The sequence below is a fragment of the Pinus tabuliformis genome, chromosome J (assembly GCF_031772625.1).
Source record: "Pinus tabuliformis cultivar Carrire ecotype Pingquan chromosome J, CPIR1, whole genome shotgun sequence".
NCBI lineage: Eukaryota > Viridiplantae > Streptophyta > Pinopsida > Pinales > Pinaceae > Pinus > Pinus tabuliformis.
Window position 1 is genome coordinate 1,066,030,243 of NC_142295.1, and position 72,089 is coordinate 1,066,102,331.

A 72,089-nucleotide genomic window follows, 5' to 3' on the forward strand; every position below is an offset into this window, starting at 1 on the left:
GTCTTCAGTTGTCCATTCTTGGCTCTGGTCAGTTGGCCTTTTATATTAGCCAACACAGCTGTGCACCAGTTGAAGATGGTGCCTCAGAAGCAATCCACTGCCATCCGCATCTGGGATCCAGTGGCCACATGTAGTGCTGCGCTCCCGCAGAGCCTGGTAACTGTAAAAGCAATAACCATAAGTTCAGGATAGGATATGGTCTTGATGTCTATCCCTTTGTCTCTGGTCTGGACATTGCACCACTCTAACCGGAGGCTATCGACAGACTGGCCACCTGGCCTAGTCCCGAATAGAGTCAAATTTTCACCTCTCTTAGGCAAACCAGTCAGAAAGTAAATGTCTTCCGGCTTCATTTTGAGCTGGTGACCACCTATGAAGAAGCACTAATCCTGGACGTTCCATCTATCTACCAGCCACTGCAAGAAGTCCACTTGGGCCCTCATGCCAGGTATGGCCCAGAATTTGTACAAGCCGCATGCCTTCAATGCATCGATCGAAGGTTGATGATTAATGGCGGCCAAATCCACATCCTCGTGCTCTCGTTCTCACCAATCAAGCATGATGAGTGATCTACATGCAATAAAAAGGCAAATTAGAATGCATAGAATTAAAATTTTTGGGTGATTTTTGAGTTTTCTAGGTTTTAAAAACCTTTGTGCGGGGTCCGCACCCTGTCTTTAGAGACAGTGTGTGGGTCCGCACTCTGCCTTAAGGGCAGGTGCGGACCTCCGACTTTTTTCCAACTAAGAAAAAGTCGGGGTCCGCGAGTCCCTAGTGTTACACCTGCAGACCCCCGCGCGTGGGTTTTTAAACCTAGAAACCCCCAAAAAATAAATTTAAAGACCTAAAAATCAATTTGAAACGGATAGAAATGAAGAGTAGGATGATGTGGATTACCTGGAGGAGACGGCATTCGATTTCAACAGTCGGATTTTCCGCAGTCTTCACGGGAAGTTTCTGACCAAAAGCCCTCTTTTCTCACCTCAACAGTCAAACGGTAAAAATGAATTGGTAAAAGTCCTTTTTATAAGTTTTTTGGATAAATGAATTGTCAATTTGTTTATTTTTCACTATGAAAAGGTATTTTTGAAGCATTTTTATCTATTTTAAACAGGTATGAGTAATGTTTCGGCTTTTGTGCAGGATAACGGATTTTTCAGGTAAAGTTGATCATTTTTTACAGAAAAACATTAGAGTCATCTTTAAGCTCTTTTCTGACTCCTAAAACATGAAAAGATCACCGATTTTTTCTTTTTAAACTCGTTAAAATGGAATTAAGAAGACGGTCCTCTTACAGCCCTTTTCTGACCGTAAAAACACGAAAAGATTGACAGATTTTTGTCGTTTCAAATTTGATATTGGTAATAAAACGACGTGTCCTTGATCACTTTTCTACTTTTTCAGATTAGAGACACTAATTATGAAAAGTATTCCTTGGTCATAACGATCAAGCGGTTCTCTCAAGTATTATTTTAGAATTTTTCGGGCTTGGGGGACACAAATTTACGAAAAAGGACAACTGTGGAGTTTTCTTAAGTTTTTTCAGACTCCCTAAAATTGAAAAACGTCGAGTTTTTCCTATACTGGACTCGTTAAAATTTAACAGTAAAGGACCTGTTCAATTACAAACAGGAATGGACCACTCCTTCTTAGGGTTCGAATTTAAACTAAGTTGGACTCATCCAAAGGATGAGCTTATAATCAAGAAAATGTTATCCTCCTCAAGCTCGTCAAAAATAAAGAGGTACTTGCCAGAAATGGTGGGGGAAAAGAGAGAAAAATGAGTCTGTTTGTCATACTTTATGTCTCAGAAAAATGTTTAACCGCTCTTGAACACGACACTTTTCATTCACCTGGGTTGGGAGATCCTTTGCCTAACGATTGATCAAACCATTTGAAAGTCTTCAGCCGGTTTCTGGGTATTAACTTTGGGTCAATTGTCACCAAACCATCTGTTGTGTCGTTATGTGTTCAAGAGGTTCGTGCAAATAAGCCATTCATATGCAAAATATCTGTCATCCATCTTGACCATCCCTGAGTCAGTCCTTGCAACAACATTTCTTCAAACTTGATCTATGATTTCGTGTTGTGGGCTTGCCTATGACGGATCGCTTTCTATCGACTTCAGCTCATTATCTAGAAAGATGATCTAGAAATCGTCAGTACCTTGGGATCTGCATGCCTCAATGGCAGGTTTGTCGCCTTCGACGACAGGTTGCATCATTGACCTTCGATCAAAGGACTCTGTAACATGTTCGACATCAACACATCTATTCACATCTCATGGATTGTACTGAGTACTTTGAGAGCCATTGACATTAATGGTGGTTTCTCTCACACTTGTTAACAGTTTACATCATTGACTGGTAATCAAGTGGTTTCTACCATGTTCGACTTCAACACATTCATTCACATGGATAGAATCGTACTATTTTGGGAAGTAGAAATCAAGACCATGGATCTAGTTTCCGCCATCCAGGTTGTGAGGAATTTTGTATTCATTATACTATAGACTATTCATAAACAGATGGTTGCGCCCATACTGTGTCTACATGTGTCTATGCTTATGATGTATTGCAAGATCATTCCTGTATCAGAGTAGTAGTTAGTTTGCTAGTTAGTTTTGATCTGAGTATGGGAATGCCTACCTCAGCGATGATATGATCTCATATATATATTTTGTATTGAATGTTTACAGGTTCCAACCGGGCTCTCCACAAGATAATCCTCGAAATGATAAAGTACTTCACTCTTCTTAGATGATACATGAAACCCTTATCTACTACAGACTTCACACTTTAGGGGGCAATCTGTTACACAAAATATTGTCACCATGACTATTTGCAGTCAGTATGGGTCCATCATCATCCATACTGTCCTCCTTGGCAAGTCTCACACCTCAGCTCCTCATGTCAAGCTTTGAAAAAGAGAGAAAGTCCTTTAAAAATCAATAAATCTCTAGTTCCACACTTTCTCCTACTGTTGCCTGCGGTCCTGCACCCCATGTTCGTATTACCTGCGTACTTGCCCGCTCTGTATCTAAAGGGGTGGGTGCGGACCCCTGTAAAAGTAAAAAAGGCGCAAGTTTATCTTCAAAAAACTTACTTGTGGTTGATTTTGGATGATTCTAGAAGGTTTCTTGACGTGGATGGTTCGCTCCTAGGTGGTTCATGCATCCCAATATTAAAGGAGCTAATACCTCGATGAGAGGAGTTATCCCTTTGAAGGAGGAACTTATCCCTTTGAAGGTGGACCTGGTAACTTCCCTCCATTGCACTATAAATTAAGGCAGTGGGCTGGTTGCTGGAGAGGTTAGAAGCTGGACATTTCTAAGGATAAATGCTGGTGGAATTGAGACTCCCTAGTTAAGCTTGAGAGGAGAGATTACACACCTTTTGGCTTCATTGGCAAGTGAGTGAAGTTGTCAAAGTAGAGGAAACTTCTTACTGGACCCTGGGAGGAACTTGTATAGCATCAAGGCACAGGTTGTAAAGTTCTTCTTTGATTTAATACAATCAAATTCATTTTTCTCAACAAATTGTCTTATGTGATTTGTTTCATAAATTCCTTGATCATTATGATGGATATGCTTTATTGTATTGGCTTTTCAGGTGCTATTTAATGTGTGTGCTTGTTTGTGTCTGCAGATTCTATATAAAGGAGCTCATCTAGATCAAAGGAGCGAGGCTTCTACAAACTTGCACTGGACCCAAGGTAGGCCTAAACATTTGTTTTCCTGTATTTATAAATTGCATATTTAGTGAAAGATAGAATTTGATTGGTTTGTTTGTCACTAGATATCATTAGATACTAGGGAGGTCACTCTTGTCCGCAAGAATGACTCATTCCGTGTGACACTAAGGGTTCTTCTCCTGCGCTGGTTTTTATCCTTGGCATGATTTTACTGGCTTTCGAAGACTTAAAGAGCATATTTGGACCCATTTTGGGCCACATGCCAACAAGGCTAACAAGTATAGTCTTTGGTAATGAGCATGGAGATTTATCTCAACCTTCTTCCTACAATGTCAATGTCTCCTCCTCCTATCTCTTTGGAAATTTATGTAGATTGTTCCACTTTTAGGTTACCTAGAAAATCTATGAACCACAAATATGAATGGTGGTGTGCAACATGTGGGACCATCTTTGAATGTTTCTCCTCACCTTTATTGGAACCCTCTTTAGGATTAATGCTAGAAACACTAACATTATGGCCCTAGAATTGAAAGCTTTAATGATGTAGGTGGGCCCTTGGTATTTTTTATTTTTATCTTTAAAACATGTTCGATCATTTTGTGTTGTTATTAGGTATGTATGCAACACAATATACCTATTCGGTCACTTTATTACTAAGAAAATATTTGTGTCTTCCTTTTAATTGGGATATGTAAGGGAATATTCTTGCGCAAGGTTTACCTAACACTACCCATCATTTTAAAAATCCTAACTATAATTTAATTATTATTATTTTAATATAAAATCTTAACTATACGGTCAAATATTTTACCAAGAAAATAAATTGACTAAATAATATCCCTCACCATAGTTCTATGTCTTTCCTTTTAATGACATTTCCTAATACTCCTTTATTATGAGTTAGTCCAACTTTCCTTATAAACATCATAAGATATTTCACATGTGACATATATATATATATATATATATATATATATATATATATATATATATATATATATATATATATATATATATATATATATATATATATATATATATATATATATATATATATATATATAACTTAAATGAGTATATTGTATAAATCCACACCTGGTCATGATAAATACATTAGGAAGTACAATTGTTCTTATTCAAAAATTTCAATATTGTGTCCCGTGACCAAGAGAAAACCAAAATTTATATCCAATACATACTACTATTCTAAAAAATTAGGATTTCTGTAGGGAAAACCCTCACAGAAAAATCCCATCAAAATACAACATTCGAAGAACATAGTTATTGTTTAGAAAGGTGATCCTAAGCTTCATGAAACTTTCCATCATCCTTACAGAGTAAGTCCAAATGTGACAATTTTTTAATTAATATGGTCTAATTAGTAGTACAAATTATCCACGAGGATTGTGTTTCTTGGTCTTGTTACTGCTCAAACTAGCAGGGGTCCTATAGGACAACTACTAGGTTAAGGGAAACAATGGAGTGATAGAACACTATCACCTTAGCTAAGGCTCCCTGCTCTTTATGGACTTTCACCAATGGGAGGAGACCTAGTATAATAAGGATCACAAAGATGAATGTATCAATGATAGGATGAAAGGTGATCCTAGAAGCCTATTCACAAGACAGGCTCAAATATATTGCTTGCTTGCTTGGAAAGAAAGATGAAAGGCTCTATAGGAAGGGGTTAGGATAATTTCAAAGGCTAGGGTTTGAGTATATGACTTTTCAAGGGGATTCATAAACCCTAAAATCCTTGTGGAAACTTGTATTCCTAGTGGTATTTGTGGAATTATCTTCAAAAGGTTGTGGGACCACACATGACCAAGTGGACCCAGAATTAGGTCAAGGGGATAGAATTGATCAACCAAGGGTGTGCTTGACCTAATTCAAAGGTGGTAAGTGATTGAAGGAGAAATTTTATGCACTAATCCCAATGAGGTTACTAGCCAAAAGAAAGAAAGGGCAAGAACCAATATCAGAGTTAGGGCTTGAAATATCTCAAGATCCCACCATCGAAATCGCTTCAAATTTGGAGGGCTCCTAGGAGACACAACATCATAGTAGAGGCTAGGAGATCAAAATTTTATAATGGATAACTTGTGAGAAATGTGATGCCCTATGTCCAGTATGGATGCTAGGACGAGAAGAAGAAGAGAGGGGTGATAAGGAATATGTTTTTGGTGATCACCTATGGAGGACCAATGCCTAATCCTTTGGGAGAAATGGAGTCAAGGAGACTCCACTACTTGGGATAATTTCACTTGGTCAAGGGTGCCTCTAAAATAATTTCGCATAGTAATTAGAGCATGGGACAATTGCTTCAAGGTATTTATACTTCATTATGAAATATGTGATCACTTATCAAGATAAATATCAATGAAATATCTTTAGGAATATTCACTTGTTCAAACATGGCCCATGACATGATGCAACGCTATAAAAAGATAGATTTCCTCCATTTCATACAAGAAGAGTAACAAATTTCGGCCTAATATATCGAAAATCCCCAGCAACATGCATGTGACATAACAAAATGGTAAAATAGCATTTAAAGAGAACTTACATGTAAGAACAAGTATATCTAGTCATCATCATATGCCAATATAGAAGATCCACGGAAAAAATGAAGAGATCCAAGCATCAAAATTCATCCATCCATCCAATTTCATCCTCCAAAAAGAATAGCGAAAATATCACAAGAGAGAATCATCCAATCCATGTGATGATGATAAAATGATTCCATCACACTTCTATTTATACACTTCCTAATTAATTTGATTTAGCTAATTATTCTTAATTTAGCCCCTAGAATAAAATAATGTGCATAATAACAAAAAATTTGGTGACAATCCCACCAAATAGCTCAATAATACATGAATAAGCCTCTCAAGAGGGTCGAATGATAAAAAAAAGTGAGTCGTTGGGCCTTTGTGGAGGAATAATGAAGTCGAAAGGGTGCCATGATGTAGAAATGGACTCCCATCATAGTGGACAAGGGTTTGGCCCCTTTTTCTCCAAGAAAAAACATGTGGTGCTCCCAAATGGGTTTGGGGGCACAAGGTCATGCTCATGGGTCTCCAAATGGAACGCAATTGCCTCTAGACCATTTGTAAGGGCTAGAATGATGACATAAGCCTTGCCTCTGTAGCAGGGAAAAATCCTCTGGATCTTGGTACATCTGTTGATTGTATGGTGTATTTGTGGAGTCGGTTGGGCATGATGAAGAAGGTGCATCATCCTCATCCAAATGGTGGAATAGGAGCAATCAATAGAGTTTGTTGGGGATCCATGAAGTAATCTCAGCTATAGTGTAGGCCCATGGCTCTCAGCACTCACCCTACAAGTGCCAATGTGGTCCTCTAGAGGGCTAGGACCCTGTATAAGGTGACCAAGCCCCAAATGGTAATCCATCTGCAATCTTGCATAAGATCCAATGCATCCCCTTTCCCTCCAGTACAACAAATCATTAGAATAATAATGTAAATGAGTTCACAAGTGATGTAATGAATGGGGAGCTTCATGCTGGCATGCCCTTCTATAGTGGCCTTTGGTATGTACAAGTGTCTCCAAGCTCAATAGTAGGTTAGCCAAGGACCCTATTAGGTGAATTAAACCTCTAAAGGGGATGACATATCCATGGTACATCCCTCAAATGGTATGTGGAAAGTGATATAATGATGGAACATAGTGGTGATTAAGGAAAACACCCAGATCACATGCTAAGGTGCCAAGGTAGCTAAAATAAGGGAAGCCCACAGCTGGGTATATGAGTGTAGAAGGGAGAAAATCATGGTACATGAGTTACCTCAGCCTTTTTTTTCCACCCTTCTTCATATGCCTTTTTCCTTTTATTGTTTTTTCTTCATAACTACTCAGGGCTCCAGGGGATGAGAGAATGATGTGTAACATGTAGCAATGAATACCCCCTGAAGGTGCGACGTTTCATTACCCATCAGTGGTTGGGACAATCATGGGTTCCTTAATGATAGAGGGGGCTCATCTAGGGCCCACAGGAACTAGGGTTATAAACATGGATAATGGGTAGAGATGATGTTTGGCTTTATCCCCAGTGCTAAATTTGTATGTCCCGGCCATATTTTTCATTTTTTTGTACATTTCCTATTGAGAGTGGCCAAATTATGCTTTTTTTTTCTCTTTATCTACATCAAACTCTAGGGCATCATTCTAGGGCCGACCCAAGGTGTGGACAATAGGAGGGGGAGTCTAACCCTATGTGACTTTTGCACTCCCTAATTGTAGGCAATTTGAGTCTCAATGACACTGTAATCATGCCACATTGTCATTGTTACAATTATTATAACATTATTTGTGATCATAAAAACCTATAGAAAGGAATAAAGAAATATGGAAAATATATAGCAAAAACAAATGGTAACGTTACCTATTTGGATCTATAATGTAATTATTAGAAAGAAAGGTTTTTGTGGCAACATCAAGAGAAAAATAAGGTTTAGGATTAATGTGATATTTGAATAGGTGACCATGTCAATTGTTTGAGAGTGGGAGGTGAAATTCATGCCCTCATAATAGTTTACAGAGGAAAGTAAATGAAGATAACTTGCACCATTGGGTTAGTGTAGTCTTTGGTAAGGAGCGTGAATATTTATCTCAACCTTCCTCCTATAATTTCGATGTCTCCTCCTCCTATCTCTTTGGATATTTATGTAGATTATTCCACTTTTGGATTACCTAGAAAATCCATGAATCACAATACGAATGGTGGTTAAAAACATGTAGGACCATCTTTGAATGTTACTCCTCACCTTTGTTGGAACCCTCTTTAGGATTAATGCTAGAAACACTAACATTATGGCATTAGAAATGAAAGATTCAATGCTGTAAGTTGGCCCTTGGAATTTTTTACTTTTATCTTTAAAACATGTTCGATCATTTTATGTTGTTATTAGGTATATATGCAACACAATATACGTGTGCGGTCACTTTATTACTAATAAAATAGTTGTATCTTCCTTTTAATTGGGATATGTAAGGGAATATGCTTGGGTAAGGTTTACCTAACCCTACCTATCATTTTAAAAATACTAACTATAATTTAATTGTGATTATTTTAATATAAAATCTTAACTATACTGTCAAATATTTTACCATGAAGACAAATTGACTAAATAAGATCCCTCACCATAGTTTTATGCCTTTACTTTTAATGACATTTCCTAATACTCCTTTCTTCCGAGTCAGTCCAACTTTCCTTATAAACATCATAAGAGCTTTCACATGTGATATATATATATATATATATATATATATATATATATATATATATATATATATATATATATATATATATTGTATAAATCCACACCTGGTCACGATAAATACATTAGGAAGTATAATTGTTCTTATTCAAAAAATTTCAATCTTGAGTCTCATGACCAAGAGAAAACCAAAATTGATATCCAATACATACCACTATTCTACAAAATTGGGATTTTTGTAGGCAAAAACCTCACAGAAAAATCCCATCAAAATATACAACATTTGAAGAGCATAGTTATTGTTTTGAAAGGTAATCCTAAGCTTCATGAAACTTGTCATCATCCTTACAGAGTAAGTCCAAATGTGAGAATTTTAGAATTAATATGGGGTACTTAGTAGTAAAAATCATCCACAAGGATTGTTTTTCTTGGTCCTATTACCACTCAAACTAGCAGGGGTCCTAGGAGGGGGTCCTATTGGACAGCTACTAGGTCAAGGGAAACAATGGAGCAATAGCTCACTATCAACTCAACTAAAGTTCCCTACTCTTTTCGAACTTTCACCGATGGGAGGAGACTTGGTATAATAAGGACCATCATGATGAATGGCTCAATGATAGGATGAAATGGGATCCTAGAAGCCTATTCACAAGATAGACTCAAATATATGTCTTGCTTTATTGGAAAGAAATATGAAAGGCTCTCTAGGAAGGGCTTGGGAGAATTTCAAAGGCTAGGTTTTTAGTATATGACTTGTCAAGGAGATTCCTAGACCCTAAAATCCTTGTGAAAACTTGTATTCCAAGTGGTCTTCACAGAATTACCTTCAAAAGGTTGTGGGACCACATGGGACCCAGTGATCCTAGAATTAGGTCAAGGGGATAGAATTGATCAACCAAGGGTGTGCTTGACCTAATTGAGGGGGAGAAAGAGATTAAAGGAGAAATTATTTGAATTTTATGTGATAATCCCAATGAAGTCACTAGCCAAAGGAAACAAAGGGAAAGAATTAGTATCAGAGCTAGGTCTTGAAATATCTCAAGATCCCACCATCGGAATGGCTTCAAATTTGGAAGGATCCTAGGAAACCCAACAACGTAGTAGAGGTAAGGAGATCGAAATTTTATGATGGGTAACCTGTGAGAAATGTGATGCCCTAGGTACGTTGTTGAGGCTAGGCCTAGAAGAAGGAGAGAGAGATGATCAAGAATATGTTTTTGGTGACCATCGATGGAGGACTAGTGCCTAATCCTTTGGGAGAAATGGATTCAAGGTGATTCCAATGCTTTGGATAATTTAACTTGGTCAAGGAGGCCTTTAAAACAATTTCGCAAAGCAATTAGGGCATGGGAGAATTGCTTCAAGATATTTATACTTCAATATGTAATATGTGAGGACTTATCAAGATAAAATTTCATTGAAATATCTCTAGGAATATTCACTTATTCAAACATGGCCCAAGACATGATGCAACACTATAAAAAGGGAAATTTAAACCATCTCATACAAGAAGAGCAACACATTTCAACCTAGTATAGCGAAAATCCCAGCAACATGCATGTGACATAAGAAAATTACAAATTAACATTTAAAGAGCACTTACATGTGAGAACAAGTATATCCAATCATCATCATATGCCAATATAGAAGCTCCAAGACAAAAATGAAGATATCCAAAGATCAAAATTCATCCATCCAACCAATTTCATCCTCCAAAAAGAATAGTGAAATATCACAAGCGAGAATGATCCAATCCACTTGATGATGATCAAATGATTCCATCAAACTTCTATTTATACACTTCCTTATGAATTCGATTTAGCTAATTATGCGTAATCTATCCCCTAGAAGAAAATAATGTGCATAATAAAAAAAAATTTGGTGAAAAGCCCACCAAATAGCTCAATAATACATGAATAAACCTCTCAAGTGGGTTGAATGATAAAAAAGTGAGTCATTGGGCCTTTGAGGGTTCCTAATAAAGTCCAAAGGGTGACATGGTGTAGAAATGGACACCCATCATAGTGGACAAGGGGTTGGCCCCTTGCTTTCCAAGAAAAATCCTGTAGTGCTCCCAATTGGGTGTGGGGGCATAAGGTCACCCTCATGGATCTCCAAACGGATCGAAAGTTCTCGTAGACCATATGTAAGGGCTAAAATGATGACATAAGCCATGCCTCTACAGTGGGGAACAATCCTATGGATCCTGGAACATCTTCCGAGTGTATGGTGCATCTGTGGAGCCAGTTGGGCATCGTGAACTAGGAGCATCATCCTCATCCAAAAGGTGGAATAGGAGTAATCAATGAATATTTCTAGGGATCCATGAAGTGATCTCAGGTATGGTGGAGGCCCATTGGCTCTCAATGCTCAATAGGGGGTTAACCAAGGACCCTATTAGGTGGTTTCTGTTATCACTTAGTATTTTCCTTAGAAGTTATCAGAAGAAGGAAGCAACTGAGGTAACCACAAACCAATCTTTTAGGCTTAGGCTCTAGCCAAACTAAGTCCAGAGAGGGCTCTCTCTTTATAATTTAGCTTTGTTTTATGGGATTTTAGGCTAGTTCTTAGTGTTCATGGGGTTTTGGTTTTGATTTTAAGGTTGGGTGGTGGAATTCTTGGAGTAGATGGATAGAGCTAGGTCTTCAAGCCATTGGGCTATGGAGTCAACGAATGGATAGCATAACTGGACCAGGTCATTAAAGGGAATATTCAAAGGGCAGGCTGCCAAAGCAAAATGCAAATCTTTAGGCCTAATGGATGAAGTAATTCTAACCAGGGTGAAAGGGCACTTAAGAATCCTTGAACGGGATCAGAATGAAGAACAAAGGATGATCATGAGCAAAGAGCAATTAAGAATCCTTTGCTGTAGTAGATTCTGCAATTACTGGCAATGCTGTGGTAGGTGGAGCTATGGGTGCCTGTGATGCTGCTAGTGTGGAAGGAAATGCTGTAAATACTATGGGGATGACAGTTCTAGAAGTTGTGGCCAGGTCACTTTGCTTCGACTGAATTAAAGTGTCTAACTCCTTCTCTGTCTCCTTGAGTTGATCGTTTAGTTTCAGGACCAAGTCCATGAGCTCTTCATGTCCTCGTTTTGCTTCTAGGATTTCCTGTGTCTATGGGTGATGCAGTTGGGGTATATTTAGCTACTTCTTGAGTGCAACAATCTCATCATTTTTCTTCTTAATCAGCTGCTCTATAGCTTTTACATCTTTGGGATCGTGTCCCAATTCAATCACTAAGTCCTCTAAGTACTTGATTCTATTATCTTTAGCCTGTGAGGAATCCTTCTCCAACTGAAACTGGGCTGATATATTATTCAGGGAGTTTTGTAATAGGTGGGCAGCAATGGCCTTCCATGTTAATGTGGAGTATATCATCTCCCCTATTTGCTTGTGCAGTTCAATCTGGTCAATGGGATGAATATCCCTTGCCAGTACTTCAAAGTCCACTTTCTTAAAATCTAATGCTATTCTTGGCTGTTGAGTGGTTGGCTTGATAAAAGTCATCTACATTTTCCACTCTTTAACATCAAAGGATGACATTAGCCTTGTTTGATTGGTAGGGGTCATCTTCAGATATTGTGCATATGTTTAGGCCTTAAGCCTTTCACTCCTGGCCTTGATTTCTTTGTATCTTTCCTTAATGTCTTGATCCTTATCTGCAGGTATTCTGAAGGAAGATACCTCAATGCTTTGCTGCCTTTCCAGCATCTAAGTTTATGATGTGGAAGGCTCTAGCATGCCTCTATATGGAGTAGCAGGCCTACTCCTATTTCCTTCTGTACTAGTGACCTCTGTTGTCTCCTCTGTGTATTCTTGTTCAAAGACAGGATTCACTCTCTATCTTTTGGTTTGGCTTGTTTCTACATAAGTTTGTGAAGTTTCCCTTGCTAAAGTGGTGGCCCCTTCCCTATTTCTCTTAAGGCCTTTCTCCTCATTTCGAGGAGTCTGTATAACTGGAGGGGTACTCATGGTTGTCTCTAGTCTGTCTGATTTGTCTGGCCTGCTTGATTCCCCTGGTATGTCTGATTGGTCTAGCCTGCTTGATTCCCCTGGCACCTACAGGAAAGAACCTTCATCAAGTTGTTTTTCCAGATCTATTAGAGCATTCTCTATATCTACCCTGGTGCTGTCCTAATCAACTAATGTCCCTTCCACCCACTCTGATTGGTTGGCATAAGCTTCAATCTCAGGTATGGGATGGTGGATGAAAGGCCCTAGCTTGACCTTTTGTCTCTTCTTGGTAATGAATTCCAAAGGGTCATATCTCCAAACAAAACTTCTTTGGAATTTCATGCTCTGCAATATTAAATCTGCTTCTCGGCCTGCTTCCCTAGAGTTACATATGAAGGGGCCTAGTTGGTCCTTTATTTTGAAGTTAGCCTTCTTCTTGGCATTGACAAAGTTTGTTTCATCTACACTGATAATCTACCTGTAGTACTCTAAAGCAAATAACCTCATTGGGAGGTATTTTGGGAGTTTGTATGGTGCCAGCATGCAACCATAGATTCTGATCTCGGTATGGTTTTGGTACAAGTACCAATCACCTACCTTGGACTATTTTGACAATTGCAAGACCCTTTTTATGTCTGAACTGATTCTTGGAGGAGGGCTTCCTATCAACATTGTCACAATTGGATGCACAAATAGGTCAATAAAGTCAGCATATGAATATGGGGAGTGATATTTGTGGACCAATGGAGTCCAGAAAATGACTGATCTGGGCTGACCTTTTGTATCAAGCTTCTGCAGGGTGAATGGAAACTTGTCTGACTAGAAATATAGAAAAAGGTGGTACAAAACAGAGGAGTATTTGAAGACTCTCTCATTGCTCATTCTGAGAAACTGGTCATGCATCCTATTAGCTATAAATTTGGCATAGTCATAGATAATAGCAGGAGGTTGCCCTAGAGTGTAGATGGACATGAAAGCTAGGGTAATTTCATCAATATATTCATTTGTGGTATAACCTAGGACACTAGATATCATGGCTACAATGTCCTGACCAAATGAGGAAAAATGGCAATTACATATGGAGGAGGATCCTTTGGGATATGTCTTTCTTCCCCGATGAAGGTTTGGAACATCTTAGCGAATGTTGTAGTGGTAAGTTTGGGGAACTGGTCTAATAAGCTTCCAATTGAAAGAGGAGTCAGGTTTTTCCCTGGTTGGAGTTGTAGCATTTCATTTATAGACTCAGCAGTGATGGTGAACAGTATGGTTTGGCTTGGGGACATGACTGCTCTTTGACTAGGAATATAATTGGCATGATAGTAGTGGACAATTTCTAGGAAAATGTGGACTTTTGGGAACTGGTACTTGGGAAAATTGGACTCCCAAAGACCAATTTCATCAGCATGGTTCAAGTATCTATCCCTGCTTCGACAGTGTACTTTGAGTGGGGATTCTAGGACAGAGGTGTCCTTTATCTGGAAATCCTTATTAGCTAAGGGAAGGTGGTCCAGGTCTAGATGTGAAGTGGTGACAGGTCTTACATCCATGGAAATTTGGGCAGCCATTCTTAGTTCTTGTGGATTTGAGAATGGGGGAGGTAATTTGTAGTGTTTTTAGGGCAATGGTGGTTCAGCATGGAGTAGGTTTGAGTTATTTGAGTTTCTTCAATTAATTTTTATCTTAACTAAGAATACTCAGTAACTGGTTTTGAACTTGATAGGGTTTTTCAGTGAATTGTCGCTTAAATACCTGGAATTGAGGTGAACTGACTCTGAATAGGGCTGTTGGCAACTGCAAATGGTCGAAAGGGCTCTGTGTAGGTTGGAAAGCTAACTGGGTGCTCTGTGGCGTCTTTGGAGTGAAATTGGATGTGGGTTGACGGCTTCGATGTTCGCAGGTGCGTGCATGCGTTTCAGAGGTTTACAGTTGAAATTCTAATGAAAACAAATGATTTGGGGCTTTTTTGGCTTTATGCGCAAAAGTCAATTTTGGCGGGTACGGGGTGAATAGTGGTCAATTTGTTGTGTAGCAGGCAGGCGGTAAACAGTTTCTATCGCATCGCTTTTGGGCACTTGGTGGTATTTGGGAGAGGTTGCCCGATGCCACTCATTGGCTGACACATAGCATTGGGGGCTAGTGGCCAAACCACTTTATCGGGCGGGTATTGTTTGGAGGCTAGGTTGGCCCGATATGAATAAGGGCTGTCAGATGTGGAGGGAAGCGATCGCACGGTGATCAGGCGAGGAAACTGCACGGAGGCTAGTGGGGGGCCCAGCGGGTGCTTAAGTGCAGCGGTATCGAGGTTAATGATGGCTTAAAGAGTGATTAGGCCATCGGGGTGATTAACGGAGGATTTTAAATGGCACTTTATTTATTTTGATCGCAGATCGATCAATTAGAGATTTTGGTCTGGGTGACTAAATATTATAGTTTATATTTAAACTAAGGGGTAGGGTTACTTAATATGTAGAAGTATATATATACGGGGAAATGGGTTTTTCATCGGGAATTAATATAATAAAATTAACAATTAATATGAGAAGATGAGCGGAAATGGAAAAATCAATAAGTAAATTCTCTTTTTGTGAATTTGATGTTTTCACATATTTAATATTAATACTTAGGGTAATGTGTTTTGGTGGGTTTTTTATATGAAAATGCTTTATGTTTGGGGGGGGGGGGGGGTGTGGGTGGGTTTGGGGGGGAGGAGGAGGGTGGGGGGGGAATGTTTTTCCTAGGCACAAGTGTTTTATCTTTAGGAAAGGAACATTATTTAGGAAAATGAATGAACTGAAGGGGGGGATGAACTTTTATGAGTGGAATTTAGTACTTAACATCCATAAGTCATTGAGCCAAGGGTCTGGTCCCTCCAAAATTCAAAGAAATGCTTTGAGCCTCTTTGACTTAAATGTTTTTGAGTACTTTGAACTTTATTTATGGGAAATTAGCAAAGTAAAGGGGTGAAATGAATGGGGGAAGTTAATTAATTGAATTTGTAAATCATTTGCATGTTTGATTGTTCATTCATATATGGAACTTTTATGATGAGAATGATAAATATGTTTTTTGTCTAACCAATCATCATACTTCTGCAACCTTTATTCTTCTTACCCATCTACTCATCCTACCACTTTTTCTTCTCTTTATTAGGGTGCATTTGAGCTAGCAAACCCTTATCCAACATTTCCTTTTTCGTTACAATAGTAAACTTACTAAATCTAACCTTTTTACATCCAAGGGCTCAGATTAAACAGTTGAGCTCCTTTTATTTACTCTACCTATCTACTTATCTACCGAGGTTACACTGTTTGGCCGTATTTTTATTATCTACCTATAGACATGAGATTGAAAACATGAAATAGTCAAGTTTAAACATTTTTACCATCATGGATTGTGGCAAGGATTACAAGCTGCACACAATCATTTATTCTGCACAAAAATTAAATAGTAGTGGCATTTTGACTAGCCCACTTTCATGGTCTTTTTCCTTTTCTTGGGGTTCATATTTTTCATCATTTTTTACCCTTTTATTCTTTTTGTCCTTTGATTATTCTTTTAGGACATACCCTCTTTACATTTTTTAATTTATCAATATGGAAAACATTGGCAGAAAGCAAAGATATGTACATATTACAATTATTAATATCAGTGATTCAAAAATTATGACTCCTATTAGTATAGGAACCTAACAGTGGCTCCACTTGGGGATGGCATTTCCTAGTGAAATGTCAAAAACTTTGTAGATCAATGGCCTTTTGAATTCCTGTGATATTCAACTTTCCCTTTTATGCTTCTGCATTATTACTATTTATGACAATAAAACTTTTAAGGCTTAAGGCCTTCTCTCTGGGCTTCAACTTCAAAAATCACGATCCAATCAAATCTAGACTTTTGAAAGTAAAGTATGTACAAATGATCAGTGAAATCAGTAACTAGGTTCAATATAGTGTTTGAGAATTCGACCATTCACTGGTCCTCCTTCTACTTCTGTGCCATCCATTTCTCTGAGGAAGAAAGCATTATTACCTCTGAAAGCATAAATGATATATGGGCCTTTCCATAGGAAATCAAATTTCCCATGTTTACCTTTATCTTCTCTCCTTGAATCCCATTTTAAAACTTTGTCTCCTAGGTAAAAATCTTCAGCCTTGGTCCTTCTATCAAAAGTCTTCTTGATCCTTTCCTGCACAACTTGAGATCTGATGTACACTTCTTCCCTGGTTTGCTGCAAGTGAATTGTTTGATTGATTCTTCTTTGGATATCATTTGGTTCAACCTATAATTCTTGGAGCAGCTTCATTACTGGTGTTCCCAAGGAAGATGGGAAAACAGCTTCCATTCCATAAACTAATTGATAGGGAGAAGTACAAATTGATTTCTTTGTGGTCAGCCTATCTGCCCACAAGGCATTTACTAGCTTTTTTTTCCATGTTTTCTTGTTATCCTCTAACAATTTTTTGATGATATTTACCAGAATTTTGTTTGAGGATTCTACTAGTCCATTTCCTTGAGGGTAATAAGCTGTGGAATGACCCAGAGTTATATGATACTTACTACAAAAGTCTATCATTTTTCTAGATTTGAAAGTTGTTGCATTATCAGTGATGATTTTGGTTGGGCACCCAAATCTAGATAGGATGTTGGCCTCAAGGAAGGTTATTATAACAATGTCAGTGGCTTGCCTTGATGGTATGGCTTCTATCCATTTGGTAAAATAATCTGTAGTAGTGAGGATCCATTTGTGTTGGGCAGAGGAAGGTGGGTGGATTTCACCAATGAAATCAAGACCCCATTGTTGAAAAGGTGCTTCAGCAGAGATTGGTTTTAGGGGCAGGGGTAAAAGCTTTTTCTTTCCTTCAAAAATTTGACATTTATGACAGGAGGTTACATATTTCTTTACATCAGAAAACAAAGTAGGCCAATAGAAACCAGCTCTAAGAATTTTGTCAGCAGTGGTTTTCCAGTAAAGATGTCCTCCATAGTCACCTGCATGAAACTCTTGTAACACTTTGTCAAATTCTTCTTTTAATAAACAATTGAGAAGAATACCCTCATAATTCCTCCAAAACAAAGCATTATCTACTATGCAAAATTTTAAGGATTTCATTTTTAAAAACCTGCCTTTGGTCCTGGATAATTCAGGAGGAGCTTGTAGATTTAGTAAAACATATATGATGTCAGCATACCATGGTGATTCAATAAAGGCCTGGCTGATTGGTGGAGTCACCATCTCCTCTCCATTATCCATTTCTGCAATAAAATTTATATCTAAAGCCTGACAGTTCGATTCAGCCATGAGCTTGGCTAAACCTTGGCCTTTGATTAACTTTGTTGGTTTGATTTCTAGGTCATATTCTAATATGGTAGCAATCCATTTCCCTCTCTTTCCATCTGGACCATCCTAAGTTAGGATATCCTTGACTACTGAATTAGGGACATAATCTATTATATGAGAATATAAAATGTAAACTTTGAAATCTTTGATAGCTTTGACCAAAGAAAAGGCTTGCTTTTCCATTATGTTGTATTTTAAGGGGGCATCTCTCAAGGCTTTGCTAAAAAAGGCAATAGGTTGTTCATAACCCTGATCATTTTTCTGCAGTAAAACTGTAGCAATTGTATGTTTTGAAGCAAAGGAAAATAAAATGAAGTCCCTGTCAAATTTTGGACTGATCAAAACTAGTGTTTTAGTTAAGGCTAGCTTAATGTCTTCAAAGGATTTCTTAGCCTCAACAGTCCATTTTAAGGTCGAATATTTTTTCAACATATTGTTCAATGATCTAATCAATTCTGCTAAGTTAGAAATAAATCTCCTAAGAAAGTTAATTTTCCCTAAAAAGGCTTGTAATTCCCTAATGCTCCTAGGATGTTGTATCTGTAAGATGGCTTCTATTCTTGCAGGATCTATTCGGATACCATCTTTTGAGATTATATGGCCTAATAACTTTCCCTCTTCTAACCCAAATAAAGATTTCTTGGGATTTAAAGAAATTCCATACTTCTTGCATTTGATGAAAACCTGCCTTAGATGATCTAAGTGCTGATTATCAGATTTTGAGAATACAGTGATGTCATCTAAATATATTACTAGGAAGTCATGAATTTCCTTGGCAAAAGCTATATCCATGGCTCTTTGGAAAGTGGCCCCTGCATTCATCAATCCAAAAGGCATCTTCACATACATGAATGTGCCCCAAGGAGTAGTAAACGTAGTTTTGGCCTGGTCATCTGGGTGAACTAAAATCTGATTATAACCAGAAAACCCATCTAATAATGAGATTTTGGTTGACCCAACTACCCTTTACAAGATATGATCCATTTTAGGGAGAGGGTAATTATCTTTGAGTGAAACTTTATTAAGATTCCTGAGATCAACACAAAGTCTGATCTCACCAGTTTTCTTCCTTGTTGGCACTAAATTTGAAACCCAATCAGAGAATTTGATCGGTGCTATTATCTTGGCCTCATACATCCTTCAGATTTCCTTTTCAATAGAAGGCAATAGGATGGGATTAATCCTCCTAAGCTTTTGTCTGAAAGGTTTTTGGTTTTCTTTTATGGGGATGGTGTGTTGTATGATGCTGGTGTCATAGGACTTGAGGTCCTCATAACTCCAAGCAAAGACATCTTGGAATTCCTTTAATAATTCAAGGTATTTCACTTTTTCGGTAGGAGGTAATGACTTCAAGAGTTTGATTAATTTTGGATTTTCCTTAGTGCCTATATTACACTCCTCAATATCAGATTTTAAGGGTTCCATCTTTGGTTTTCTAGGGACATCATTTGAATCAAACAAGTCTTCCAAAGGGGTTAATCCTTTGGGCAAAAAGTTGTCTTTGAGATTAATGATTTCAGAATCTTCGTTAATTATCTCATCAATTTCAACTTTCTTTAGGTTTTCATCTGATTTTTCAAATTTGGTGGGATGAAATCTATCTATCTTTTCATCTTCTATTTCATTAATTTCTATTTCATCTTTAAAATTAGGATCTAATGTTATGTCAGTATCTATATTACTATTTACAAATTCTTCTTCTAAGGTTAAAAAATTGTTTATTTGTTGGTCATTAGCAAACACTTGCCAGTTTTTCAAGTTATCTGGGATCACAGGTCTGTGCCTGACCTCAGCCGTGTACTGATGGTTAGGTTGAAAAGGTAACTTACAAGTGCTAGAAAACATTGCTAAACTATGAGCCTACATATTATGTTTCCTTGGGATGACTGCAAGCTTAGTTTCTAGGAAAGTATTCATTATTTCTACAATTGTTCCTTTGTAAAAACTTAACCTAGGATCTCTAGTCATATATACAACATTAATTTTTTTATAACTCAGAGTCTCCCAAGACAGAAACTCTTTTGGCTCCTAAATTCCTAACTAGTTTGAGACCTAAAATGAGGGCTTCATACTCAGCCATGTTGTTAGTGCATTTAAAATTCAGTCTATAAGCATGGCCTTCTGAGTGATCATTCTCCAGATTGTATATCCACACTCCTGCTCTTGCTCCTAACTTATTCACTAATCCATCAAATTCAAGGTGCCATAATATCTCATGTTCATAATTCTCACTATCTGGGGGAACAAAATTTTCTTTGTTGGAGGTGTTTTGATCATTCTTTTCATTAGAAAGCTCTTGAGTTTGGACAGTTTCCTTTTTAGTTGTAACTGCAATTTCTTTTGGTTCTGAAACAATGTTGTTTGAAGTAGTTTTTGGTGTGTGTTTAGCATTATACAAAATAAAAGAATCAATGTCAGAATGCATGGAGTAGATAGGAAAGTTTTGAGGCCTATCCTGGCTACTCACTACATATTTCATTAGGGTCTCTCTATACAACTTTTTAGGTTGTCAAAAAACTGAGATTGTGGCATATGACATGTCAAGTTGTAAAGATCCTTAGAGTTTAGCCCCCCATGATCTAGACAATAGCATTGCATATTTAGGTGGGATGTCTGCAACTACTATATCCATGAGAATGCTCTTAGCAGGATATTGTACTAAGGTAACACACAGGTCTTTGATTAACCCTATACACTTTACTTTACTTGAGTCAAATGAAAATAAGTCCTTGTAAGGCCTTGTTATGTCTAAGTTTAATTTTTCCATAACTGATTTGGGCATTAAATTGTGTGAGGCCCTAGAATCTAACATTGCATTGTGTAAGATTTTATCATGAATGCTAAGGCTATAAGCTCAAGACCAAGTATAAGCTCAGGCTGATCATCAAACAAGTTGAAAGAATCTTCATTCCCAACAATGTTTAAGGTTTGGTTTATTTGAGACTTATAGGTTTCACTTTTAATCAGCTCTGTTAAGGGAACTGAAATTTTCAGTTTAGCTACCTCTGCTCCCAAATTGAAAGGCAAAGGGGGTTTTTCTGTTTGAGTGCTTGGAATTTTCATAGTAGGAGTTGGAGTAGGTTGCTCGTCTTTTTCTGTATTTAAGGTATTTTTATGTGGATTTTCTAATATGGTACTTGGAGATTTTTCCATTGTCTCCTTGGAGGGGATTGAAGTGGATGGTTGATCATTAGGGGGTTGGTCATGGGTTATATCTACAATGGTGGGGCCGGGAGGGTTCTGATTTGGTCTAGGGAGAATTTGAAGAGTTTTAGTAATTGGAGCTGCTTTGATTTTCCCGAGTTGATTTGGGATTTTTTTCTTGGTTTGGTTAGGAGTATCAATATTCTTTTTACTCCTCAATTTGTATTGTTTGTGTACTTCAAAGATGGCAGAATCATATCCTTGTTTATAATCAAATGATTCTCCAGATTGGGTTTGCAATTGCTGCAGCATATGCAATTCCTGCTCATCTTGGGTCAAGAAGATAGTTTCCTCATCATCTAATCCCATCAAGTTAATGTGTGTGTCTTGTTTAGGGTCATCTGAATGGGATGTTTCAACATAGTTTTCTTGAAAGGGAGGCATAATATTCTAGTCAGGTCCATTCTTTCCAGTATTTTGGTTCTGATTCTTTCTAAAGTTTGGGTTTCTCACTAAACGTTCCTATTGATTATCCCATTGAGGCTTCCTCTCAATGTTCTCTATCCTATCCATCAGTTTTTCCATACCCTAGGTTAGGACATCTATTTTAAGGTTAGAGGGTGAGGCCTCATCTTTTGCAGATCCTCTCCTTTCATTCCCAACCGTAGCTCATTTTGCTAGCAAATTGGCTTCTACACTAACTGCTACACTCTGCATGTCTTCTAAGGTTGGGGGATTTCTCTCTCTAAGTTGGAATTCCATATCAGTATAAAACCCATCAGGAAATTTTATTAGTTCTAAGTCAGGTGGGGGACTAAGATTGACTGGTATTGCATTGTATATATTGTTAAATCTGGTACAGTAATCCTGGACTGTTTCATTTGGTCCTCTTTTAATGTTTTCATATTCTGAAAGGATCTGCAGAGGGTTCTTTTTCTTTTCCCATCTATTTAAAAATTGTTGATAAAATATATCTAGACTATCTATGCTATTAGCAGGTAATTCTCTAAACCATTTCCTAACATCACCAGCTAGAGTCTAAGCAAAAGGTCTCATTTGAATATCTCCAATATCAATTTCATGCAATTCAAAGTAATATGTCATTTTGTTTACATGATGTTGTGTTGTATAAGGTCCTATGCCATCAAATTGGACAATTTTGTTTTGGTAGTCTTGTGGTATGGCACCCAGTGGGGCAAGTAGCACAAGAAGAGCATATCTATTTGTCATGGATCTAAGTTGGGTAGGGCTAATAAGTGGGGTTGGGGTACTAGGAGATGATACAGGAGCTGATGGAGAACTAGGAGTAAAAGGTGATTGATTGGTGATGGTAGGTTGGTAGGGAAGTGAAGGTATAAATGGAGGTGAGGAATGAACTTCAGAGGTGGAAGGGAATAATGGTGAACTAAGGGTAGTGGACGCTGGTTCAGAAAGCTCAGGGATCTTAACAGTAGTAAGGGATGATTGAGGGGAATTTAGAATATACTCATCAATTGACTAGTTTTCCTTTTGGACTTCGAGATCTGCAATAAACTCTGGATCTAGAACTATGTCATCAAGTGCACTTTCAGACCTGGTTCTAAATAGGGAAAGGTCAAATGACTCATCAAAGGGGAGGTCTTCTAAAAACAACCACTCATCAGGGCATGAATCTGCTTTGATTGAAGGTGTTGGACTAACTAAACTTTCTTGTCTTTTGGATCTTCTCGAAATCAAGTTGGGATTATCCACTACTGGGGCAGGGTTTGGATCTAGATTAACCCTAGTATAGTGAGTTCTCCTTGAAGCCAGAATCTAAAGCTTTTCTAATTACTTTCTTTCTGTGGAATTTTGTAAATAACTTTTAATAAACCCTTCAAGAGGCTTGAAACAAAGATTTGAAATTTTCTCAAAGGTTTATTAAGACTAAGGATTTGAGTTCCCTAGCAGAGTTGCCACTATGTTATCACTCAGTATTTTCCTTAGAAGTTATCAGAAGAAGGAAGAAATTGAGGTAACCAAAAACCAATCTTTTAGGCTTAGGCTCTAGCCAACCTAAGTCCAGAGAGGGCTTTCTCTTTGTAATTTAGCTTTGTTTTATGGGATTTTAGGCTAGTTCTTAGTGTTCATGGGGTTTTGGTTTTGATTTTAAGGTTGGGTGGTTGAATTCTTAGAGCAGATGGATAGAGATAGGTCTTCAAGCCGTTGGGCTATGGAGTCAATGAATGCATAGCATAACTAGACCAGATCATTAAAGGGAATGTTCACAGGGAAGGCTAGCAAAGCAAAATGAAAATCTTTAAGCCTAATGGGTGAAGTAATTCTAACCTAGGTGAAAGGGCACTTAAGAATCCTTGGACCAGGATCAGAACGAATAACAAAGAATGATCATGAGAAAAGGGCAATTAAGAATCCATTATTGTAGTAGATTCTGCAATTACTGGCAATGCTATGGCAGGTGGAGTTGTGGGTACCAGTGATGCTGCTAGTGTGGAAGGAACTGTTGTAGATACTGTGGGGATGACAGTTCTAGAAGTTGTGGCTAGGTCACTTTACTTCAACTGAATTAAAGTGTCCAAATCCTTCTCTGTCTCCTTGAGTTGATCGTTTAGTTTCAGGACCAAGTCCATGAGCTCTTCATGTCCTTGTTATGCTTCTAGGACTTCCTATGTCTGTGGGTGATGTAGTTGGGGTATCTTTAGCTGCTTCTTGAGTGCAGCAATGTCATCATTTTTCTTCTTAATTGGTTGCTCTACAGCTTTTACATCTTTGGGATCGTGTCCCAATTCAATCACTAAGTCCTCTAAGGACTTGATTCTATTATCTTTAGCCTGTGAGGAAGCCTTCTCCAACTGAAATTGAGCTGATATATTATTCAGGGAGTTTTGTAATTGGTGGGCATCAATGGCCTACCATGTTAATGTGGAGTATATCATATCCCTTATTTTCTTGTGTAGTTCAATCTGGTTAATGGGATGAATATCCCTTGCCAATACTTCAAAGTCCACTTTCTTAAAATCTGATGTTGTTCTTGGCTGCTAAGTGGTTGGCTTGATGAAAGTCTTCTGGATTTTCCCCTCTTTAACATCAAAGGCTGACATTAGCCTTGTTTGATTGGTAGGGGTCATCTTCAAATAATGTGCATATGTTTGGGCCTTAAGCCTTTCATTCCTAGCATTGATTTCTTTGTATCTTTCCTTAATGTCTTGGTCCTTATCTGCAGGTATTCTGAAGGAAGATACCTCAATACTTTTTTGCCTTTCCAGCATTTGATTTTTTGAGGTGGAAGGCTCTGGCATGCCTCCAGATGGAGTAGCAGGCCTGCTCCTATTTCCTTTTGTACTAGTGACCTCTATTGTCTCCTCTGTGTATTCTTGTTCAAAGATAGGATTCACTCTCTATCTTTTGGTTTGGCTTGTTTCTGCATAAGTTTGTGAAGTTGCCCTTGTTGAAGTGGTGGCCCCTTCCCTATTTCTCTTAAGGCCTTTCTCCTCATTTAGAGGAGTCTGTATAACTGGAGGGGTACTCATGGTTGTCTCTGGTCTGTCTGATTTGTCTGGCCTACTTGATTCCCCTGGTATGTCTGATTGGTCTGGCCTACTTGATTCCCCTGGCACCTGCAGGAAAGAACCTTCATCAAGTTGTTTTTCTAGATCTATTAGAGAATTCTCTATATCTACCCTGGTGTTGTCCTGATCAACTAATGTCCCTTCCACCCACTCTGATTGGTTGGCATAAGCTTCAATCTTAGGTATGGGATGGTGGATGAAAGGCCCTAGATTGACCTTTTGTCTCTTCTTGGTAATGAATTCCAAAGGGTCATATCTCCAAACAAATCTTCTTTGGAATTTCATTCTCTACAATATTAAATCTACTTCTCAGCCTACTTCCCTAGAGTTACATATGAAGGGGCCTAGTTGGTCCTTTATTTTGAAGTTAGCCTTCTTCTTGGCATTGACAAAGTTTGTTTCATCTACACTGATAATCTGCCTATAGTACTCTAAAGCAAATAACCTCATTGGGAGGTATTTTGGGAGTTTGTATGGTGCCAGCATGCAACCATAGATTCTGATCTCGGTATGGTTTTGGTACAAGTACCAATCACCTACCTTGGACTATTTTGACAATTGCAGGACCCTTTTTATGTCTGAACTGATTCTTGGAGGAGGGCTTCCTATCAACATTGTCACAATTGGATGCACAAATAGGTCAATAAAGTTAGCATATGAATATGGGGAGTGATATTTGTGGACCAATGGAGTCCAGAAAATGACTGATCTGGGCTGACCTTTTGTATCAAGCTTCTACAGGGTGAATGGAAACTTGTCTAACTAGAAATATAGAAAAAGGTGGTACAAAACAGAGGAGTATTTGAAGACTATCTCATTGCTCATTCTGAGAAACTGGTCATGCATCCTATCAACTATAAATTTGGCATATTCATAGATAACTACAGGAGGCTACCCTGGAGTGTAGATGGACAAGAAAGCTAGGGTAATTTCATCAATATATTCACTGGTGGTATAACCTAAGGCACTAGATACCATGGCTACAATGTCCCAACCAAATGGGGAAAAATGGCAGTTACATATGGAGGAGGATCCTTTGGGATATGTCTTTCTTCCCTGATGAAGGTTTGGAACATCTCAGCGAATTTTGCAGTGGTAAGTTTGGGGAACTGGTCTAATAAGCTTCCAATTGAAAGAGGGGTCAGGTTTTGCCCTGGTTGGAGCTATAGCATTTCATTTATAGACTTAGCAATGATGGTGAACAGTATGGTTTGGCTTGGGGACATGACTGCTCTTTGACTAGGAATATAATTGGCATGACAATAGTGGACAATTTCTGGGAAAATGTGGACTTCTGGGAACTGGTACTTGGGCAAATTGGACTCCCAAAGACCAATTTCATCAGCATGGTTCAAGTATCTATCCCTACTTCGACAGTGTACTTTGAGCGGGGATTCTAGGACAAAGGTGTCCTTTATCTGGAAATCCTTATCAACTAAGGGAAGGTGGTCCAAGTCTAGATGGGGAGTGGTGACAGGTCTTACATCCATGGAAATTGGGGCAGCCATTCTTAGTTCTTGTGGATTTGAGAATGGGGGAGGTAATTTGCAGTGTTTTTAGGGCAATGGTGGTTTAGCACAGAGTAGGTTTTAGTTCTTTGAGTTTCTTCAATTAATTTTTATCTTAACTAAGAATACTCAGTAACTAGTTTTGAAATTGACAGGGTTTTTCGGTGAATTGTGGCTTAAATACTTGGAATTGAGGTAAACTAGCTCTGAACAGGGCAGCTGGCAACTGCAAATGGTCGAAAGGGCTTTGTGTAGGCTGGAAAGCTAATTGGGTGCTCTGTGGCGTCTTTGGAGTGCAATTGGACGTGGGTTGACGACTTCAATGTTCGCAAGTGCATGCATGGATTTCGGAGGTTTGCAGTTGAAATTCTAATGAAAACAAATGATTTGGGGCTTTTTTGGCTTTATGCGCAAAAGTCAATTTTGGCAGGTACAGGGTGAATAGTGGTCAATTTTTCATTTAGCAGGCGGGCGGTAAATGGTTTCTATCAGACCGCTTTTGGGCGCTTGGTGGTATTTGGGAGAGGCCGCCCGATTCCATTCATCGGTTGACACGTAGCATCGGGGGCTAGTGGCCAAACCACTTTATCCAGCGGGTATTGTTCGGCGGCTAGGTTGGCCCGATATGTATAAGGGCCATCGGATGTGGAGGGAAGTGATCGCATGGTGATCGGGCAGGGAAACTGCATGGAGGCTAGTGGGGGGCCCGGCAGGCGCTTAAGTGTGGTGGTATCGGGGTTAATGATGGCTTAAAGAGTGATTAGGCCATCGGGGTGATTAACAAAGGATTTTAAATGGTGCTTTATTTATTTTGATCGCAGATCGATCAATTAGAGATTTTGGTCGGGGTGACTATATATTATAGTTTATATTTAAGCTAAGGGGTAGGGTTAATTAATATGTAGGAGCTATATATATATGGGGAAATGGGTTTTTCATCGGGAATTAATATAATAAAATTAATAATTAATATGAAAAGATGAGCGGAAAGGGAAAAATCAATAAGTAAATTCTCTTTTTGTGAATTTGATGTTTTCACATATTTAACATTAATACTTAGGGTAATGTGTTTTGGTGGGTTTTTTATATGAAAATGCTTTATGTGGGGGGGGGATGTTTTTCCTAGGCACAAGTGTTTTATCCTTAGGAAAGGAACATTATTTAGGAAAATGAATGAATTGAAGGGGGGATGAACTTTTATGAGGGGAATTTAGTACTTAACATCCATAAGTCATTGAGCCGAGGGTTCGGTCCCTCCAAAAGTCAGAGAAATGCTCTGAGCCTCTTTGACTTAAAGGTTTTTGAGTACTTTGAACTTTATTTATGGAAATTAGTAAAGTAAAGGGGTGAAATGAATGGGGGAAAGTTAATTAATTGACTTTGTAAATCATTTGCATGTTTGATTATTCATTCATATCTAGAACTTTTATGATGAGAATGATAAATATGCTTTTTGTCTAACCAATCATCATACTTCTGCAACCTTTCTTCTACTTACCCATCTACTCATCCTACCATTTTTTCTTCTCTTTATTAGCTTTCATTCGAGCTAGCAAACCCTTATCCAACATTTTCTTTTTCTTTACAATAGTAAACTAACTAAATCTAACCTTTTTACATCCAAGGGCTCAGATTAAACAGTTGAGCTCCTTTTATTTACTCTACCTATCTACTTATCTACCAAGGTTACACTGTTTGGCCAGATTTTCATTATCTACCAATAGACATGAGATTGAAAACATGAAATAGTCAAGTTTAAACATTTTTACCATCATGGATTGTGGCAAGGATTACAAGCTGCACACAATCATTTATTCTGCACAAAAAGTAAATAGTAGTGGCATTTTGGCTAGCCCACTTTCATGGTCTTTTTCCTTTTCTTGGGGTTCATATTTTTCATCTTTTTTGACCATTTTATTCTTTTTGTCCTTTTATTATTCTTTTAGGACATACCCTCTTTACATTTTTTAATTTATCAATATGCAAAACATTAGCAGAAAGCAAAGGTATGTACATATTACAAATATTAATATTAGTCATTCAAAAATTATGACTCCTATTGGTATAAGAACCTAATAGTTTCAAACTCTAGAGGGGGTGACATGTCCATGGTACATCCCTTAAATGGTAGGTGGCAAGTGATATAATAATGGAACATAGTGGGGATTAAGGAAAATACCTAGACAACATGCTAAGGAACCAGGGTAACTAAAATAAGTGAATCCCACACCTGGGTACATAAGTGTAGGAGGGAGAAAATTGTGGTACATGAGTTATCCCAACCTTTGTTTTTCCACCCTTCTTCATATGCCTTTTTCCTTTTATTTTTTTTTCTTCATAACTTCTCGGGGCTCCGTGGGATGAGAGCATGATGTGCAATATGTAGCAATGAATACCCCCTTAGATGGGGAAGTTCATCGCCCACTTGGGGTTGGGACAATAATGGTTTCCTTAATGATAGAAGGGGCTCATCTAGGTCCCACAGGAACCAGGGTGATGACCATGAATAAGGGGCAGAGGTCATGTTTGGCTTTTGCCCAAATGCTAAATTTATATGCCCCAGCCATCTTTTTCATTTTTTGTTACATTTCCTATTGAGAGTGGCCAAATTATGCTTTTTCTTTTCTTTTTAGCTGCATCAACCTACAGGGCATCGTTCTAGGCCTGACCCAAGGTGGGGGCAAGGGGAAGGGGAGGCTAACCCTATGTGGACCCACTGGACACATGTGGACACAATGGACCACACAACCAAAATCGATATTTCCCATCTAGTACCAACCCAAAAGCCAAATTGTCACTAAAGGAGATCCCATAGGACTAGGATACAAGGATAACCACAAAATCGGGTAGTGGAGACAAGAATACAGCCTAACCCACTCTTTCCGTTGAATCCCCCCACTAATCCATGTTTAAAAGTGCCCATGAAAAGTAAGGAAAATTACTCAACTTTACCAATGAAAATCCATACCTTTGGGGTTGGGAGGCTTACCTTCAAACATACATTCATGGCAAGTGGTCGAGGGACTACATGGATGGCTCAAGTGGTGAAGACAATGGCATATTGAGCTATCTGGCGGATCCAAGGGGCTGCTAGCTGAGAACCATCTAGGAGGCTTTTTTTTTCTCCCGTGTATACTTCCCATAGGTGGTGGGTAACAGGTCCATATTTAGATTCCTCTCACACTCTATTTAGTCATGTGGATTAGCCAAATTTTATTTTCTTGTTTTATCTACTACCTTGTAAACCTTTTTCTTTATGCATTAATAATATATTGGATCTAAAATAATAATAGTTGTTTAAATTAAAATAAAATTAGGCATTACTAAGGACATTATCATCAATTTTAAATTACATAGTTTGATTACAAAATTTTACTGGCCTTGGGGCTATAAATAAACAAATAATGAAGTCGTGACATTTTTAAGTAAATTCACAATATGACCCAAATTATATTTGTTAGGTATTTTTCTAGTGTGAATCATTTCTTTGTAATTTGTTGATCATATTCCATAATGTAGTTTGGCACATCGATTTGAATATGCTACTACAAATAAAATGACATGATGGTTTACTATCTAAGATTACCTGCAACTAGGGATATAAATGATAATAAAGTTAAATCTATCTCATAGGTAGGATGTCCTTACAAGAGATGTTAACCTTTTAGAAATGGATTAGAAAAGGAGATCACTAAAATGGTGAGAGATATTTCATTACAAGGAAAACACGACATAATTGAGCATTTTATGAAAATTCCTTGAATTATTTTTTTCTTCTCCATTTATACTAGAGGTTTCTATGAAAGGAAAGTGGGTGAGATTCTTAGTAAAACCATTTTACCAATGTGGTTAATTTGTCTTATCACATTGGTTCATATAACCTTTAAGAGTAATACTAGTGTATGACCCCATAATAAACATTGAGGTAGGTTAAAATATTTTGTTATAAAATATTTGATTGAACAAAATCATTGTTAAAGTAAATAAAAACAAATTGAAAATTCATTTTTCATATTCATTTAGTGCTTCACATCAATTCAAGCATTGGTGCTTAGTATTAAAACATCTTGATTTTAATTCTTGAGTTAGCAATGTATGCATATGTGTATATGATGAAAGGCTGAGAGACGAATAATGAAATAATGTGTAAATATTGTACATGGGCAATAAAAAGGTATCATTAGCTACAAACAAAGGATGGAAAAATACATGGGGTCTATGGTTCCAAAAGACAGGATTTAAAGGGAGGTTTAGAGGGCCAAAATTAAAATGTTAATATTTGATCCTATGTGTAAGCCTTATACATTATGTTATCCTAACTCTTTGGAGTCTTGGGATTAGAGGGGAAGTGAGATATGGGTTTCGTAGGAAGACATGTGGTTAGTTGATATCATGCAAATTTAACTTATTATTTTTGTGAGACCATCCATCATTATACTGTGGAATTCTTCTCTTAAAGTTTGTGTGGGATGAAACAAATCACATCAACCTATCATTTCTCTTATCCATTCCCCATACTTCTACATAGTTATGAATTATACAATGGATGAGGTAGCTCATGTGTGTGGGATGTGTTGTTTGGTTGATGTTATAATATTGGTCTTGTCTTGTGAAAAGGTTATTGATTATAAGAAAATTAGGAGTTTGGAATCTTCTCCAACTCTACACTCCTTGATTTTAAGTAATTTGAGCCTTCATGAGGGTACAACCATGGATAATAATACATTGTTACTCACAAGTGCTTCACTAGATATTAAATAATACTTACTAAAATCATGTTTATGAATTTCCTTCCCAATAGATATCCTATGTAGCCATTTCTTGCGGTATTTATAATATCTCCTTTTAGATTCTTTTTAGATCAACTATACCGACATATTACTTCTAATATCTTTAATTTTAAACCCCCCAATATGAATTCACATAATATAATATTCCCTAATTAATCAATCCCCTATGTTTTCATTGTTGCGACTACTAGAGCATTCTTTTTAGTTTTAATGACCTACAAAAGGGATTAAAATAGTTTGAGAAGGATGTAGTGGAAATGAATGATAATGTCGCCTATTAGACTTTATATTGGAATCATTGAAAAGGAGGGTTTGAGTAGTATCTTTGGGAAAATAATAGGGCTCGGTACCAACGCACGGTTGAAACAAGGGATTCTAAATATGAGAGAGGTGGATGTATTGGATGATCAATTTCAACTCTCCTTTACACGGATTATATGTAAAAGAAAATTCATAAGTAATGTTTTACCAAAATTATTACCATTTTATAAACCTAGATATACAATTCAATTATAACTATTTTTAATATAAAATCTTAATCATTACCATGATAAAATAACTATATATATATATACTCTTTCACAATAATCCTTCATCATTGCTAATACTCTTTTTTCATGAGTTAGCCTTCATTAACTTTTAACTATTTTTAATATAAAATCTTAATCATTACTATGATAAAAATGACAATAAATAAATAAATATAAAATATTTCTCAATAATCCTTCATCGTTGCTAGTACTCTTTTCTCATGAGTTAGCCTTCATTAACTTTTAACTTTTTATAAACATAATAATCATTGATCGTGTAACAATTTGAGAATTAATTTTTGGTACTTAGTAATATAAATTGTCTACAAAGATTGTGTTTTTTAAAATTCATACTTTATAATTTTTTGAAGAATTAATATTTTCCATATCTAGTATATAAATTGTCCATAAAGATTGTATTTTTGATATATATATAAAATTATTTAAAAATAATAATTTATATATTAATTTTTTTTTTTCAAATTCATATTTATATATTTTCTTTTATCACGGCCATAGTCTAAAAAGTGAATTTTATCATTTAACATATAAAAATAATAAGCTACAATATCAATCAATAATATTCAACTATATAAATCACTCTTCAACCTATGTCTAACTTTATCAACAACCCATTAAGTAAACACTTAAAAACACATCAACATCCACTTACCATCATTCTAAATATGCCATCATCATTCTAAATAGGCCATCATAATATATCTGTAAAATCAATTAAATATTTTTATTTTTTTCACCCATAAAAAATTGAATTTTGTATATAAATAAATTAAACCATATGAATTTTGTATATAAATAAATTAAATCATATATATTTTGTTATATGTACGGAAGTTGTAATAGCCAAGTAAGAGCATGTATTGATTGTTATGATCCTCATAAAGCATAGCAATGTAATACGATAAAATCTAAAAAAGAATTGACATTTTCACATCAAATCATTAAAAAAAAAATTAAAAACTCATTAATTGATTTATTTTTTTTCCATAGAAAAATATATATATATGTACGAACTGGATTGGGTTCAAGTGCAGCTTTATTGGACTTAACTAGTGTTACACAAGTCACCGCAAAAGTAATGGGTATCATAACTAGCAATTGTCCCAAAAGGTACAAAGAGAGGCCGATATGATTATTAAATTGGAATTGTTGAATTTTTCTAGAAGAGTTAATTGGTTTGTGGAAAACCTTGTTTTTTTAGAGTGCATCATTGTGCAATTACTTTTCTTTAGATGTTTTGTTTATATCTATATTACAAGGAACACATTGAATGTCTTATTTCATTTTAGAGTAAGTTAATTACCCAAAATCAAGAAACCTTTATAGATGGCCAAGCATATATTCACTAGGCCATTATAAAACATCATATATCGTAACAAAGAGGTAACAAGAAGGTGGATGATGATATTATAAGCATCAATTTTCATTAAAGCTCTGAGCTTCACTGGCTTGGAGAGTAAATTGAAAAAGTTTCTCATCTCTATGAAGTACCATTATTACACCTCAAAATAGATTTAACAATGCCACATTAAAAATGCTCTAAACAAAGCCTATGTTCGAAAAAGCTAAAACCTCTGTGACACACATAGGTAGGCAGTGCAGGCTTCCCTAGTGACAATGAAAAACACAAGTGTCTAATAAACAGACAGTCCTCTATGTTTCCCAAGTCTAGAATCAAGCATAGGTACCTAAAAAATAGAGAGTTATAGCTCTGTGTTTCTCTTGTCCTATATCAAAAACATTGTCTACCAACTTCAATCGATTTTCCAAGTAGTGAACTACAAATTATAAAATCAACTTGATCATAAAAACAGAAACATAAAATCATTCTGTAAATTTGAAACCAGAGTTATTAAACACTTAGATTATGACAAAAGGTTGTTCCAATGTAAATAGATATAAGTAAAGATAGATATTTATGCCATTGCATGCATCGGATCAAACCTACTCTTCATATTTTGTCATTTATGTACCAGTGTATGTAATTATTTAGGCTTCTATTCAACTGAAAAGATGTTCGACTGTGTTTTCTGATCTATATAAAATTTCCTTAATTTAATGAAAGATAAAAATCTTGGATGATATAACAGACTGAATGAAAATGCCACATTTCTTTTAACTAGTGAAATACAACATAATGTGTTGTTATTGTGGCCTATCACTGCAAAATGTAGGTCTAAATATGTTAATGATAAATATGCAATTCAATGCCAAAATACTCTTAATTTATACCTTAACCTGTTCGTGAATCTTGATTCTTGGTGTATACACGGTGGATGATGAACAATAGAGGAGTCTATTCTCGTTGTGTGTTTGGAAATAGAACCATGAAAGAAACATCATAGTCCATGCATTGGTGCTTTGAAGAATCAGATTAAATTAATACATTATATAGTTTATTTTAGTATAGGTAAAGAAGCATCTGAGACAATAAAGCTTATGTAGTCACTAGTACCACTGATATTGTGAACAAAATTGGTCCAAAAACCATGGATAGGAACAATACAAAGAAACACAGGCACAGCATTTGTGCTTGACAAATCAGATTAAATTAGTACATTGTATTGTTTATTTCAATATCGATAAAAGAGGAATCCGAGACACAGTACATCCCTTGTAGCCACAACTGATACTATGAACAAAATTGGTCCGAAAACCTTGTACAGATTATTTGATCTTTGAAGTGATTGCACAGATATGCTAGAACTACTAAACACACTGAAGCATAATGCTTATCATGTTGGGAAAAATGTGTTAACTACTGAATTAGCTACCCATCCAATCATATCAAGTATAATATTTTGGCAATATATATGATATGAGTTCAAAGGATTGCATTCCTCTCCCAGCTGTGTCAACCCATACCAAAATATGCACAAACAACATAATGGCTGGCACCTAGATCAAGAGTTCTTGATCACAAGACAAATTCTCAGTAAATAAATTATATAAGCTTGAAAACACTGGGACAATCCTTGCCTTCTGAAATAAATGGCACAGACCTAAAAAAACCAAATTAATAATTAACACTCTTCTGCATCTGATTTTAGGGTAATTTCATGACCTAGTGGTGATTATGAATCAAGGCCTAAAAGTCGAATAATTAGAATTTAGAGATATAAAACATGGTAACTGTAGAGGGCAAGGAGCAAAACCCGCACGCTGGATACTAGAAATTTTTATGCAATGGCAGCTGATGATGTTAGCACCAATTATGGTGATAAGGAGAGGGACTGGATTTAGGATAAGGGAGAGCCAGAGCAGATATTGAAATAAGAGAGCATTAAAGTTTATAATTGATAGCAATAGGGTTTGTGGTTTAGGTGTAGATGTTGGGTTTTCTGTACCTGTTGGATCAGTTATTCTCTCCATCTCCTGCTGAAGATGTTGCGGAGCCGGCTTCCTGCGAGTCTTTGAAGAATCTTCTTGGCACCTGCAACCTCCATCTCTACAAGCTTTTGCAAATGTCGACATGCTCCAGCTGTGGCAATCTTCTTCCTGCAGGTTTTGCTAGTTGAGAGAGCCAATAGTGCAGAAAGGGGGAAATTTTTAGCCAGAGTCTGGTTTTTGGGATCGAGCAATTGCACCAGACAGGCCACGCTCTTGTCATCCTTGATGATTTCCTTCCTATTGGTCTGCACAACAAGCAATGCAGAAAGTGCCTGAGCAGCCGCCTCCTGAGATGTGCTTGGCTTGGCTTCCAACATCTTCACCAGAGGGGGAATACACCCTGCTTCACCCATTGCCTTCTTGGTTTCATTACTGAATGAAAGATTGCAGATAGAGGAAGCAGCCAGTTGCTGGACAATCGAATGCCCATTTTTCATAATAGAAGCCAACTGCTTTAGAAACCCTGAAGAAGAAACCAAGGCCTTAGCAGTGCTAACAGAAGTAGAAAGACTATTTATCGCTCTAATGATGAGCTCCTTTGATTTGGGCGTAGTGGGTTCTTCTAAAAGATGTAACAAGATTTGAATTCCGCCTTCTTTGGCAATCAACTAACACATTTTCTCATCTTGGGAAGCCATTGCATGTAGGCACTCTATTGCATTTTCTTATGCAGGTGGCATACCAGAAGAAACCAGATTGAGCAGAACAGTAATCGCCCCTTCTTCCGCCATCGTTCTCCTTATCTCTTCCATAGCGGCCACATTCCTCAGCGCCCCTGCAGCCATGGCCTGTGCAGCAAGGGTTCCTGATTTGCAAATATGAATCAGAACTGAAACCCCACCATAAGCCGCAATTCCCCAAGCATTTTCTACATTGCTCGTCAGCCCTCCAATGGCTGCTGTAGCCTTTTCTTTACACAACAAGCTCTCGGATTCCAGGAGCCGAACCAATGGACCTAAAGCGCCCTCCACAATGAGGATATGCTTGCACCCATCGGTCAAAGAAAGAACAGACACAGCCATGGCCGCAAGCTCTCGAATAACAGCTATATTCGAATCCAACAAATGCACCAAGTAGCCAATATCGCCTTCCCCGGCCACAAGAACTGCATTTTTATCATCCTCAGCCAAGAGCTGAACCAGAGATTCCAAAGCCTTTCGTTTGAAATCTGCGTTGCCAATCTAGAGTCTAGCAAAGAGATCCTTGATAAAAAATACCACATCTTCTCGCCCAGCACCCCGTCCGGGCATCGAAAGCACTATTGCATTTGAGTATCTCAATACCCCGCTCTTTATCAAAAGATCCAGGTCATGCAAATGCAAGTTCAGTTTAGCGGCCACCACGTCCAAATCGCTCTGCATCAGAAGCTTCCCGCTATATGACATCAAATGGGAAAAAGCTCAATTGATATTTGGAAAAAGCGGCCACACTCCAAAATCAACAATTGAAAGTGTCTCACCTGATCGAACGGAGGAGGGTAAAAGTGTTGACAATTGTTGATGCATAGGAAAGGCCTATCGGCCTAATTATTTGATTCTACTTTAAAAGTATGAGATGTTGCCTTTTTACCTTTTTTTTTGGTCATGTGACGTGCACTTCTGATCATGATTCAATGGTACATCATTTCTACTGAAGGTTTTGTAATTATTTATTTTTAATATTATTTATAAATAAATGGAAAAATTATTTTAAAATAATATTAGTATAATTTAAATGTGATATTTAGTTATGAAGATTTGGGTGAATATTTGTAAATAATGTAAGTAGTAAATAATAGAAAATGAAAAGATATCGGGAGGTGAAGTCCAAGAGTCTCTCGCTTTTGTATATAATCATGAGTAATCTTAATGAATAAACACAATTTGTATTGAGGAGTTCCCTCTTGGCTTGACATGTTATCATAGCCAACCCCACTTTTGGCTTCCTTTCTCCCTTGTAACTCCCTCTTGCCTATGTTCTGCCTATTTTGAAAAACTGACACCTCTGCCATATTTTATGTCCTACATTAATATTGAATGCATATTCCACTCTGATCTCCTCTGCAATCCCGTTGGTTAATACTACATCCACTCCTCACTATTCACATCTCCCACTATGCAGGGCCAACCAAGTGGTGTCTCCAAAAGTCAAGAAAGAACAACAATTACTCAAGAGCAGCTTGTGTTCAATTACGCCTTTCATTTTAGAATCACTCTTGAATGAGATGGCACGTTGTGTGCCTAAGTACGAAAGGACAATGCATTGTTATTACCTTCATTGAATGTCGCAATACTACTAATCTGGTATGTGTAATCCTCATTTTTTTGAAGGTTGTAACTGTGTATTTGACTCCCGAGGTTATACCACTCGACAATCACTATGTTGCGGTATTGTGGTGTAGTATCACACCGCTCCACCGGACCTGAATACCACTCCATATATAACAGCCTATGTCATATTTGACTCCCAGCGTGACTGTGTATTCACCCTCCCCAGTCATATGCTCTAGTCTTCTCCCTTCACATATCATGACATCACTCCCTAAACAAACTTCTGCGTGTTTGTTTCGTGTTGATTCATCCTGTTCTTGCTAATACCACTCTCAGTCCTCTCCCTCAAGCCTCGGCCTCTCAGCCCTCTCCCAACTACGTATTACCTCCCGTTAATACCTCTCCCTCAAACCTCGGCCTCTCGGCCCTCTCCCAATTGCGCACTACCTCTCATTGAATACCATAGGTGGTATGTCACCTCTCCCATACGTTGATTACTATTTCCCCATACGTTGGTTACAAACCATTTAATACCTCCCTCGTTAATACCTCCCAGTTAATACTCCCCCCTAATACTCCCTCCACCACATATAACCTCCCCCTTATAACAACTACCCCAAATATTACCTATGTCCCATAAATATCATATTGCATTTTTTAACATCAGAAGTGCATTCTTGCCACTAGAACTACATTTTTTTCCACCAGAAGTACAATTTTTATATATTGGAAGCAAAGTATTTTTTAAATGCATTCATTGATCTCTATAGTTGGAGTAGTTCTCTCTGGGAAAGAGAACTATCCAGAATGGTTGCGGAAGATAAAGCACACTCTCATTTTCATGAGTTTTGAAAAGGAGTTTGTGTATGAGAAGGAGATAATGAACCTTCAAATCCTACCTCAAACAAGAAATTTTCCATTTGGGAAAACAAGAACAGCAACGCCTATGCATTGATTGCAGCACCTATAAATGAAGAGGTGAGTCGACATATTTCACCATTTTCAAATGCTTTTGAAGCCTTACAGAAGTTGAAGGAACTCTATGATGCACTATGAATTTGAAGTTGTCCAATTGATGATTAAATTGTTCAGTCTTGAATTAAAAAATGATGATCCTCTTGCTTTGGCACCAGAAGTAAGATTTATTATGCATGATATCAAAGTCACTAATGATGAACTAGACATTCCTCTTATAGCTTTTCTCAAGGCACTTTATCCCACTTATTCAAATTATCTTGAATCATTGCAAGCAAATGGAAACCTCAAAGAGATTACCTTCGACTCCCTTGTGAAAAAGTTTGTTGAGAGAGAGAAGGCTTTTGGAAAAAAGACAGCTCCTCAATCTTTTGAATAATTTGTATGTCTTGCACATAGAGAGAAGGATCATGCTCAAGCTTCTTTTAGAGGAAGAGGTGGTCGAAGAGGAAGAGGAAGAAGAAATTTCAGAGGCAGGGGGGGCAGACACTCTCAAGGAGAAAAGTCTGATCTTCATTGCATACATTGCAATAGAGATGGATCACATGATGCATCCACATGCAAGTTGCCTTGGGACAAAATTGAGCAGGAAAGAAATCAAGCCAAAGGTAAAACCAATGACAAAGAGAAAGGTAAAGCACTTGAATCTGCTCACTATGTTGTGTCACATTGTAATATTGGAGTAAATGAAGAATTGTTTAATGCTTCACTTGCTTCTTGGAAAAATGATTGGTTGCTTGATTCAGGAGCAACTTGCCACATGAATTTTAGAAGAGATTATTTTGAAGAATTTACTGATAATGTTGATGGAGCAATATACTTTGCAAACAAATCAAAACTCAAGCCATCAAGGCTTGGCACAATCAGGCTCAAATTGCCTGGTCTTCTAGACTTTTTTTTGCATGATGTTTTATATCTTCCACAGCTGAGGAGAAACTTGTTGTCCTTGGTCCACATCTGCCAGCAAGGACACTCCATTCATATGTTTGATGGTAAGGTTGAGGTTAGAAAAACATCATATCACTCACTTGTCATGACGGGGATAGAATAAGAAAGACTTCTGAAACTGCAAGGTACTTCTTCTCGTGCACAAAATTTCTCATACAGTTCTCATTACGATGAAGGTACATTTCCATCAAGTATTTTATGGCATTTTAGATTTGGACACTTGAACTATGACATCCTTTGCTTGTAGAAGAAAAATGGTGTTACTAGTTTGCCTACAATTCCTAGGAAACTTAAGCAATGTGATGCTTATATTCTAGGAAAGCAAAGAAAACAATCTTTTCATGATTCACATTCCAGAGCACATAGAAAACTTGAACTCATTCATTCAGATTTATGTGGTCCAATTCATGTTCCTTCTATAAATGGAAATAAATATATGATGACATTTATTGATGACCACACCAGAATGTGTTGGGTTTATTTATTGAAGAACAAATCTTATGCTTTTCAAACATTCAATAACATTCATACATGGATTGAAAATGATGCACAATCTCATATTAGCTCTATTTGCACTGATAATGGAAAAGTAAACTTCAAATAAATTTGAAAACTATCTTCACCAACATGGGATCAAACATCAAACAATTGTGCCTTATAATCCCCAATAGAACGGAGTAGCTGAAAGAATGAATAGGACAATCTTAAATATGGTGCATTCCATGATGTTTTTCAAGAATGTAAAATTGATGTTTTGGTCTGATGCAGTTCTACGTATTGTATATGTAAAGAATAGATGTCCATCTAATGCTATTAGAAACAAGACTCCTTATGAAATGTGATATGACCACATTCCTTCGGTAAGGCATCTCAGGTTCTTTGGTTCCACCTATTATGCCTTGATACCAAAGGTACAAAGAAACAAACTTGATGCAAGGAGTCATAAGTGTATCTTCTTGGGGTATTCAAATACCTCCAAACATACCATCTCTATCATGAAGTTAATAAGAAATTTGTTGTATCTAAAGATGTAATCTTTCTTGAATCTTCCAAAGCTAACAGTGTTATTGAGCAGCAACTTAATCGATTGGATAGATTCGAACATGCAAAATCGTTCCAAGAATTTGATAATCAAATTCCACATCTTGAAGGGGAGATTCCTATACTGGATCAATCTATGGAATCTTCTTTTGAAGCACTCTCTCCCCCACGTGAAGTTCCAGTCACTGATGATACTTTGAGTGATGTAATTGACAGAATTGGGAAACTCAATCTTGATTCAATCCCAACTCAGTCAACTTAGCAGCCTGGACCATCTCAAAAAGGTCCCCCAAAATGGCTGACAAAGACACTTGAAAGTGTTCATCCCGATGAGGTTGAAAATTCAGGAACAAGAAATTCAACCAGGCAAGATGGAGGTGATGTAGATGATTCTAATTCACTTGTTGATATGGATGTTTCATATGATTGTGAACTAAATTTTTCTATAGATTTTGAACCAGCTTCCTTCAAAGAAGTCGTTTTTCATGATGAATGGAACAAAGCGATGCAAAAGGAGTATGATGCCTTGATAAAGAATAACACTTGGAAGCTGGTTGAACCTCCATTGGGAATCAAACCAACTGGTTGCAAGTGGGTCTACAAGAACAAGTATAAAGTTGATGTCTCACTTGACAAGCACAAAGCCAAGCTTGTGGCAAAAGGTTTTGCACAAAAGGAAGGGGTTGATTACGAAGAGACTTCTTCCCCCACAATAAAATGGGCTACCATCCGTACACTCTTTGCCTTGGTAGCTTAGAGTGATTGGAAAGTCCATAAAATGGATGTAAAAACTGCTTTATTGAATGGAGATCTGAAAGAAAATGTTTTTATGTCCCATCCAAAAGGATTTGTTGTGAAGGGACATGAACATAAAGTATGCAAACTTGTGAAATCCATGTATGGCCTCAAGCAAGCATTACGAGCCTGGTATGAAAAGTTAACTTAGCATCTTCTGAAACTCAACTTCAAACATTATGATCTTGATGATGCAACTTTTTTTGTCAAGAAAGTTGGCAAAAAAACTGTATATCTTGTGGTATATGTAGATGATCTTTTTATGACAAGGAATAATGAGAGCTACATTGCATCCATAGTCGACCATATAAAAGCATACAAAAGTAAACATCACAATGGCGCGAGGCTGCCCAAAACCCATGAAAACAATGGGGTTGGGCCGATCCTTCGACCCCATAACTCTTTAACTATATTGCCCTTAGGGCCAAACATAATACCAGATAGTAAAGACAAGCTCCAATAAATTAATAATTTGTAAACAAAGTCCACCTTTGGGGCTCTTTGACCTAAAAAACTCTTAGTAGAAGAATAGTAGAAAGCTTTAAGTACCCGGTGGTGAGAGGGTTCCACCATTTCCACACACAGAGGACCAAATGAGGGTTTTCCTCAGCCCATCACCTAAATCTTCAGTACCTGTGAAACCCTCCATCCAAACTGGATGGGTAACCAAATTAAAACTCGTATAATAGACTGCAATAAATTAAAGAGCGACAAAAGGGGAATATTCAATCAAAATCACCCGATGGCAGCAGCTGGTAGAAACCCTCTCCACGGAATGCTGAAACTGGATTCCAAATAAGTTGACAGAAAAACCGTAAATGAGTAGGAGTCATGCCATTTTGTCAGAGAACGAGCAGACCCCAGCCACAAACAAGACAATTGGAAGAACCTATGCAGAGCAAGGATCCCTTGGAAGAGTAGACAATATTCCTTCCCCGAAGGTGCACAATGACCGAAGAATGCCAATACACCCAAGGCATAGAACCCCAAGTTTCACTTGCGTCATCTGATGCAAGCTACAATCGTAGGCCATCAATGAGGAATCAATCCCAATGACAATGATGGAGCTGTACAGCAGTGAAAGCTCCAGACCACCACCTAGGCTGATAAACAACTGGAGCAATTAATACACATGCAGAGGGCCAAATGGTAAGAAACAAAATAGGCCAATGGCCGGATTCCATTAAGACAGATATTAAAGTGTAAGTCTAGGCTTAGTCCTGGTTAATTAATGCAAATCACAGCATAAATCTCGAGAGTGGTAAGTGGGCCTGTTGGCTCGTGTAATGAAACCTATCCAAGGATAGTGAAAATGATTAGACATATGCTTACATGCCTGTATTATCGTTTGACCTGAATAATCAGGGAATAATAATAAAGAAATGTCAACTGTCTAAAGTATAATCTTGTCGTAGCCATATATTCTCCATGGTAAATATTTTCAGTTTATTATATGGTGAAACATGTGAATTTTTATTTTATTTATATTTGTTTTAACATTTGTGTAACATCTAAAGTTAACTTACCACTTATGTACGTAAAAAAAAAAATTAATTACTTTATAAAAATGCCCATCCGGGACTTTGGTAATTGGTTCATTATGTGCAATCACATTAATTTGATTGTTTTAATTCATAAGTCCATAGACTTGACATGCACTGGATCTAATGAATCACACAGATTGTATTAAAGTTGAAAGGATTGGGTTTAAGTGCGAATGATCTGCGATGTGATTTCCCCATCCTTACTCCTGGGTTGACCTGTTGTCCTTTGTACCTGGAGCCACGTGGCAGGGAGACATGGAGGAAGGTTGTGTGCACTGGCTAGATGGGTCATGCTACTTGCGCCATCTGTTTGGTGCTGATGTCGTTGATCAGGCTCATGTGATCTGACGGTGGAGAACACTTAGGGTTTCAACCCCTAACTAACTACTTATCCTCGGCCTCTATGTAGTTCATTGTTGCGGCTGCTCCTATGGTTTCTTGCTGCTTCGTGAGGGTTTGTCATTCTGCGAGGGTTTTTTGTTCTACAAGGGTTCGACGTCTTGATCAAGGTTCTTTATTGTCTGTGCATCATCTGAAAATGATGAAGGCAGTAGTCATTGCCAACACAGGTGTTGAACTGTAAAAAGGGTCTTTTTCACCTCTAATTACCTTACATTAACTTTGTCAATCCAGGAACGATTTTTTATCTCAAAGAGTGTACTCAGTTTGAGGTTGTCATTTGTCAGAGTAATGCTAGTAGTATAGTGCTCAAGAAAATACAAAAGTAAATGAATGCTTGAAAGGAAATCTACTTACAGCAAAATACTTTGAAGCTTAAATCATACACTTGGAAAACTAAGCAATTTATCAATCAAGGGTCCAGTAACAGTAACTCATCCCTTTGGAAACTGATGTAACTAAAAGTAATCAAGGAACAGATCATCAATCTGGGGACTAGACAATAAATTACAATGCCCACTACAGTTTCAGATCGTCCTGCACACCAAAGCAATAGTAACGCAAATAACAGGAAATGGAACAGCAACTAGAAAATATAACAACAACTAAGTCTAATGAACAGCAACACCTTTAATCTACAGAAACAAGTACAATAATCTTATCCCACAGAATTCAAATGTCAATCTTTACTCAAAGGGTAAATTGGATAGTAAATAGAAATGGAACGGCAACCAATTACCAATGAAACATAGAACAATTCTTAGAGCTAATTGTGAATATACAGTACCAAAGAAATAATACACACAACATGCAGAGATGTTAAGAAAAATAGTAATTTGAGTCTGATACCGCAAGTATTGATCCCGATTAGAAAGGATAACAATCGCAATTCAAAATGGAACAGCAATGTCAATTGAACAGCAATCGTATGAAGTATAAACCATAGACGAATACAATAATACCGACTTAGGAAGGTTACAGCTCGGTTACTTTGCAATTGAACAACAATAGCATTCTTTAAAGAACAGTGATGTTATATTAATGATTGTAAAGGAACAACAATGCGTTGTAAGATCAGAATGCACAATACAACTTTCCTGTTGCAGAGAATGATATATAAAAATATAACAGAGATGTGAAATAAGATAACGAAACAGACCAGATTACCAATTAGAGCTGATAATACAAACCACACACGAACTAAAGATAATGATACAGGAGCATGTGTTCCACCAGGTCAGGCCCTTAGCCTCCTGGGATACATCGCTTGAAGTTATTCCAGAATTATAGATAGAACAGCAACGAGATTTATATTAAAGCATCAAGACAGAGTTACAGTGGATCACTTCTCAACAAGAGTCGATGATCAAAGTTTCGAATATAGAGAAAAGTTACATGAAAATTAACAGTTTCCCAAGCTAGCAATGCTGCCCCTACTTATAATAGCTGAAGCGGAGATATCTAGGATGCAAAAATAGTTAAGCAGCGATCCCTCAGGATCAAAGGATCTTGAGGGATTCGCCAAGTATTAATCCTCAGTTATCCAGTCGTTTTCTTATGTCGAGTTGATATCTCCTTTTCCTTTCCTCAGCTGAGATGTTTTAATTTAGATCATCTTGTTTGCATATGGTTCCCCACCAAAGGGACAGTGGTTAGCTTGGCCCTGTCTTTTTCTTTGGAGTGGAAATCTTTAGTTTTTCCCTTTTCCTGCATAAGAAATGGCAATTATTAGCGTTTTTAGGTTACATATAAATCTTCATAGATTTGTCATGATTTCCCATTATCTACCTAGTTCATGATGTAAAGATGTTACGAGTTCTAAAGAAAAGATGACAAAATAGTCAATGAAAACATACCTTCTTCAATACTCCAGACACACCCCTGTTCACCCTTTTTCATGCCCTCATGAAAACATTATAGTTGACATGTAAGGCAGTGAGAGAGTAGGTTGGAGATGGGATCTCATGTGGTGGCCTACAGCCATGATGCCTAACTAGATGTTCAAAAAGATGGCCTGTCTGACCCTCCGACATTTCATACAGGGCTTGGTATCCAGGTGTAGGGTGCCAAATAATCGGACTTCGAAACCTATATCCTAACCAAGATGAGCCTGCCCTCAAGATAATTTCGCCATAGAGGTTCAAATGATTAGCGGCTAAATTAAAGTTCTCATAATTAAATGGTTCCCTGAGTTGGATGTTCGGATTAGAGGTCTGCTATTGAAATTTAGCAGCTACAATGGCAAGGTCCTTAATGGTAAAGAAGTATTATATCCCTTGCCGATAGGTTGCTATATGAATGGGTTTTAACACGTCAATCACACCCGGAGTCCTCATAAGGCTCCTGTGTTTGTTCCATAACTGTAATGGATCTCTAGGATCAGCTCTTACCCATATGTCTAATTAATTTTCTTGTCTTCGGAAGGCATTATAGGCTTTAATCCATTTGATTTGATTAACCCCAAACGAAATAAATGCTTGTAGTTGGATATCCCCAACGAAAGGGCCAGGGTTCTGCTCTGTGTCTTGATCTAGCACAAGGTTATGCAGATAGAATTCACACAGTAGTCTTTGAACCTTCACCCCATAATGCTTACAACAATTTATAAAATCATCAATGGTATTAATTTGGATGGGGGATCCTGCTTTGACGGCCTTAATTTTCAATTGCAAATATTGTTCCATTAAAAACAAGGCATAATTCTTGGTAGGGGCTCTACATGCTAGGACATCAGTGTACAAAGAGCATAAGGTATCCATCTGTCTGATGAATACATCTAATCTATGAGTTACCTCTGCGACTTTTCTTGTTATTTTCTCCATCCTTCAAAGGCTTGGCTCTCGGATAAATTGACATTCCTTAGCTGTTGTTGTAATTCTTCATACTTTTCTCGAGAAACCGTTTGTTCCATGAGTTTTTCAACTGCTTGCTGTGCTTGCATCAAACCCTCTCATAGGGTTACTGTCCTCGGATCGTTGTCCCACATAGTAGTGGCCAGTGGAAGATTTACTTGAATCTTCCTATTGCGTCGCCTTGTATTTATAGTCTGTATCCTTTCAGAGGATTGTGCCTCTGTCTGAACTTCCTTGTCACAGGCCGATATATCGTATGTTTGCACTTCAACATGAGCAACAGTGGAATGTTGTTCCTTTTATTTTTGAATGGCAATCTGCACTTCAACAAGAGTTTGAACAGCAAACTATTCTTCAACGGCAGTTTGAACAGCAGACCGTGCTTCGACAGTGGTTTGAACAGCAGACTATTCTTCGACAGGATTTTGAACAGCAAGCTGAATAGGGGTCTTTCAAACCTTTTTCTTGGGGGGTCTCATCGGAGTAGCTGCACGTCTTTCCTCTGAAGTTTTATTTGCTCTTTTTCTCATTCTTAAAACCCTAATTTGTTGTCGAAGTCGAGCTATCACATTTAGCAACCTTTGCTGTTCTTTTCGTAATCGTTTAATTTCTTCTGTTTCCTTAGAAGGAACAGCTGCTTGTTTATTTGGGTCTAGACTATTATCCTATCCAATTCCCTGGTTTTCCTCTTGGGGTGCTCCCTCGATGTTTGGTTTAGGCTGCTCAGGAGTAGAAACCCTAGCTGGTTCTGTTACTTCCCAGGTAACTTCCTTGTCCACCCCTTCTTATTCATGCAATTCTTCTGGTGTAGTCTGGCTAGTAGCAGATTGTTCCCCTCCCATATCTTCATCATTTTCTTCTCCTGTCATATTTGTAGAATGATTCTCTTCATTTTCTTCCTCATCGCGCAATTCCTTGAGTGCATTTTTATCCTGAGCAGAATGCTCTTTGGGTTCTTCCTCGATCTGGAGGCCTGGCGGGCTGAGAGGCTAGCCATATTCACCCATAATGGCCAGAATTTTGGCCAATTTGCCCTCTTGCAATGGATTTTGCAATGGACTCTCTTCACATTGTTCTGCCTCCATCTCCACCTGCTCAGGTTGCTCGGTCTCTTCCTCTATCTCTCCTTCCTCATTTCCTTCCACTTCTTTCTCATTCTCTTCTCCTTCCAATTGCGGGGGTTGCTCATCCATTGAGTCGTCTATCTCCACAGGTTGGCTGGTACTCCCTTGGGGATTTTCCAATCTCCCTCTAATCCATGCCAATGTAACTGATTTTCTCCATTTTGATGGTCTTTCTGGTGTACTGATAGTATGTTTGCGTTTTGGGGCTGGTGGAGTTGGTGCCCTATCTATTATAGCAATTAGTTCTTTCCAGATGCTCTGTTGCTGAGCCAAACTGTGGCTAACTATCAGTCGTATCAGTCCATGGTGACTCACTACCGATTCCACGTGTTGTGACTTTTTCATGCTTCGGGCAACATCATGCAGTAATGAATTTAAAAATGCAGGTAGGTTCACAGAGCATTTCTCTTTTAATACAGCTAAGAGTTTAAGGTGTCATGGTCTTACCACGTCTTTCCTGCCTTCACAGGTGATGTAGCTCTGGATGATCCTTGCCAATTCTGCCCACGGCTCTCCTAATGTTGCTGGTAGGACTCCCTTTCCTCTGACTGTCAGGTTCTGGCCTTCATCCTGGAAGATCTCCATGATCTTTTGCAATCTCTCCTTCTTCAGGGTCCATACAGGTCCAGTGGCTAGTAGTCTTGAGACCTCTGTAATTACGTCATCGGTGACTACTATATGTTTTCCCCTTACTATGGAGTGATTTTCTTGTAAATTCTACAAGAATTCTATTGCCACGGTCTCGTTGGATTCCTGAATGTGATTAAGATAGACTAACCATCCTGCCCTTGCCAAGATTTCCCGTGCAATGTCAGAAACTGTCAATACCTGTGGTTCTCTTTGAATTGACCTTCCTCCCATGCTTTAGCTCACTGTAAAAACACAGAAATGGCAATGGAACAGCAAGTTGTTCAAACTGTTAGAAATACAAAAGAAAATAGTAAAATCGCAAGGCTCGTTCAAATCTTCGTAGTTGTTGTAGACGGAAATGTCTTAGGAACAACATGTAGATTGAAAAACGAGATACCGTTAAGCCTTGCTATTCCCGAGTAAGAATTTGACGAGTGAGAGCCTGACATGTATGTCAGCAAATTATGAAGTCATCCCCCCCCCCGCAATGTGATAGGCTATCCTCGGCTATCAAATGAAGGAGCGGTGGGCCGTTCTGTTCTGGTACAAGGTCATAAAGGAACAGCGTATTCAACGATGCCATGTTTACAAAAGTAGCAGGTTACTGAAATCGAGGTGTATAATCGGATCACTTAATAAATAAGAAAATGCAGTTACATGATGCGAGGCTGGGAGGATAGGACAGCTGACGTGCACAACGAGTGTAATGGGGTCATTGTCTACTTTTCTCGTCATGATTGGTTATAATGGATTTTTATGCATTTAATGGTTCAGTGAAGGGATATGCATAATCCTATTTGACATATTACAAAGGTATAAGACCAAGAATGGTATTAATGATTACTATTGGCATATAAAAAATGTGATTTCAATACCATTAACAGAGCTCTGCTACCGACAGGTGTCCATAACCTTGGTAGAGTTGCTTGTTTCACCCATGGAACCAAGATCCTTTGTGTATGCATAAGAAGTTATATGCAATGTCAAAATGGAGGTCATTATGCTGGCTTGGTAACCAATTAAATCATAATTCCATTCACCAGGAAGGAGTGAAAGGTGGACAGGTCGGCTCGTGATGAGACCTCCTGTTCCAAGGACTCTTTATTTTTTCTGATGTGCCTCTTGGACCATATCCCTGGTGTGGTGGCCATAGTGGGAATGCCACTTCACTTTCTTCCTTATGATCATGGTAGGTTGGCTCTTGATGAGACCCCCTATCCTGCATTTGACAATTCAAAACTTTCATCTTTTTTTCTTCTCTTTTTTTTTTATAACATGCTTTCCCATTTATACACAAAGGGTGGTTCGGCCCTCCTTAAGAGTAGGAAGAAGTTTTAACATCTCAATAGAAAAATATAAACCCTTTGTTCTTATTCCTTAATAATTATCAAAGAAGATTATGGGAATTTAAAAAGAACTAGCATGATAAAGATGACCAATCATGTTAGTTTTAGTAGGGTAGTGATAGCAAAAGTAATGAATAATTGTGTCCTTCCTTTGTTCCTCATTATCAATTCACAAAAATTTCTTGTAAAAATAGCAAGTTTATACAATTCTCTGATTTCAACATGCTCTAGCTTTGTATCCATTGCATGAGTGTATAGCTGTGCTCCAAAAGACTTGAAACAAGAGGAACAATCGGTATCTTTAGGCATAAGTAGAAGGAATACAAGAATGTTGTCATTTGGAAAAGGCAGGGCAAAGGTATACAAGTGTTGTTCCTTTGAAAAAGGAACAGCAAAAACCGAACATGTCGTTCCTTTAGAAAAGGAACAACAGAAAACCAAAAGTGTTGTTCTTTTGAAAAAGGAACAACAGAAACGCAAGTGCTAAAAAGTGTTGTTCCTTTGGAAAAGGAACAACAAAAATCAAAAAGTGTCATTCCTTTGGAAAAGGAACAGCAAAAATAAAAAAGTGTCGTTCCTTTGGAAAAGGAACAACAAAAATCAAAAAGTGTCATTCCTTTGGAAAAGGAACAGCAAAAATCAAAAAGTGTCATTCCTTTGGAAAATGAACAGCAAAAATCAAAAAGTGTTGTTCCTTTAGAAAAGGAACAGTAGAACACTCAAATGTTGTTCCTTTCGAAAAGGAACAGCAAAATGAAATGAAAAAGGGATGGTTGAAACAAAAAGTGTTGTTCTTTTGAAAAAGGAATAGCAAATGAAAATGCTGTTTCTTTCAAAAAAGGAATAGCAAAGATGGCAAAAGTGCATACAAATGTTGTCCCTTCAGAAAAGGAATAGCAGAAAAAAATGCAAATACAGAAATATATATAGAACAAAGAAATTATGTACAAAGTATAAAAAAGGTGAATCAGTTAATGAATCATAGGTGAGGAAGATTGCTCTTCCTCTTGTAGAATTTGCATATCGGAGTCCTCGCGTAGTTGCTGACAGAAGGATTCCCGAGTAAGTGGTTTGTGGTATAATCGGACTCGGTGGCCATTTACTTTAAAGGTATGTCTAGATCCGTCAATAGTGACTAAAGTTAAGGTTCCATTATCATGTACCTTCTGGATTTCGTATGGCCCCAGCCAGCGAGTCTGAAGTTTCCTGGGAAAATCCTGAAACCTGGAATCATATAAGAGCACCCAGTCTCCTTCGCGAAAGACTTTGTTTTTAATGAGAGCATCATGCCATTTAGCTCGCTTCTGTTGGATTAATGTAGTATATTGAAGGGCAGAGAGCCTAATTTCATCTAACTCATTGATCTGCTGTAATCTATTAATCTGTGCCTCGTTTAGATCTAGGTCGACTTCTTGTGTTGTTCGCAGTGTTTGAATTTTGAATTCTATGGGGAAAATGGGTTGCCTCCCAAACACCAATTGGTGTGGTGAATAGCCAGTAGTGCTTCTCCACATTGTTCTGTAGGCCCACAAGGCTTCGGTAGTCTTGCAGCCCAATCGCGTCTATGTGACGCAATGGTTTTTGTCATGATTGCTTCTATTATTTTGTCTCTGCTTTCTACTTGACCATTTGCTGGTGGGTGATATGGAGTAGTAATTTTATGCTGGATATGATATTTTTAAGTGTTGCAGCAATCTTATTACCAGCAAACTGTGGTCCACTATCTGTAATTATGTCTCTTGGAAGCCCATATCACACAAATATATGAAACATGAATTGTATGACAGAATCCTCTGTAGCTCTCGGTAATGCTTTTGCTTCAACCCATTTGGTGACATATTATGTTGCCACCAGAATATATGTTTTCTAATTCGAGGATGGGTTGATTAGACCAACAAAATCAAGTTCCCATCACTCGAATGGTTCAATAACCAGTTGTGGTTTCAGGGGCATTTCATCGGCTTGACCAGGGCGTCCTGCTCTTTGACAGCTGTTACAAGCTTGAACGAACTTCTTTGCATCTTTGAAGATCGTAGGCCAATAATACCCTGTTTGCAGCACCTTATGTCTAGTTCTCTTGTTGGCAAAGTGTCCGCCACATGGTCCGTCATGACAAGCTTTCAAAATATCAAAAATTTCATCTTACCGAACACATCTCTTGATGTGCATATTTTCTCCTGTATGGAACAGGTAGCCCCCAATCCAGGAAAATCGAACACTTCTTTGGACAATCTGTTTTCGTTCATTGGGGGTTAAATGTTTTGGTAATTTACCTACTGCTAAGTAATTCACAACATCAGCATACCAGGGCGTTTTAACAGTGACAAAAAACAAATGCTCATCTGGAAATTGATCCTCAACTACTACTGCATCCACTGGTTTTGGCATTCGCGAGAGAAAGTTAGCTACACGATTTTATTTTCCGAGTCTGTTCTTGATTGTAATATCAAATTCTTGCAATAAAATCAGCCATCTAGTTATTCTACCATTTGTGATTGGTTTATTTGCTAAATATTTTATGGCAGAGGATCTGTATAAAATAACAGGATATCCAGTAATGTAATGCCTGAACTTATTGATAGCATGTATTACAGCTAGAAATTCTTTTTCAGTAATAGTATAATTCAATTTAGCAGGGGATAAATTCTTGCTAATATAATAGATTTCATATGGTTTTTTATCTTCTTCCTGCCCAAGTACTGCTCCAATAGCTGTATCTGAGGCATCTGATGAAATATGGAATGGCAGGTTCCAATTTGGTCCTTGAAGGACTGAAGCTGTGGATACCAGCTTCTTTAGATCCTGAAAGGCACGGTCACATTTTTCTGTCCAAATAAAATCAACATTCCCTGTTAGTGCATATAGAGGTGTAGCAATATGTGAATAATGTTCTATAAACCTTCTATAATAACCAAAAAATCCAAGAAAACTGCGTACCTCTGTTTGAGTGGTAGGGGTGGGAATTAGCAAAATTATTTGAATTTTGGCTGGGTCTACTTGTATGCCAGCTACTGAGATATAATGGCCTAGAATAAGTCCTTCAGTCATCATCATATATCATTTTTCATGGCTTAAGCAAAGCCTGGTGGCAATGTAGCGTTGTAGGACTTTTTCCAGTGTGTCCAATGCTGGGTCAAAATCATCTCCGTATGGTGTAAATTCATCCATGTAGACTTCGAGCCCCTCATTTATTAGGTCTGAAAAAATGCTGAGGATAGCTCTTTGAAATGTGGAAGGAGCATTGCATAAGCCAAAAGGTAAAACTCTATAGGCAAATGTTCCCCAAGGACAAGTAAAAGTAGTTTTATCTTGATCTTCAGGGGCAATTTGAATCTGATTGTATCCACTAAAGCCATCCAGGAAAGAAAAGAATTTCTTTCCTGCTAAAGTGTCTAATACTTGGTCAATAAATGGAAGGGGAAAGTGGTCTTTTTGTGTTGCTTTATTTAATTCTCTATAGTCTACACAAATCCTCCACTTTCCATTCTTCTTTGGTACCACAACAAGTGGAGAGACCCATTTACTATCAGAGATAGGGTAGATGAAGTTAACATCTAAAAGTTTTTGGAGTTCAGCTTTTACAACGTCTTTTAGATGAGGATTAAGTCTCCTTTGTGGTTGGCGAACAGGTCTCGCATCCTTTTCTATGTAAATGTGGTGTGTACATAACTGGGGATCAATTCCTTTCATATCAGGGTAGTCCCATGCAAATGCCTCTTTATGTTTCCTCAATAACTGGATGAGTTTCTTTTCTTGTTCTAAAGTCAGGTTGGAATTAATGTTTAAAGTCTTTCCTGGCTCAATTTCCACAATTTTGCTATTGGAGACAGAGGTAGTAGGTATTGGTTGGTCATGCGTATCTTTAAGAAGATCCTCTTCTAATTCATTATCAAATGCCGCTTCTATCATGTGACATTGTATGTGGGATCTAGGTTCGGCTAGGCTAATGAAATTATTAATGGCATCGTCTTCTATTTGGTCTTTGAAATCGAGGGCCTCTTGTATGGTTAATGGAGATCTAATATTTCCGGTGAGATATGATACAGGGTGCTTGTTAGTTTTTATTATCGTGACACTTGGCTATGCTGGGGGGTATAAGGCGAGATTCTTAATATTTGTCCCCCTAGAAATGGTCATATTACCTTGTCGACAGCCAATATAAGCATCAGCAGTTGCAAGCCAAGGTCTGCCTAAGATCAATGGATGTCCATCAAGTCAATTTTTGGGGTTTATTATCATAAAATTGGCCAGATACTCCCAGGAATCAACAGATACCATGACATCCTATAATGTGCCCTCTGGCCTAACTACAGATCGATCAGCCAGTTCTAATAAAGTGGAGGTCAGTTCTACTGATGTAATGCCTAGTTTTTGGCAAGTAGCGGTTGTTAAGATGTTAATTGCAGCTCCTAGATCAACTAAGGCATTTGAGAAGGTTTGACCATAGATTTGTACTGTTACTATTGGATTTCCTGGGTCTTCATATTTAACGGGTGTTTCTTTTCCTGATAATAAGTCAGATAAAGTGCCAACTACTTGGACTTTTGGGTTATTTTTTATTGTCCTCCTTGGTTTCTTTATACATAGTTCTTTGATAGTCTTTGCATATATCGGGATGTCTTGAATGGCTTGGAGGAGCGGGATTTTTATGTACAGGTTTCGTAATTCTCCCATAATGTCAAAATCAGGATATTGTATAGGTCGAGGTATGATTAAACATTCTGGGAATGGAGGAGAGGATGTGGTTGTTAGATCATGAATTTGTTGTCTGGTCACATCCTCTTTGTGTGATGGTTGTTCTACAGGCAACTGATTTTCAACTTGAGCTGTTTTATCTCCCTCTGTTTCAATGATACGCCCAAATCTTAATTGAAGGTCATTACACTCCCTTAGATCGGTTCCTATCTCTGGTGTTTCAATTATTTGAATGGACTAGACTGGTCTATTATTTGGATTGGGATTGGGTTGGGCTGGGAGTTGCAGCCTTAAGTTAGACTGGGGGTTTTGTTGTAAGGCTGGCAGTGTAGGTTGAGGGATTGGGATGGTTCCTACTAGCTGATTCATTGGTATTTGCCAGTTTGTCTGCCAGGTTTGACTCTGTGAAGTAGGAGGAGTCCATTGTGGTGGAAAAACATTATTTTGCCAATATGGTGGGGTATAGGGAAAAATTGGCCAATTGGATTGGCTTGCTTGACTCGGTCATGGAGATGATGAAGGGAATGATTGTTGTGACCAATTCGAGAAGGGAGGTTGATTTTGCCACATTGAGTTATATTGTTGAGCATGGTATTGTTGAGGCTGGAAAGAAAAAGTTGGGTCTGAAAACATACCTGTTTGTCGCGGCTACCACTAATGGCGCTGATTAAGTAGATACACTGGTTCTAGCTCTTCTTCTGCTTCCTTGTATACTGCTTTCAATCCAAGAAGTGAAGGGCAGCTCTCTGTAGAGTGGTCTTTTGTACAAATGGCGCAAACTTGAACTGCATCTAATGGACATTCCTTATGGCTATGTTTCTTTCTGCATCTGGGACAGAAGATTGTTGAGTTCTGTTCTACTTCTATTTGCTTTTGTTTAGCCTGCATAATATCAAGTTGTGTTGTCAGCATCCCCAATATGTCAGTTTTAAAATTTTCTAATAAATTTCCAATTTCTGCACGAGTTACTCCTTCTGTCGAAATCCTATTATCTCTTACAAATCGATCATGCCCTGTTGGTTTTAGTCTTGTGCTGCCTCTCGAACTCCTGATACATAAATCAATAATGTCAGCAAAATTTTCTTGATAAATATCTCATTTCCCCATAATGTTTAATGTTTCAATCCATTGTTTCTTCATTCCCCTAATTAATGTTGTTCTTAATACATTATTAGGTAAGGGTAATGATGCACAAGGAGATCTTTGAAGATTATACTGGAATCGTTCAACATACTCTTCTAATGTTTCATTTGGTTTAGCTATCATCTAAAACATTTCATCTTTTAACTCTCGAGACCTGCAATAATCCTGATATTTTTTTGGAAAAGACTCTTTCATTTGATCCCAATTATTTATAACACCACCACCTAATCCCATAAACCATCTTAAAGCAACTCCTTTTAATGTAGAAGGAAATAATTTCAGTTTCTGGGGATCGGTGGTATAGTCATATCCTCTACACAACATGTCGAATTCAAACAGGAATGCATCTGGATCTTCTGATGTAAGACCATGGAATGTAGGGATATGCTAGAGGGGAATTGCTTTCATAGGTGCATTGGCTGCAGTATCCACGATGGGGTATTGCAGTGTAGAGGTTTGGGTGTTAGGCTGATTCTGGGCCATTTGGTCAAATATGTGCCAATAGCCTTCTGGGATATCTAGGAGGGTATTCCTAGGTTGTCGAGGGGGAATGGCTCTAATGGGGATGGCCTTGACAGTACTTCCTTTGTCTGGGATGATGACAGTGCCTAATGTCTGAGGGGATTCAGGTTCTCGAATTTCGTTATGAATGATTTTTGTAGCACTTCCCTTATCTGGGTTGCTTAATGGTTGAATTACCCTAAGAGGAGATTTTGGTTCTTCCGCTTCTCCTGTTTCTCCCCTTCCTTCACAGAGATTGCTAAGGTTCCCTTCTTGCAATGGTTTTGGGCTAGAATTTTCAATTTCTTGAAAATTTTGCTCTTCAGTTTGACTATGCACCTCAGCAAAGGCTACAGATGGTGATCCTGTGGCTTGAAGGGAACTAGTGGGTTGTCTAGAAGTAACTTTTCTAGGTCCTACTGAAGGCTGAGATTCTGCTTTCTTAAGGATTTCATCTATAAAGGTCGATCGGCCAAGGGTCACCGGCCCCTTAGCTTTATCAAGCTTAGGTAGAGGTTTAGATTCTTTTCTGGCTTTTTCTGCTTAGTCATGCACACAAATCAACTGCTAGGTTCTACCCAAACAAAATAGTAACAAATCTTTAGGAAAGCGGATAGGGGAGCAGGGCTATTACATACTCCTTACGCAGGTTCTTACCTTCCGTTTTTAAAACCTAGTTCTTTCCTAACAAGTTCTTACACTACTTCGAAAAAGAAACAAATGGCTACACTCTTCCCCGGCAACAGTGCCAAAATGTTGAACCGTAAAAAGGGTCTTTTTCACCTCTAATTACCTCACATTAACTTTGTCAATCCAAGAACGATTTGTTATCTCAAAGAGTGTACTCAATTTGAGGCTGTCATTTGTCAGAGTAATGCTAGTAGTATAGTGCTCAAGAAAATACAAAAGTAAACGGATGCTTGAAAGGAAATCTACTTACAGCAAAATACTTTGAAGCTTAAATCATACGCTACGAAAACTAAGCAATTTATCAGTCAAGGGTCCAGTAAAAATAACTCATCCCTTTGGAAACTGATGTAACTAAAAGTAATCAAGGAACAGATCATCAATCTGGGGACTAGACAGCAAATGCCAATGCCCACTACAGTTTCAGATCGTCCTACACACCAAAGCAATAGTAACACAAATAACAGGAAATGGAACAGCAACTGGAAAATATAACAGTAACCAAGTCTGATGAACAGCAACACCTTTAATCTACAAAAACAAGTATAGTAATCTTATCCTACAGAAATCAAATGTCAATCTTTACTCAAAGGGTAAATTGGACAGTAAATAGAAATGGAATGGCAACCAATTACCAATGAAACATAGAATAGCGCTTAGAGCCGATTGTGAATATAAAGTACCGAAGAAATAATACGCACAGCACGCAGAGATGTTAATAAAAACAATAATCTGAGTTTGATACCGCAAGTATTGATCCCGATTAGAAAGGATAACAATCGCAATTCAAAATGGAACGGCAATGTCAATTGAACAGCAATTGTATGAAGTATAAACCATAGACAAATACAATAATACCGACTTAGGAAGGTTATAGCTCGGTTACTTTGCAATTGAACAGCAATAGCATTCTTTAAAGAACAGTGATGTTATATTAATGATTGTAAAGGAACAACAATGCATTGTAAGATCAGAATGCACAATATGACTTTCCTGTTGCAAAGAACGATATATAAAAATATAACTGATCTGTGATATAAGATAACGAAACACACCAGATTACCAATTAGAGCTGATAATACAAACCACACAGGAACTAAAGATAATGATATAGGAGCAAGTGTTCCACTAGGGTCGGGCCCTTAGCCTCCAGGGATACACTGCTTGAAGTTATTCCAGAATTACAAATAGAACAGCAACCAGATTTATATTAAAGCATCAAGACGGAGTTACAGTGGATCACTTCTCAACGAGAGTCGATGATCAAAGTTTCAAATACAGAGCAAAGTTACATGAAAATTAACAGTCTCTCGGGCTAGTAGTGCTGCCCCTACTTATAACAGCTGAAGCGGAGATATCTAGGATGCAAAAATAGTTAAGCAGCGATCCCTCAGGATCAAAGGATCCTGATGGATTCGCCAAGCTGTTAATCCTCAGTTATCCGGTTGTTTTCTTGCGTCGATTCGATATCTCCTTTTCCTTTCCTTGGCTGAGATGTTTTAATTTAGATCGTCTTGTTTGCATATGGTTCCCCACCAAAGGGACAACGATTAGCTTGGCCCTGTCTTTTTCTTTGGAGTGGCAATCTTTAGTTTTTCCCTTTTCCTACATAAGAAATGGAAATTATTAGCGTTTTCAGGTTACATATAAATCTCCATAGATTTTTCATGATTTCCCATTATCTACCTAGTTCATGATGCAAAGATGTTACGAGTTCTAAAGAAAAGATGACAAAATAGTCAATGAAAACATACCTTCTTCAATACTCCACAACAGGGCCAGGTAAACCCATTAGGTCATTGTTATGTGGTATTTTTGGATTGTATGGCAGTATTTACTGTAACATTGGACTATGGTTTTGGTGCCATGTTAACACTTTGTCTCCGCTGCAAAGGAAAGCCCCATGTCACTTCCATCACTCCAAGTGACAATCGATTCCAGGACTTAGCTGTGGAAGGTAACTTCTGAATGCTTCTGAACTTGAATGGTTTAAATCCTTTCATTTTCTTAACATTTCTCATGTTTTTTGCTCACTGTGGACAGGGAAGCTGCCTCCTACAAGAATCAACCACTTCCAGGTAACAAAATCTTCCCCTATTTCTATTTACCAGGTTTGTTTGACTTTTCCCATAAGGTTTTCTAATTTAATATTTCGGTTGCCCTGACAAGTAACTACACCGTGCTTAATGGTATTAGAGTCAGTAAAGGTCATCCCTCATCAAAACTTAAATTTCTCACAATGCATTGTTGGCTTTTCCAAGTTGGAATCTTACCTCTGGCATGAATTAAGTTATGGAACATTTCTCACATGGTCAAAGATAGAGACTCCACGTTGAACTAGTTCAAGTTTTATTGTTCTGTTGATTATGTAATTATTTAAACATGCATGAATAGTTAAGGGAACTTTGTGTAGGCTCTTTTGGTAGTTTTTAGGGATAATACTCCCGTTCTGTAGTTGACAGAGGTTTAAGCTCTTTTCCGCGGAGGATTATTTTGTCAAACGACCACTTAAGTGAACCAACTTATGTTCTATTATTTAAAATGCTTAAATTATGCATTAACATTTACAAGACTTTATCCTATCTATTCATATGTTTGGAAATGGCAATGAATTAAGTTATTTTCCATTGTAGTTGCAATCCGGGCCGAGAGGACCCTTCTCTTCTTCATGCAAGTATTAACTAGGATGATTGGAATTCGGTTTAGCTTTCATTCAAGATAATGCTAGGTTAAACAAATACTTTGTCAAAATTTTGTGATTGTGTAGTCAAGATATGATGATGCACCTGCATTCAAATAGTTCTATGAATCTTGTTGTCTTTATATTTTAAATCTGCGATTAATAGTTACATAATGTATGTATCTAAATCTACGTTCCAACAACTGTATATTTACTGTCTTTCTATTGTAGTCATTTGTACATAGTATGTAAAACTACTCAGGTTATTCTACGGATTCTTGGATACAGTACTTTGTAAATAATTTATTTCTATATCTTACCAGTTTAACTTTTCTCATAATTGACAGTGTACCGTAATCACTAAATGAGCATTCTCTTTCCTTTTTGTTGTGTTATATAGTAATTCTATGGTTATTAGAATACATTGTCTACCATATGATTAAAGAAAAGTTATTTCTATTTCCTATAATTACACTTTTCCTTACGACTTCTAAATATAGTTTGTCATTCCAAAATTTATTCTATGACAGTTCAAACCAATAATTCCATAAATTCTCTCCTCCCAACCATGAACCTGGCAACTACGTCCAGGTTCTCCCCCGAGCACTTTCTCTGCTGGAATAATTTCCAGTTACAGTCAGTGCCTTGGGCCTCCAGACTCCGCTGTCTAGCCTCAAGTCCTGCACTTCATTGACTATTCCTCAGCAACTTCCCACTGGTGTCCTTTTTCCAGCTCTAGGATAGTTTTTCTGCTCCCTCTTTTTCCCCTATATTTCCCTTTTCCAGGGCCGGGGCATAACTGTTTCTTGTAACTGTAGTACACAGTTTCTTTTAATTAATCATGTTTCCATTTCTAATCACTCACAATTAGGTAACAATTTAATATATGGCTTTCCAGCCTTGATAATACATAACAGAAAGTAAATGCAGTAAAACATAAACCAAATTAATAACCACAGTAAATCCTTTCAAGGAGCCAGGGGTGTTACATCCCCCCCCCCCCATGTGCGGAACATCGTCCCTGGTGTTCCTTTTATTTTAAGCAAATAACGATGGGTAAGCTTCTCAATTAAATTGTTCCTCTTCCCAGGTTGCCTCATCCGGGCCATAGCACTTTAACCTGGGTGATGACTTGCCTCCACAAGGTGGTTTCTCTCCGATCGAGAATACGAAGAGGTTATGCTAGAAATTCTCCTTCCAGTTCGACCTGCACATACAATAATCATAGTCATATTCCTTCAAAACAATTGGCAAAATATATAAAACCTTTTAACTTGTTACCTGAATATTTTCCTAGTTTATTATGTGTTGTGGGTTGTACACATATTTCTTTAACAACGAAACATGGAAAATGTTGTGGACCCAAATGTGGCTTGGCAACACAAGTTTATAGGCTACAGGTCCAATTCGTTCCAAGACCTGAAAGGGTCCACAGTATCGGGGTGCTAATTTAGCACAACCCCTCCACTGTAAGGAACTTTTTTGGGGCTTAACTCTTAGATAAACATGATCTCCCAGCTGAAATTCTCTGTACGTCCTTTTCTTATCTGCATACATTTTCTGCCTATCTTGGGCAGCCTTTAGATTCTGTCGAACTTTCTTAATGGCTTCCTCCATTTCTACTAGCATGTCTGGACCCAATGCTAACTTATTCACAGGATTATTCCAGTCCATAGGTACCTTGCACTTTATTCCATACAATACTTCAAAATGGCTCATGCTTAATGATTCAAGATGTCCATTGTTGTATGCAAATTCCATGAGGTGGAGGTAATCCTCCCACTTATGTGGCTGTTGCATTACAAACATACGTAGCATGTCCTCCAGTACTTGATTCACCCATTCAGTTTGTCCGTCAGTTTGGGGATGGTAAGCCGTGCTAAATTGGATCTGGGTACCCAATCTTGAGAAGAGGGCTTTCCAGAATGTGGATGTGAATTTCACATCCCTGTCTGAAATTACCACCTTGGGTATACTGTGCAGTCAAAATATTTCCTTCATGAATATGTCTGCAATTTCCACAGTTTTATATGTGGATTTCACAGGTATAAAATGTGCGGTTTTGCTCAATTTATCTACTACAACCATAATTGAATCATGTTTTTTCCTGGTGTGAGGTAAACCTATGATGAAGTCTAAAGATATGGTCTCCCAATTCCATTCTGGAATGGGCAGTGGTTGTAACAAACCGGCAGGATGTTGATTCTCTGCCTTAACCAATTGACACTCCAAACATTTGGATAAATATTATGTAACATCCTTCCTTAATCTAGGCCAAAAATACCCTTTATTAATAGTTGTTAATAATTTCTAGTAACCTAGATGGCCGGCATAAGGTTTCTGGTGAAATTCATCCATTATTAATTTTTTAACAGCACTTAGATTAGGAACATAGATTCTATTTTTAAATGTAAGGATGTCATCCAAATCTATGTTGAAATCTAATTTTTCTCCTCTTAACAAAGCTTCTTTTGTTTGCTACCAAAGAAAAGTATATTCTAGATCCTTGACCAATGCTTCCTTTATAATTACTAGAATGTTTGAGCATGCTTGACTGATTTGAACCTCATAGATGCAATGTACCTTCCCACTTAGTGCATCAGCGACCTGATTTTCTTTTCCTTTTAAATGCTTCATGTCAAAATCAAACTCACTTAAAAATGTTTTCCATCTAGTTTGTCTAACATTAAGGCTGGACTGGTTGAAGAAATTGGTAAGGTTGCTATGATCTGTTAGCAGCAGAAATTTCTTCCCCAGTAGGTAATGTTGCCACATTTTGAGTGCATGTACCACTGTTGTTAATTCAAGGTCATAAGCAGAGTATCGCTGCTCGTATTCCTTTAATTTCTGTGATTCGTAAGCTATAACTTTACCTTCTTGTGTCAGTACTCTGCCAACGCCTTCCTTACTTGCATTCGTGCATACTACAAAGGATTTTTCCAGATCTGCCACTTTTAGCACGAGTGTCGTGGTAAGTAGGTGTTTTAATTTCTCAAAGCTTTGTTGGCATTCCTCTATCCATTGGAAGGTGCGTCCCTTCTTTTGTAAAGAAGTCATTGGAAAGGCAATTTTTGAAAATCCTTCAATGAACTGACGATAATATTCGGCTAAACCCAAAAAGGATCTAATATCAGCAACATTCTTAGGTGCGGTCCATTCCATAATGGTTTTAATATTCTCCTGGTCTACCGCTATCCCCTCGGCTGATATAACGTGTCCCAAGTATTGGATCTGATCTTTGAAAAAGTCACCTTTACTAAATTTAGCATATAGTTGGTTTTCTCGTAATGTTTGCAGTACAATTCTCAAATGTTCTTCTTGTCCCTCCCGATTTTTAGAGTATATCAAAATATCATCAATAAAAATTAACACAAACTTACAAAGATAGGGCTAGAAAATACCAAGCATCAAACTCATAAAGGTGGTTGGGGAGTTTGTGAGGCCAAATGGCAATCATATGAACTCGTAATGACCATAATGAGTTCGGAATGTCGTTTTATTGATGTCCTCCTCCTTTATTCTTATCTAGTGATAACTAGATCTTAAATCAATTTTTGAGAAAACCTTCGCTCCCTGCACTTGATCGAATAGATCATCAATATGTGGCAAGGGATATTTATTCTTGATGGTTAGTTTGTTTAACTAATGATAATCGATGCACAATCTCAAAGTTCCATCTTTCTTTCATACAAATAGGATGGGAGCTCCCCAAGGGGACACACCAGGGCGGATATACTTTTTATCCAAAAGCTCCTGAAGTTTCATTTTGAGTTCTGTCAACTCAGGTATGCTCATGTGGTAAGGGGCTTTAGACACCAGAGATGCACCCGGGATAAGTTCAATGGTGAAGTCAATATCCCGCTTGGGTGGTAAACTAGGGATAGATTCGGGAAATACGTCCGCAAATTCCTGAATGACAGGAATATTTTCCAAGGAGGTCATTTTATTCTTGGAGTTGGTAAATCCCACTTGAACCACATATATTTGACAACCCTTCCTAATACACCTTCCTAGCTGACTGGCAGTAATGGGGCGCAGTTTGGTGTTAGACTTAATTCCTTGCAGTTCCCTCCTTTGTCCTAATTCTGAAATAAAACTAATGGTTTTCTGCTTGCAATCAACCAAAGACCAACATTTTTCCAACCAGTCCATTCTGATTAAAACATCATATGAGCCCAAAGGAAGAATGTTGAGGTTTACATGAATGGGTTGTCCAGAAATGATTATGGGGCACTGATCTATTTTGGTGACTACCTTTCTTTTTGCCCCAGTGGCTAGCTGAACTAGCCAAGATTTTGGGAATTTACTGGTCTGAAGTTGACACTTTTCTACCACTTTAGGACTAACATAACTTAAACTAGCACTGAGATCAAATAAAATCGAAACAGGTTGCTTAGCAATCGTACCTTCACATTCAATCATGGTGGGCTGAAATTTTGCTTGATAATCATCCAAGGCAGCGTTAATTCTGGGTATATTTCTTGCCACTTCTCCAATAGTAGATGCTTCCTACAGGTTTGCAAGTTGTTCTGTCATTGCCTTGTGCGGACAATTTTTGTAGTAATGAGATTCTCTGCATCCCTAGCACTGTAGTGGTGGTCTTGACTTTTGTTCATTACTGAATTTATTAACTCCTTCTGACTGTTGATTTTCAGAATAGACAACCTTGGGTTGGTTCCTTGCCGGAAATTTATGGAGAGACTTTTGTTGTAAATTTCTGTTATTAGCAAATTTTGGATGTTTACTTGAAATCAAATTCTTTCCCTTCTTAATCGTCCCTCCTCTAGACCCTTCATTTTTTTGTTTCATTTGCTGGTAACATATGCGGGCTTTCCGCACTGCATCATCCATTGTTTTGGGGTAGTCAAACTCAAGTTTCTCCTTCATGAAATTGGGTAAGCTACTGATGAAACGCTGAATCTTGGCTTTCTCTTCCTGCATATAAGGCACATAGCGCAAAAGGGAGGTGAATCGAGTTACATACTCGTCCATAGTCAAGGCCCCTAGTCTTAATTCATGAAATTATTTTGCTTTTTCATCATAGTAACGCTGAGTTAGATATTTATCTTTAAAATGTTTTTGGAATTCATTCCATGTCACTTGTTCCTTGTCAATTTTTCTTACTGTTTTGATCTCTTCCCACCACATCGTTGCCTTCCCTCTTAATTGTTATACTGCCAACCGTGCCTTCAACCTTTCTGTGTATTCGTAAATATGAAAATACTTACCCATATCGGTTAGCCAAGCCTCCGTTGCTTCCTTAGATTCCCCTTCAAAAAACGATGGTTTAATATTTTTGAATTCTCCTTGTAGTTTTGACTTTTGTCTTTTTTCTTTGTGTTGGTCGAATACATTATCTGAGCATTTTTCATTTTCCTCCCTATGTCTCTTGGCTGACTCGACATTCTCCTCACCATGTTGGGCTGTTGGGGTCTTTTCTCTGTCCTCAACACTGGGGTCTGGGTGTCTTTGATTCTGTCAATTAGATAGACTTCTGAGGATCCTTTCTTGTTCTAGGCATAGTCTTTCATTATCTGTTCTTAAATTGGTCATCTCAGCAAGTAACTGCTGAATAATCTCCAGTAAAACTACATTAGCCTGATGAGTCCCCTCTCTTAGTTGTATCCAAATGTCAGGGTTAGCATTTACATAAGTTGGTTCTGGAGTATTGGGCGGTCCTGAACTTCTCTGCATTATGTCTTCTGTATGGAGGTTGTCTCTTTCTCTGTGTTCACATATGAGTTTTATTTAGTTAGATTTTTAAGAGAAAAAAAAAATATTATTCCATGCACAGTCATATAATTATCTATCCCAAAGAGTCTCAGTGTACGAACCTGAGCTCTGATACCACTTGTAACATGTAAAGTTAACTTACCACTTACGTACATAAAAATAAATAAAAATTAATTACTTTATAAAAATGCCTGTCCGGGACTTTGGTAATTGGTTCATTATGTGAAATCACATTAATTTGATTGTTTTAATTCATAAGTCCATAGATTTGACATGCACCGGTTCTAATGAATCAGACAAATTGTAGTAAAGTTGAAAGGATTAGGTTTAAGTGCGAATGATCCGCCATGTGATTTCCCCGTCCTTACTCCTGGGTTGACCTGCTGTCCTCTGTACCTGGAGCCACGCGGAAAGGAGACATGGAGGAAGGTTGTGTGCACTGGCCAGATGGGTCATGCTGCACGCGCCATCTGTTTGGTGTCGATGTCGTTGATTAGGCTCATGCGATCTAACGTTGGAGAACACTTAGTGTTTCAACCCCTAACTAATTGCTTGTCCTCAGCCTCCGTGTGGTTCATTGTTGTCGTTACTCCTATGGTTTCTTGCTGCTCCACGAGGGTTTGTCATTCTGCGAGGGTTTGCTGTTCTGCGAGGGTTCGATGTCTTGATCAGGGTTCTTTACTATCTGTGCATCCTCTGAAAATGACAAAGGTGGTAGCCGTTGCCAACACAGGGCCAGGGAAACCCATCAGGCTGTTGTTATGTGGTCTTCTTGGATAGTATGGTGGTATTTACCGTAAAGCTGTACTGTGGTTTTGGCGTCGAGTTAGCACTTTGTCTCCGCTACATAGGAAAGCCCCATGGTGCTTCCATCACTCCGGGCAATAATCAATTCCAAGACTTAGCTGCAGAAGGTAACTTCTGAATGCTTCCAAACTTGAATGGTTTAAATCCTTTGGTTTGCTTAACATTTCTCATGTTGTTTGCTCACTGTGGATAGGGAAGCTACCTCCCATGGGAATCAACCACTTCCAAGTAACAAAATCTTCCCCTATGTCTATTTACCAAGTCTGTTCGACTTTTCCCATAAGGTTTTCTAATTTAATGTTTCGGTTGCCCTGATAGGTAAATACACCATGCTTAATGGTATTAGAGTTGGTGAAGTTCGTCCCTCATCAGAACTTAAATTTCTCACAGCAACATTGTTGGCTCTTCCAGGTTGGAATCTTACCTCTGGCATGAATTAAGTTATGGAACATTTCTCGCATGGTCAAAGATAGAGACTCCGCGTCAAACTGGTTCAAGTTTTATTGTTCTATTGATTATGTAATTATTTAAACACGCATGAATAGTTAAGGGAACTCTGTGTAGGCTCTTTTGGTAGTTTTTAGGGAGAATACTCCTGTTCTGTAGTTGACAGAGAGTTTAAGTTGTTTTCCGTGGAGGATTATTTTGTCAAACGGCCACTTAAGTGAACCGGCTTATGTTCTGTTATTTAAAATGCTTAAATTATGCATTAACATTTACAGGACTTTATCCTATCTATTCATATGTTTGGAAATGACAATGAATTAAGTTATTTGTCATCATAGTTGCAATCTGGGTGGAGAGGACCCTTCTCTTCTTCATGCAAGTATTAACTAGGATGATTGGAATTCGGTTTAGCTTTCATTCAAGATAATGCTAGGTTAAACAATTACTCTGTCGAAGTTTCGTGATTGCGTAGTCAAGATATGATGTTGCACCTGCATTCAAATATTTCTATGAATCTTGTTGTCTTTATATTTTAAATCTGCGATTAATAGTTACATAATGTATGTATCTGAATTTGCGTTCCAGTAGTTGTATATTTACTATCTTTCTATTGTAGTAATTTGTACAAAGTATGTAAAACTACTCAGGTCATTCTACGGATTCTCGGATACAGTACTTTGTAAATAATTTATTTCTATATCTTACCAGTTTAACTTTGTTTATAATGGACAGTGTACCGTAATTACTAAATGAGCATTCTATTTCCTTTTTGATGTGTTATATAGTAATTCTATGGTTATTAGAATACATTGCCTACCATATGATTAAAGAAAAGTTGTTTCTATTTTCTATAATTACACTTTTCCTTGCGACTTCTAAATATAGTTTGTCATTCCAGAATTTATTCTATGACAGTTCAAACATAACAATTTTACTCTGTCATTAAATGTTAATCTCTACATGTTATCATTAACTCTAGGAAAATACTTATCTATTCCACCTGTAGTTTCCAATAATTCCAGAAAGTCTCTCCTCCCGAACCTAACAATTACATCCAGGTTCTCCCTGAAGCACTTTCTCTGATGCAATAATTTCCAGTTACAGTCAGTGCCTTGGGCCTCTGGACTCCACTATCCAACCTCAAGTCCTGCACTTCATTGACTGTCTAGCCTCAAGTCCTGCACTTCATTGACCGTTCCTGAGCAACTTCTCACTGGTTTCCTTTTTCCAGCTCTAGGATAGTTTTTCTGCATCTTTTTCCACTATATTTCCCTTTTCCAAGGCAGGGGCATAACTGTTTCTTGTAATTGTAGTAAACAGTTTCTTTTAATTAATCATTTTTCCATTTCTAATCACTCATAATTAGGTAATAATTTAATATCTGGCTTTCCAGCCTTGATAATACATAACAGAAAGTAAATGCGATGAAACATAAACCAAATTAATAACCACAATAAATCCTTTCAAGGAGTCAGGGGTGTTACAATGTGGATGTGTGACACTCAGAAAAATTCTGGAATATTTGCAAGTAAAACAAGTACATTCAACTCCACTCATGATTGACAACACCTCTGCAATAAAGTTGGCCAAGAATTCAAAGTTCCATGATCGAACAAAGCACATCAATAGAAAATACCATCTGATTTGACATCATGTTGAGGCCAAGACAATCCATCTAGGCCATTGTTCCACTAATGAGCAGATTGTAGACATCTTCACCAAAGCGCTTAGAAGAAAAAAGTTTATGCTTGGACTCACCAACATCCTTTCAGATTAAGGAGGGGAATGTTGACACCTCATCATTGGGATTGGGTGAACATTTGTAAATAATGTAAATAGTAAATAATGGAAAATAAAGAGGGGAATGTTGACACCTAATCATTGGAATGGGGTGAACATTTGTAAATAATGTAAATAGTAAATAATGGAAAATAAAGAGACATTGAGAGACAAAGCCCAAAAGTATTTCCCTCATATATATAACCATAAATAATATTAATAAATAAACACAATTTACATTAAAAAATTACTTCTTAACCTGCCAAAATATTTTATATTTTTATACTTATTTTAAATTTTTCAATCTCTTTATAAATTTAAAATAATAAAAATTATATAACAGAAATCTACCTTAACAAAACCCAAAATTTAGAAAAGTTAAACTTAGTTTTGTAACAAAACTCTCATGAAAAAACCAAAAGCTTCAGAAAAATTAAACTCCCCTTTGTCCAGATCTTTATAAATATAAAAAATTATTCGACTAAAGATTTCTAGGACTTTGATATTCCCAAGAGCTTTATGTTTTCACGTAACAAAAATCCAATAAAAAAACAAAAAATTCAATAAAAAATAAATAAATTCCCTTTTGTCAAGATCTTTATAAATATAATAATAATAAAATATTCGAACTAAAAAATTCTCGTACTTTGATATTCCTGACACCCTGATGTTTTAATGTAACACAAGTGTAGTGAAAAATTCCAAAACTTGAACAGAGTTGTCTATAATGCGACTTTTTGGAGATTCCGGTGACGGAATCCGGTGGAAGAAATTGAGGTTAAATCTTGATTTTTTGCAGTTAAAATGGTTTTTTAACTACATATTTGGATTCAGCACCCTGAAAAACCACTGGGATGCTTTGATTGTGCAGAAAATAGCTATCAAACTTGCAATTCCAATAAATTGCTGCCGGATTTTGACCGGAAAACCCCACCAGAAAGGCTTCCAAAAAGTCGCATTATAGACAACTGCAAATTAAACTCTCGTTTGTCCAGATCTTTATAAATAAATAAAAATATTCGAAACTAAATAATTCTCGGAATTGATATTCCTGACACCTTTATGCGTTTACCTAACAAAACTCGAGTGAAAAAACCAAAATCATCAGAAAAATTAAACCGCCCTTTGTCCAGATGTTTATAAATATAAAAAGTAATATTCGAACTAAAAAATTCTCGGACTTTCATATTCCTGACACTTTTATGCTTTTAAGTAACAAAACTCTGGTGAAATAACCAAAAATTTTATTTTATTTTATTTTATTTTATACAGATTTTTTATTTCAATAAAAAATATATATATATATATATATATATATATATATATATATATATATATATATATATATATATATATCCACACCTGGTCACGATAAATATATTAGGAAGTACAATTGTTCTTATTCAAAAAATTTCAATCTGGTTCTCGTGACCAGGAGAAAATCAAAACTGATATCCAATACATATCACTATTCTACAAAATTGGGATTTCTGTAGGCAAAACCCTCATAGAAAAATCCCATCAAAATACAATATTTGAAGAGCATAGTTATTGTTTATAAAGGTGAACCTAAGCTTCATGAAACTTTCCATCATCCTTACATAGTAAGTTCAAATGTGACATTTTTTGAATGAATATGGGGTAATTAGTAGTACAAATCATCCATGAGGATTGTGTTTCTTGGTCATGTTACCACTCAAACTAGCAGGTGTCCTATAGGACAACTACTAGGTCAAGGGTAACAATGGAGTGATAGACCACTGTCACCTCAACTAAGGCTCCCTACTCTTTATGGACTTTCACCAATGGGAGGAGACCTAGTTAATAAGAATCACAAAGATGAATGTATCAATCATAGGATGAAAGGTGGTCCTAGAAGCCTATTCACAAGAGAGACTCAAATATATGGCTTGCTTGCTCAGAAAGCAAGATGAAAGGCTCTATAGGAAGGGCTTAGGATAATTTCAAAGGCTAGGGTTTGAGTATATGACTTTTCAAGGAGATTCCTAAACCCTAAAATCCTTCTGAAAACTTGGATTCCTAGTGGTATTCGTGGAATTATTTCAAAAGGTTGTGGGAGCACACAAGACCAAGTGGACCCAGAATTAGGTCAAGGGGATAGAATTGATCAACCAAGGGTGTGCTTGACCTAATTAAGGGAGAAAAAGGGATTCAAGGAGAAATTTTATTTCAATTTGATGAAATAATCCCAATGAGGTAACTAGCCAAAAGAAACAAAGGGCAATAACCAATATCGGAGCTAGGGCTTGAAATATCTCAAGATCCCACCATTAGAATGGCTTCAAATTTGGAGGGCTCCTAGGAGACACAACATCACAGTAGAGGCTAGGAGATCAAAATTTTCTGATGGGTAACTTGTGAGAAATGTGATTCCCTATGTCCCCAATGGATGCTACGCCGAGAAGAAGGAGAGAGAGGTGATAAAGAATATGTTTTTGGTGATCGCCTATGGACGACCAATGCCTAATCCTTTGGGAGAAATGGAGTCAAGGAGATTCCAATACTTGGGATAATTTCACTTGGTCAAGGGTGCCTCTAAAACAATTTCGCATGGCAATTAGAGCATGGGACAATTGCTTCAAGGTATTTATACTTCAATATGAAATATGTGATGACTTATCAAGATAAATATCAATGAAATATCTCTAGGAATATTCACTTATTCAAAAATGGCCCATTACATGATGCAATGCTATAAAAAGAAAATTTCCTCCATTTCATACAAGAAGAGCAACAAATTTCAGCCTAATATATCAAAAATCCCCAACAACATGCATGTGACATAAGAAAATTCAAAAATAGCATTTAAAGAGCACTTACATGTAAGAACAAGTATATCCAGTGATCATCCTATGTCAATATAGAAGGTCCAAGACAAAAATGAAGAGATCCAAACATCAAAATTCATCCATCCATCCAATTTCATCCTCCAAAAAGAATAGCGAAAATATCACAAGAGAGAATGATCCAATCCAAGTGATGATGATCAAATGGTTCCATCACACTTCTATTTATACACTTCTTAATGAATTTTATTTAGCTAAGTATGCCTAATTTAGCCCCCTAGAATAAAATAATGTGCATAATAACAAAAATTTTGGTGACAAACCCACCAAATAGCTCAATAATACATGAATAAGCCTCTCAAGAGGATCGAATGATCAACAAAGTGAGTTGTTGGTCCTTTGAGGAGGAATAATGAAGTCCAAAGGGTGCCATGATGTAGAAATGGACTCCCATCATAGTGGACAAGGAGTTGGCCCCTTTTTGTCCAAGAAAAAACTTGTGGTGCTCCCAAATGAGTGTGGGGGTGCAAGGTCATCCTCATGGGTCTCTAAATGGAACGGAAGTTCTTCTAGACCATTTATAAGGGCTCGAATGATGACATAAGCCTTGCCTTTGCAGCGGGGAAAAATCCTCTAGATCCTGGAACATCTGTTGAGTGTATGGTGCATCTATGGAGTCGGTTGGGCATGGTGAAGTAGGTGCATCATCCTCATTCAAATGGTGGAATAAGAGTAATCAACGGATGTTGTTGGGAATCCATGAAGTAATCTCGGCTATAGTGGAGGCCCATGGCTCTCAATGCTCACCCTACAAGTGCCAATGTGGCCTCCTAGATGGCTAGGACCCCGTATAGGGAGACCAAGCCCCAAATGGTAATCCACTTTCAATCTTGCATAAGATCCAATGCATCCCCTTTCCCTCCAATACAAAAAATCATTAGAATAATAATGTAAAAGATCTCACAAGTGATGGAATCAATGGGGCACTTCATGGTGGCATGCCCTTCCATAGTGGCCTTTGGTATGTACAAGTGTCTCCAAGTTCAATAGGGGATTAGCCAAGGACCCTATTAGGTGATTTCAACCTCTAGAGGGGTTGACATATCCATGGTACATCCCTCAAATGTTAGGTGCGAAGTGATATAATGATGGAACAGAGTGGTGATTAAGGAAAACACCCAGACCACATGCTAAGGTGCCAGGGTAGCTAAAATAAGGGAAGCCCACACTTGGGTATGTGAGTGTAGGAGGGAGAAAATCATGTTACATGAGTTACCTCGGCCTTTGTTTTTCCACCCTTCTTCCTATGGATTTTTCCTTTTATTGTTTTTTCTTCATAACTGCCGAGGGCTCCAAGGGATGAGAGAATGATGTGTAATATGTAGCAGTGAATACCCCCTTAAGGTGGGGAATTTCATCGCCCACCAAGGTTTGGGACAATCATGGGTTCCTTAATGATAGAGGGGACTCATCTAGGGCCCATAGGAACTAGGGTGACGACCATGGATAAGGGGTAGAGCTGATGTTTGGATTTTTCCCACGTGATAAATTTGTATGTCCTGACCATATTTTTCATTTTGTGGTACATTTCCTATTGAGAGTGGCCAAATTATGCTTTTTTTTTCTTTTTAGCTACATCAACCTCTGGGGCATCATTCTAGGTCCGACCCAAGGTGTGGACAACGGGAGGGGGAGGCTAACCCTATGTGACTTTTGCACTCCCTAATTGTAGGCAATGTTGGTCTCCAA

At 37.6% G+C, this 72,089-nt stretch overlaps 1 protein-coding gene across 1 annotated transcript; it reads right to left on the minus strand.

Annotated features, from left to right (window-relative positions):
• Positions 1 to 35,127: 35,127 nt before the first annotated feature.
• LOC149230640 (uncharacterized) lies at positions 35,128 to 60,441 on the minus strand. Its single transcript, XM_089381375.1, has 6 exons — positions 60,246 to 60,441; positions 59,904 to 59,974; positions 56,529 to 56,618; positions 36,376 to 36,513; positions 35,841 to 36,291; positions 35,128 to 35,621 (listed from the first exon to the last, which is right to left on the minus strand). The coding sequence occupies exons 1-6, from the start codon at positions 60,439 to 60,441 to the stop codon at positions 35,128 to 35,130; spliced, it is 1,440 nt and encodes a 479-aa protein (XP_089237501.1).
• Positions 60,442 to 72,089: the final 11,648 nt, after the last annotated feature.

Bases quoted from the DNA above. Each gene is read 5' to 3' on its own strand.
- LOC149230640 (XM_089381375.1), bottom strand. From the start codon at position 60,441: ATGGACTGGAATAATCCTGTGAATAAGTTAGCATTGGGTCCAGACATG. The intron at 36,514-56,528 runs GTGTGTAGGACG...CTTCTGATGCAG, and splicing joins TTTGTGTTACTATTGCTTTG to AGCGATTTGGACGTGGTGGC. The intron at 35,622-35,840 runs GTATGCCACCTG...TTTCTTCTTCAG, and splicing joins GCTCAATCTGGTTTCTTCTG to GGTTTCTAAAGCAGTTGGCT.